This window comes from Molothrus aeneus, chromosome 8 (assembly GCF_037042795.1).
Source record: "Molothrus aeneus isolate 106 chromosome 8, BPBGC_Maene_1.0, whole genome shotgun sequence".
Taxonomy (NCBI): domain Eukaryota; kingdom Metazoa; phylum Chordata; class Aves; order Passeriformes; family Icteridae; genus Molothrus; species Molothrus aeneus.
This window is the reverse complement of record NC_089653.1, coordinates 2,027,043-2,087,996: the sequence shown is the minus strand read 5'-3', so window position 1 is coordinate 2,087,996 and position 60,954 is coordinate 2,027,043. Positions and strand designations below refer to the sequence as shown.

The 60,954-nt window shown below is 49.7% G+C and overlaps 3 protein-coding genes and 1 long non-coding RNA gene across 8 annotated transcripts; 3 read left to right on the top strand and 1 right to left on the bottom strand.

The window, feature by feature from the left end:
• Nucleotides 1-13,324: 13,324 nt before the first annotated feature.
• CHST3 (carbohydrate sulfotransferase 3) lies at nt 13,325-21,940 on the top strand. Of its 3 annotated transcripts, none has more exons than XM_066554763.1 (3): nt 13,325-13,410; nt 19,302-19,506; nt 19,652-21,940. In XM_066554763.1, exons 2-3 carry the CDS (start codon nt 19,370-19,372, stop codon nt 20,883-20,885), a joined length of 1,371 nt encoding a protein of 456 aa, XP_066410860.1. In that variant the 5' UTR covers nt 13,325-13,410; nt 19,302-19,369; the 3' UTR covers nt 20,886-21,940. The 3 variants fall into 3 exon arrangements, with proteins under 3 accessions (XP_066410860.1, XP_066410861.1, XP_066410859.1); XM_066554764.1 differs by lacking the exon at nt 13,325-13,410 and adding an exon at nt 15,947-15,989; XM_066554762.1 differs by lacking the exon at nt 13,325-13,410 and having other exon boundaries at nt 19,277-19,506.
• Nucleotides 21,941-30,859: 8,919 nt separating this feature from the next.
• Nucleotides 30,860-35,721, top strand: AIFM2 (apoptosis inducing factor mitochondria associated 2). Its single transcript, XM_066554696.1, has 8 exons — nt 30,860-31,035; nt 31,875-31,990; nt 32,664-32,783; nt 33,121-33,213; nt 33,483-33,591; nt 33,775-33,927; nt 34,239-34,439; nt 35,260-35,721. The coding sequence occupies exons 1-8, from the start codon at nt 30,861-30,863 to the stop codon at nt 35,412-35,414; spliced, it is 1,122 nt and encodes a 373-aa protein (XP_066410793.1). The 5' UTR covers nt 30,860; the 3' UTR covers nt 35,415-35,721.
• A 414-nt stretch (nt 35,722-36,135) lies between these two features.
• MACROH2A2 (macroH2A.2 histone) lies at nt 36,136-58,460 on the bottom strand. 3 transcript variants are annotated; one of them, XM_066554697.1, is made up of 9 exons: nt 58,363-58,460; nt 52,509-52,742; nt 45,141-45,247; nt 43,658-43,855; nt 42,305-42,415; nt 41,844-41,943; nt 40,869-40,958; nt 39,009-39,183; nt 36,136-36,836 (listed from the first exon to the last, which is right to left on the bottom strand). In XM_066554697.1, exons 2-9 carry the CDS (start codon nt 52,678-52,680, stop codon nt 36,671-36,673), a joined length of 1,119 nt encoding a protein of 372 aa, XP_066410794.1. In that variant the 5' UTR covers nt 52,681-52,742; nt 58,363-58,460; the 3' UTR covers nt 36,136-36,670. The 3 variants fall into 3 exon arrangements, with proteins under 3 accessions (XP_066410794.1, XP_066410795.1, XP_066410796.1); XM_066554698.1 differs by lacking the exon at nt 58,363-58,460 and adding an exon at nt 57,283-57,521; XM_066554699.1 differs by lacking the exon at nt 58,363-58,460 and adding an exon at nt 55,571-55,593.
• Nucleotides 57,950-59,751, top strand: LOC136559467 (uncharacterized). The gene is made up of 3 exons (XR_010784008.1): nt 57,950-58,275; nt 59,126-59,261; nt 59,597-59,751. It is a non-coding gene; the product is annotated as an uncharacterized lncRNA (long non-coding RNA).
• The last annotated feature ends 1,203 nt before the right edge of the window (nt 59,752-60,954 follow it).

The following is a 60,954-nucleotide window of genomic DNA, read 5'->3' as shown; positions in this document are numbered from 1 at the left end:
TTTTTCGCACACTGATGCAGCTGACTGAAAAAACAAACTAACCCAGAGAGAAAAAAAAAAAAAAAACAAAAAACCCAAAACCAAACAAACAAACAAAAAAAAACCACAAAAAAAACGAGCATTGTTTTCCTGACTGGATCAGCAAACTGAACCAACTCAGCTGAGGGACAGGGCAGATCCCTCGTTGGGCATTCCACAAACCTCTCCCATTTAAAGTGCTCAGTCTCTGCCCAGCTCACCCTGTTCCCTGTGGGGACCTTCCAGGTGCTGCCCTTCATCTGAGGGCACACATGTTTTTACCTTATTAGGTCCTTACCTACATGTTCATTTTTCAAGGCCCAGACTTGTGGATAACATTTAAGGTTTACGTGCACAATAGAGGTCAGGGGGAAGTGGATCTGTTCTGTTTCCCTTTGCCCAGCTAACACACATTTCTCCTTTCCTTATAAGACCCTTCTAAAAGCCCAGCTAAGAAGCCCCAGTTCCCGTGATTTTCTTCACAAACCACATCAGGAGAACTTGATGCTTACACAGGGCTTTTGTCGTTCCACAGGAGAACAGAGTTTCATTTGAAGCCTCCAGAGCATCTGCTATCACCTCATCAGGAGCCAGGTTCTTGGGCAATTCCCAAACTGGAGCCAGACTGAATCACCGAGGCAGAAAGCCACCCCCAATTTTGGCCAGACTAAACAAGCAACCTTTACTCAGGTTCTAAAGCCACCCTGCCCAGGCAGGGCTCAGTGCGCTGCCCTTATCTCAGGAGTGCACATAAAGTGTTGACGAGGCACCTCAACCTTCCAACCAGCAGCCAGCTACTAACCTGGGAAAACACACACACCAAAAAAAAGGAGCTTTGTGAAGGATATTTAAAAGGAGGTTAAGTAAGACTGTCTGGAACAGGAGAGCTATTTCAGCAGGCAGGGTGTTTTTCTTCTGGGAGCTGAAGGACAGGGGGAAGGAAGGAAGGAGTAGCTTGGAGCTAGCAGGTTCTACCCCAGTCTGTTAGCATTTCAGGCTAGCCCAGGTTTGCCTGGAGTTTTGCCAATTCCCATTGATTTGGAACCTTTTTTTTTCCTCTCTCAAGCACACAGCATATAATATCTGGCATTAACAAATGGTCTCCATGACACAGCTTTCCTGGTCTTGCCATACTGCCTGCTAGTTTCCTCACTTAAAAATGGAATTAATAAAGTGGCACCAAGAGTTCAAGCACCAGCTGGCTGCTGTGAATGTTTGGAAGAGTGGGAAACTCCAAAGGGTATCTCAGGCTGTTGGGACCAGGTCCAGCTCACAGATGTGACACTGGCACTGAGGGCATGAGCTGCAGCCACTGTCTGCCTTCCACCTTCTGCTGAGATTTGGGGTTTTCCTGCAGATAAACCTCCCAGATAAGATACCAGCTGAGGCTTCTCAGGAAGGATCATGGCTTGTCTGCAGTGACATACAGCTGAGTCACTTGGCTGCAGCTGAGGGAGAAGCAGGCCTTGCCCAGCCTAAACTTGGTTTTCAGCCCCATTTTCTGGGAGGCATGTGCTCTGAGTGGAGAAAGTGAGCAGGAAGAGCCTGACAAGCTGCAACCAAGTGAGGGACTTCCCTGCACACATGACTCACTCTGCAGCTGCCTCCCCTACCGACCAGTTGGACTGGGCCAGCACCAGGGCTGGTTTTGATGCTCAGTTTTGTCTTGCCTACAGCACACAAATTCCTTCACGTCACCTGTCATCTTGCCCTCCTGGCGCCCAGTTCTGTACTTTGCATAAGTGGGGCACGTGAGGAATCTCGGTTTGGCAATCCCTGGAGGCCAGCCAGAGGCCTCTGCAGGCTCTGGTTTTGCAGCCACAGCCAGCTCTGCAGGAGAAGTGTTCTCTTTGCAAAAGAAAAAAACCCAAAACAAGCGAAATACATAAAGAGAGGCATTTTCCACAGCAGCCTGCCTTTCAGACTCTTTTGCATTTCCACTCAGACTGCAGCAGGAGGAGGAGAGGAAGCAAAGGCAGCCACAAATTACAGCCTGACAGCCTCGTGCAGAGCCTTGAGCACATTTGAAGTTTATTCCAGCCTGAGAGCAGCCTCCCTGTGATTCACCAAATGGTTTGGCTGGTGGGTCCTGCTGGAGTGGAGACAGACACTCCCACACACCCACCCTTCCTCACCACCAGGCTGCAGAGAAACAGCTCCTGCTCTGACATTCTTCCCAGAGCATGTTCCAAATGGGATGGCAGTGCTGCAGGGACTGCATCCAAGGGCAGAGCTGCAGCTCAGCAACACCTGCAGCAGCCAGGGCACATGGGACCTGTCCCACTCCTCCTGGCACACACACACACACAAAAGAAACAACAACAAAAAAAACGATCCCTGGCCCACAGAACCAGATGGTTCTCAGCTGGATCAGGGGCCTGAATCAGCCCAGGGTGCAGAGAGCAGCACATGATGAGGTGCTTCAAACTGAAAGAGAGTAGCTTTAGGTGGGAGATGAGGAAGAAATTCTCCCCTGTGAGGGAGGTGAGGCCTGGCACAGGCTGCCCAGAGAAGCTGTGGCTGCCCCATCCCTGCAAGCGTTCAAGGCCAGGTTGGACAGGGCTTGGAGCAGCCCAGTCCAGGGGAAGGTGTCCCCAGCCATGGCAGAGGTTTGGAACAAAATGGCCCTCATGGTCCCTTCCAACCCAAACCATGCTGTGATTCTATGACCCTGCACATTTTCATCCTCTTGGCCCCAGCATCAGCTCAAACAACCCCACACTGCAGAGCCCAGCAGCTGATCTGGCTTTAGGGGTGATCCCTTCCTCTCCCCTGGCAGTTTTCTGGCAGGATCCAGTTCCTGTCTGAGCTCCATGGGGTGACAGCATCGAGGGCCGTCCCCTTTGGCAGCTGTGCCACAGCAGAGCCCTCAATTAACACTGGCATGGGCACAGGCTACATTCCTTCCCACATCCAGCTCAGCCACAACTTCATTATCAAAACGGGTCACATCAAGTACACTGGATTTTCCAAGCAAAGCATAACATAAACCCTCAAATCACTGCAGCTAATTCTCATTTCAGTGTTTCCTTTGTCAGCTGTCACAAGTTGTGCATTTCAGCTACAAGCTGTGTTTTGTTTCCAGGTTTCCTCAGCATTTTAGGAGCTACTTACTGGGATTAGACTCCTATTTCAAGGGAAACCATGTCCCAAGGCTGCTACTCCAAACCAAGTAGATCAACACAGAGAGCCCTCATGAATCAGCTCTAGCAAGATCTGGAACAGCAACAGAGTTGCCAGAAAAGCAGATGATTCCTCCCAAATACAAGGGAATCAACAGTGCAGCACCAGCTTATCAATGTTTTAAAGGATATGCACCAAGATGCAGAATTCTGCTCCTGCTCCCATTGTGTCATCTTGTCAGGGTCATAAGCAGCAAGATTGCAGCCAGATAAATCTCTGCCACAACCTTTGAAGCAGGGTTTCTTTTTATAAATGTAAAGCAATATGTTTCTCTAAATACTATTTAACCCAAGCCCCAAAAAAATTAGAACTATACATCTAGGTTATCCAAGAAGAAAAAAACCCCAAAAATGTATAATAGATTTTAAAGTATGTTTCAATACAATATATAAAACAAAAAATACATAGAAAATAGGGGGCTGAGTTCCTTTCATTAGGTCCCTGCTTTGCAGGTTTTCAAGGATTACACTTAGAAGCTTTTTTTAACACAGGGCTTTTTCAGCAGCAGAGGTCATTGCCATCCAGTGTTTTCCATCTGCTGTGACTCACTTGGGCTCACACAGAAGTGATTAGAAAATCATGGGACTCCAGGAGCTACAGCTTTAAGGAAAAGCACAAAGAATTACAGCTTCTGCAGGAAAAATAAGAGTTGGCAGAGAACAGCTTACAAAGGCTGCTGTAAGGAACTGGGCTGATGAAACACACACACCACCCCAACTTTCTTCACACAGTTTCATTCTCTGTTGAAATACTTGCTTTCTCTTCCCTTATTATCCAAAGCAAAAAGGAAGGCACTAAATATTGAGGAAGAAGGTAAAAAAACAGAGTTTGGACTGGAAACGAAAGCCCAAGTAAGCTATCCTCAAAATGGAAATCCAAAAGTTTGGATGAACTAAGAGAAAAGGAATAGAACAGAAAGATCATGCAGTTGAATATCTTAATAAACAGCCTGATAAGTCAGGCAGGGATTGCTCCTTTCCTGCTCACTGGAGTCTGTGCTATTGCAAGGCCTACAGTTCTTTTTTTAGGTCACAAAAAGCCTCAGGCAGCAGCTCCTCACGTGTGATCTCACCTCAGCACACTCACAGCCCAGGACTTTTAAGCCAGGCTCTGGATTTCAGTGAATTTGCAGCAGCAGCAGCCAATCCCTGTGGCCAAAAGTGGCACGGGCTGGGATTAATCAAAGTCACAAGGCCACAGGGGGGAAGTGGCAAGTGCAGCCACTGTGGCTTCCACCACGAGGTTTTTCTTCATCATACCAGTGGATACAACCCACACCCAGAGCTGTGGGCATCTGAATAGCTGCCCTCTGCCCTCTTGTACAAAAGGGTAAAAATAGAGCCAGAGACTCAATCTCTTTCTTCCACTGTCCCAGCTGAGCCTGGGATTTTAACAGTTTGGAGCAAGTAGCCCAGTGTGGTGTTCATTCCTTGCTTGCTCCAATTCTGGCAGGGATCCCACAGCAAACTCCCTGAGCCTCTTCTAGGGTTCCTTCACCTTCCAGTTTCATAAAGCAAAAGCATGTTTCACTCCAGGGGAAAAACCACCAGGATTGTGGCACAAGGAGGGCAGCTACGATTCAATGCCTTTGGATTTCACAAGAAGACTCCCTGGAGCAACCTCCTTTCCTGTGTGCTTCCCACTGTTCACCCAACAGCAGCTGGGGAAACATTGGAGCACCTCCTCAAAACAGGAAACAGAGATGCTTTATGAATTCCATGGGCAGTGCTGACTAATGAAGTATTGGCAGCCTGGTTTTCTATGGCAGTCACAGTGACAGCCAGCAGCCTGGTTTTCCATGGCAGTCACAGTTTCCATGATTATCACCTCATATGTGTCTTTCCACCTGCTCTTCACAGAAAAAAAAAAAAAATCAATACAAGTTTATTTTCACCCTCAGTTTGTTAATCTTGGCCCTAAGAAAGTCAGCATCAGGTACCCAACACAAGATCAGCTACTGCCAGGAAATAGCTGGAGCAAAACTCACCATTCTGCTGAGCTGTGTTTGCCATGGTGAACGTCAGGGGAGGAACAAAACCCTCCTTATCCTTCCCCAGGGAAGGGCAGAGAGGCATAGGAGTCAGCATTCAACCTTGGGCCCTGCAACCCAGTCAGCTGCAGAACAAAAGCTGAGCCCATGGAAGAGAGGGCAGGAAAAAAAAGGCATAAAACCCCACTTTGTCTAGAGCAGCAAATGGTGTTCCTGGCTTAACACACTGGGTCACACCCAGCACTTGTGGAAGGACAGGGAGAAAAATCAACCCAAGGCACCTACCCCAACTCTGCTGAGAAATAACCATCCCCATATCCTCTCACTAGGCCACTGCAACTGCCTTTTAAAACTTACCCAACAGCTGCTTGCCCTCAGGTTGTAATTCTCTTGCTCAGCTGCAGCTGCTCTCTGTCTGTGCTCCTTTAGTGGGACAAGGTCCAGAACCATGTCCTGTCCTTGCTAGCCCATCTGCAAATGAGACTTAATTAACCCCGAGAGATTTGGAAACTGTTTTTACCATAAGAATGAGGATTATCAGGTTTGTGCTGCTTCCTTTCACAGGGAAGCTTAGAAAGCAAAAGGGTTTATGACAGGAACAGGAAGATACATGGAATTTGTAGTGATTTCTAGTAAAAGTGGCTGGTTCCAGTGACAGCCTTCCTGCAGGCAGCAGTGGTTCCTCCTGCAGGTGTCCACACAAAGCAGGTGATCTTGGTGGGCTCATCCTGCCCTTTCCCTGAGATCCATGGGTTCTCTGGCAGGAGGGTGCTGCCCTGTGTCACACACTGTCTCTCACCCCACAACAGCCCTTTCAAATGAGACCCACCACAACTAGAGCAGCTGAGGTGGAGAAGCAAGTTCCACCCTTGCAGGCTGCAGCAGTGCCATTTCCTAGAGGTGGATCTTGCAGAGGCTGCAGGGCTGGGCTGACCCCATGGACATCCCAGTGAACTCCCCAGGCTTCTGGGCAGATACTCTCTGTCCCTTATCTGCTCAGGTGCTTTTATTTCAGATCCTTTTTTTTTTTTTTTTGGAAAGGCCCTTCTCTGTTATGAGCAAGGCTCCAAAGGTCCTGGTGTCCTCATTGTGTGCAAAGCAGTGAGGATTTGGTTATCACCAAGCCAGAAATGTCTCCAGGCAGAGATGTTATCTCCACAAGGCCAGAGGGTGACTTTAGGGACCGTCAGGAGGCACCCAGGTGGTGTGAGCACTGAGTGGTGCCCACAGTGGAAATGTTGCAGCCTGAGCTGCTGCTGGAAGGGATTTTCCCTGCTGGAAGGGCCTTCCCTGCCACCCCTCACCCCCTGGCCTCGTGCCCCTGCTGCTTCCCTGCCCAGACTGAGCAGACTTGGTCAGCTCCTGATCCAGCCACGTCAAGAGGATCAGGGGGATCCAACTCTAAACTCCCCCTGCAAAGAAAAGGCAATAAAAGATAAGATTACAGGCTCATTTTACTGCAGGTCTCACAAAGGGAGGGAGAGGGAACATGTGGCAGGGACAGAAAGAGAGCACAGATGATCCTTCCCCTTCTTTAGGTGGGTTTCAGCACCCCATGGAATGGCAGGACAACAAAAAGATGAGATATAAATAACCCATTAGGGCAAGGAAATAAGCTGCACCAATAAACCTCACTGGTGAAAGCATTCAGCATGAGGAACCTCTTCCAACCTAGGGCTTCTTGAAGTTTTCATCAACGTTTGAGAGCACCTTGATAAAACCACACCATTTCATAAACACCTTGACACCAAGGATTTGGCTTAGATTATTGACAAGTCAGTGTTGCCAGAATTTATTTCCATACTCTTAAGATTCGTGATGTTCTAGGTGAGGAGCAGAAGAGGACAGCCTGCAGCAGGGACCACGCTTTGTTCTGTGCCTGTGGCCCAGTGTGGTGCTTACCAAGTAAAACCCAGTGGGCACCTTGGCTGAAAAACTCAGCACCCAAAAACCTGAGTCACTCCTTGGGTTTTCTGGGTGCTCAGAACTTTCCACTCCAAAGTGGTTCTCACTTCCTTCTATTTGGAGGTCAGAGAATGAGACAAGTCACCATTTTGCAGACATTTCCTCTCCCACTGAGGCCCAGAGTGGGTAACTGCTGCCATGGAGCACAATCAGCTCCTTTTTGCTGGGGATTTCTCTTCACACACAGGCTGGGCAGAAAGAAAAGGAGCTACACTTGGTTGGTCCTAAACAGACTTCCCTTCCTTGAATGTGGTGTGTTGGGAAAGGGGGTTGGCCAGATGGGGAGTTTCCATGTGTGTAGAGAGCAGGGATGTTACTGTGACATTTTATGAAAAATCCCTTTCCCAGGATTTCTTCTCCGAGGAAGATGAGAAGCCTCAGCTTCTCCCTGTTTTGCTGCTCTGGAATGTGATTTGGAGAATTGTTTACCCAACATGTGAATTGTTTTAACTTAATGACCAATCCCAATCCAGCTGTGTTGGGACTCTGGTCTGTCATGGGTTTTTATTATCATTCTTGTCTAGCTTCTGATGGCTCCTTTCTCTTTAGTATAGTTTTAGTATATAATTTCTTTTCATATAATATAATATCATAAAATAATAAATCAGCCTTCTGAGAACTTGGAGTCAATTCTCATCTCTCACCTTGTCCTGGGAGCCCTCCCAACACCACAACACGGGAAGACAGGGATTTAACCCAGCTGAGGATGCTGCTGACCTTGCTGAGATGCTGACAGCCACATGATGGCATTTTTTTCACTGCAGGGCTGCTCCAGAGCCAATGACACTGGTACAAATGCTCTTGCAGCCTGCATGTGATCCCCCCTCCCTTCTCACTTGCCTTTTTTCCTCCTTGACAGAAGCTTCAAAAGCCAAACCAGAAAGCACAAGGCTTCCTGCTCACCTGGGAGAGCAGCAGACTGGCCTTGCTGGGATAGGGGACATCAGAGGCTTTTTCTACTGGTGGCACTGCTTTAAGGTTTGCCAGCCTCTCTTCTCAACAGAAATCCCCTTGGCTCAGCTGCTCTTATTGTGTCAAAAGTGAATGTTTTGCATTGCAGGTTGGGAAAGTGTTTGCAATGATTAAAAATAAACCAACTTCTTTATTTCACCCTCAGCAGTTTTAGAGAAGTGGATTGAAAAAGGAACAGAAAATGAGGTGCAGGGTCATTTGAAGATTCTGCACATGTTTGTGGGGGGCTGAAGGAGGCAGTGAGGGTGGGGTGAGTGGAGCTCAGTTAAAATCACATCAGCTGTCAGCACCTCGATTCCCACTGAGCTCCCACCCTCATTAGGAAGGGTTTTAATTACACCTGCTGAGAAAGTGGGGGGAAAATTCCACTGCAAGTCTCTCTGGAGAGCTCAGATAATGGGATGTGCTGGGGCTGCACAAGCCAGACAGCCAGGAAAGCAGCCATGAGAAATCAGCCATATCCACAGGTCCTGGATGAAAACTGGCCAAGTATCAGTTCTCCATGGAGAGCAGAGCTCCTTCCTCGGGTGCTGAGCAGAGAGCAAACCCTGCTGGCTTAGGGACAGCCCTTCTCATGCTGTTTGCTGGCTGTCACCTCCCCCAGCCCCCGGGTCCTGTCACCAGGGCCACTGGCTGTGCTTGCTGCCCTCTTGGTGGGCAATTTGCTTCTTGTTCTTGATGGCAACACCCTCCCTGTGGCAGCTGATGCACTGTGGGGTGTGGGACAGCAGAGTGGTGAGACAGGAACAGACAAGGGTTAGGCAGGGAACCAACAGGAGCTTTTTGGGGTTCATCCGTGGAAGGGATGGGGAAGGAGGAACAGAAAAAGCAGATGTGGGGTCTGGCAGCGCTCGCTTTCCCCCTCCAACCTGCGGGGCCAGGAAGCTCGGGGGGAGCTGGGAGAGGAACCCTCCGGAGCCAAGGCTCCAGTAAGGGCTGCAGCCGGGATACTGGGACCAGTTGGCACCCGGGGCAGGGGCGGTCGGCAGGTGGCAGCAGGAGCGCGGGGAGAGGAGCAGCTGCAAGGCAGGGCTCTGAAAACCGGGTGAAAACACGGAGTTCCCAAGCTTGGCTTTCTTACAGCCTTCAGTGCCACGAAGCCCATCATCGGCAGAGAGGGTGGAACACCCCGCTGATGGTTACAAGGAGAGAGGTTTCCCAGTAGGAGGGAATAGAAGTGTTTAATTATTCGTACAAACATAAAAACAAGCCAAAAAAGCCCCAAAAACTCAAGCAAGCAAACAAACCCCAAAACCAACCAAACAAAACAACCGGAAAACAAACAAACAAAAAACCCCAAGCAAACAAAAAAACCCCTAGAAGAGTTCCAACTCTTCGTTCTGCATTCCACAGGAAAAGCAGGGCAGCCTTGGCACAGAGGATGGAAACTCCCTGGTGAGGTTTATGTGGGAAGGTTTAAGAGGAAAAGTCCAAGCACAGGTAGATCAGTTATTTAAAATGGCATTCAGCCCTTAGAGGATTTTCACACTCACCTTCCTGGTAGCAGCCCATGGCCGGAGAGTCTTTAGTGAAAATGCTTTCCTTGGGAAGGCCTGGTGCAGGTTCTGGGAAACTGGAGCCCCCACCCTTCAGAGGGTGGGAGAAATTGTTGGCAATTGTTCCATTTCCTTTGGGAAAAGGAAAAGAGGAGGAATTGTGAAGTCTTCTGCCAATAAATTGCATCCTTTGGGGTTTTCTGTTCTCACAGAGAACAGAAACTGCCCCTCCACATGGGGCAGTTTGTTTTGAATAAGCTTTGGAGACTCAAAAAGGTGCAGAAATAGCAATGCTTTATTATGCCAAAGGAAAGTGCAAGTTAGCCTGTTCCCTGAAGATGGGGAGATTTGCTTTTAACTCCTACCAGCTCAAAGGTCTTTAGATAATACAGTGGGAAAAATAGAATTTCATGGTTGGAACTAGGTGATCTTTTAGATTTTCTCCAACCTAAACAAGTCTGCAACTCCCTGATATCTTCCCACATTTATTTTGCAAGATTTTCCGCTTTCTGCTCCCAGCAGATGAAGCCTCTGGTGTTTAAAAAAGGTGGAAGTGGTTTGGGACATGGATCAGTCCTGCTGCTCATTGAGTGAGATGTTTTTCAAACTGAAAAGATGATATTGTGCAATAATCTGTGATGAAGACTGAGTTCACTAGAGATTACCTCACATTTAGCCCTCAAAAATTCATTTTGTCCTCTACAGATTAGCACAGATTTTACAATCAAAAGAACCCTCTGACTACCTCTGTCTTATCTCCAAAATGTTCGTTCTTTCCCCAACAGACTGCCTACATTTTACCACTAAAAAAAACCCCTGCTGATTACCTCTAGATTATTGGAAAAAATGTAATTCTGCCCCCTACAGATCATCTCAGATCTTACCCCCAAAATATTTACTGTGCCTTACAGATCACCTAAAGTTTTCTAGACAAATTTTTTCCTACCTGTTGATTACCTCATTTTTGCCTCAAATCGTTCTCTTCCCTACAGAATAACTCAAATTTCCACACCATTTTGTCTCCTACAGTTTAAGTAGATTTTACCACCCAAAAACCAACTGATGACCTCTATTTTATACACAAATTGTTGAAGCAGATCCTGCAAGATGGGACGATGCTTTTTATCATGCCAATGATAAAAATGAGATGCTGCCCTGGTGCTAACAGAGAAAAACCAGTGGAGATTTTTTAAAATTGTAGCCTGACCTGGTCACTGCCACATCATCAGCTTGAACCGAGGGTGTAAAACCAGCAGCAGATGTTTGGTTTAACCAGGCTGGTTATTCCTCAAAAACCCAGAGCATCCTGGTTGCTATAGAGACACGTCGCCCTTTCCTTGCTCCTGATGTCCTTGTGGGGCTGCTCCTTTGCCTCCACGCCCTTGTGCAAGGCAGGGAGCATCGGCTCTGTTATCCCTGGGGAGGAGGAACGGGCGGCGGGGGAAATGCGATCCCGCAGGGAAGGGAAGGGAAGGGAAGGGAAGGGAAGGGAAGGGAAGGGAAGGGAAGGGAAGGGAAGGGAAGGGAAGGGAAGGGAAGGGAAGGGAAGGGAAGGGAAGGGAAGGGAAGGGAAGGGAAGGGAAGGGAAGGGAAGGGAAGGGAAGGGAAGGGAAGGGAAGGGAAGGGAAGGGAAGGGAAGGGAAGGGAAGGGCGGAGGAAACACAACTCCAGCCTCTGCCGCCGCCTCTCTCGGCGCTGCGAGCACTTTGTTCCTCCCCGTGGCAGCTTCATTATTGATGAGGCAGGAAGGTGATCTCTCGGCCCGGGCTCAGGCTGTGCCCCACAGCGAGGGGAGGTCCCTCCTCTGCTCCTGCCACCCCAGGACTGCCCCTAAAGCATCCAGCAAGGACAGTGACTCCCTCTAGTGTGGGTGTTCAGCTGCCCACCAGCCCCTCTCTGTGCCCTCACCTCAAAATTATTTATGTATCATGGTTGTATTTTTGCCAAGATCTTTGCCCACAGAATCCGAGGCAGAATGCCCTGTTCCAGCTGAAATAACAAGCAAGGAGCTTAAAAATGTTTCACTGCATCTCAAAACTCCACAAAACTCCTGAAGTGTGCAGCGCAGCCAGCCAGACTTATCTGCTCTTTTCTGACATGATCAACCTGACAGCCTACACAGGCCTGATCCTGCCAGCCCTGGGCTTGCCTCATTTGGGCAGAGTTCCCTTCAGAGGCACTGCCCTTAACCCCAGCTCCATCAGCAGGGCTGCAGAAACCAAGCCCTGGAGTTATCAGAGATGTCCTGGAGTTATCAGAGATGTCCTGACTATCTGCAGCTGGATTGCAGCCACTGGCTGCGGAAGGGAGGAAGGGAGGAAGGGAGGAAGGGAGGGAGGGAGGAAGGGAGGGAGGGAGGGAGGGAGGGGGGAAGGGAGGGAGGGAGGGAGGAAGGGAGGGAGGGAGGGAGGAAGGAAGGAAGGAAGGAAGGAAGGAAGGAAGGAAGGAAGGAAGGAAGGAAGGAAGGAAGGAAGGAAGGAAGGAAGGAAGGAAGGAAGGAAGGAAGGAAGGAAGGAAGGAAGGAAGGAAGGAAGGAAGGAAGGAAGGAAGGAAGGAAGGAAGGAAGGAAGGAAGGAAGGAAGGAAGGAAGGCCATGCAAAGCCATCCCCATCACCTTGGCTCACAGGAAGCCACTGAGGAGCGATGAACAACGTTGATCATCACACTTCAATGCCAAGAAAACTTGCATTTTGTTGTCTATGCCACATGCGTAGCAGAAAAGCTATGCCAGGAATGTGAAAGAAGGCTGAAAGTTTTTATGGGGACTGGTTTTTTGGATGTCTCTCTGCTTGCAGAGCCAGATGTCTTTCAGCTCCTTGGTGTCTAACATTACAGAGCTCTGAGGGAGCTGGGTGAATTTCTGCACTTCAGCCAAAACAGTCATTTCTGTAGGATTTGATGCTCCAGACCCTAAGCCTGCCCTGCAGGGACAGTGGCAGCTGCTGTCCCCAGTGCTCCTGGGTTGCTCCCAGTGGGATGCTCTTACTCCCTGCCCCCTTGGAGCACATGGATGTGGCCTCACCAGCACAGCACACCACGGTGGGACCACCCCCTCCACAGCTCCTGTGTGGGGACAAAGTGGAGTTTGGGGAGAAAGGTGCTGACCTTGAAGCCAGTTTTGGCTGAGGAGAACAAAGAGGAACCTTGCCACAAGGTGGTCACAGAGATGGAGCCAGGTTCCTCACATGATGGGATGGTGAGAGCTGGGGCAGGACAGGTTTGGAGTGGATGGAAGAAGAAACAACTTCTCCAGTACGGCAGTGAGCAAAGAGAGGTTGTACCAGCTCCATCCTTGGAGGTTTGCAGGATAAAGCCCTGACCACCGCAGTGTGACCCAGCTTTGGGCAGGAAGCCTGCAGCCCAAATCGCCCCGTGGTGCCCTGGAGGGGGGGGACTCACCTTGGCCCAATTTCGCGGGGTGTCTGTGGGCTCCCAGGACCGCACTTCCCCCTTTCCCCACCCGGGCGGCCCCTTCCAGCCATCCCGAGGCGGGGGCCGGCAGCTCCCGGGGTGGGGGCAGCGGGGGCTCGGCCCGGGGACCCTGCCCGGCCCCGCCCCGGGACCCGCGCCCAGCGCCGGGACCGCTCCCCCCGCCGCTGCCCCGGCTGGGAGGAAGGAAGGAAGGAAGGAGGGAGGGAGGGAGGGAAGAGGGGAGGGAGGGAATCAGGGAGGGAGGGAGGGAGGGAGGGAGGATGACAGCACCGTGAAGAAAAGCAGGGGACCCGCTGCTCTCATTCCTCCCGCACGGCAGGACCGGGCTCGCTCGCCCCGCGGAGCCGCCGCCGGGTACGTGCAGCGGGGTCGGGAGCGGCGCGATGGGCAGCGGGAGCCCCGGGGCGAGGGGGAGGATGGCGGCGGGGCTCGGGTCTCTCCCGGCGCGGCGGGACTTGCGGGAAGTTGGGCGTGCGAGGAGGGGCCGCGGCCCCGAGCTCACCCCCCGGCCCGGGCAGGGGGAGCGGGGCCAGGGGGGAGCGCGGGGCTCGGTGGCCGCATCCCCCCGCGGGGCGGCCCCGGGCTCCGCCGGCTCCTTTGTGCGCCCTCCGGCCTCGGCCGCTCCTTTGTCTCGGTGCGGGGCCCCCGCCGCCCGCTCCCGCAGCGGGGCAGCGCCGGCCGTGCCTCCCTTCCTCCCCTGCCTCCCTCCCTCTCCTCGGCGGACAGCCCGATCCCAGCACCCCGCTGCCGAAAGTCCTCCCGGCACATGACTGCTCAGCAGCTCTCCCCGTGCCTTTCTTTCGGGGGAAAAAAAAAAACGGGGAAAAAAAAATCAATGGAATGGGATCGAGCTCTGCAGTGCCGAGCCTCCGTCCGGAGCGGAGCGCGTTTGGGGCGACAGAAGGAGACTTTGGAAAAGGAGGGTTTCTCACAACCATCCCGGAGTTGCATCATCCGTCCTGTCAGCCCCTAGCAGGGAGCACTGGAAAGTTGCTCTCACCCTTTCCCCTCCTGTCCCGGGGCCACCGGGGCACGCTGGCCCTCGGCCGGAGCCCGGGAGCCAGGGACATTTCTGCGGGAGCTGGGACTCTGACACCCTCTGGATGGCACGGGGGTAGTCTAGGGGGAAAGGCCATCCCAGCAGAGTCCCCCTGAGTGCCTGCCGGCATTTCAGCAGCTGCTCCCCACCACACTGGGGAGAGCTGCCCACGCCCCACTGCCTCTGCACCGAGCCTGGCTTTGGTGCCTGGAGGAAAGCGTCTCCTTTTCCACAGCCAACGATTTACAACGCTACACCAGGACAGGCATTTAACTCTGCAATTTTTCCACATCTGCCATGTTGCTTCAGCTCGATTTCACAGCCCCAGAGCCCCAGTCTCCCTGTGCTGACTCGAGCACAGGTCACTGTCCCCTCGCCAGCATCTCTTGCCACCAGTCCCTTCTGCATCCCTGGAGCGCTGCAGGCGCCTGGCTGGGGCTGAAAGGGGAGCAGAGGCGGGCACAGGGAGCGCCGTATCCCCGCTCTTGGGCTGGGTCTGCCCACCAGGAGCTTCCAGGCGAGCGTGGAGCAGCGAGGGGCAGGAGTGTGGGGCGGTGGGAGGGACCGTGGGCTCTGCGCCCCAAAGAAAGGGCTCATTGAAGCAGGGGCGGGCATTTGCGGTTCCCGGCGTGGCCGGGGGCCGCCGGCACGCACAGCAGCCGGCATTGTGCCACCGGCGCCGAGCAAACGTCCTCCCACCCGTCCTGGTGGTCTGCTCTGCAGCCCCCCTCGCTGCCCAGCACTTCAGTTGCTCACCTTTGCTGCAGGTGGTGCTGCAAACCCCACCCCGACCGTGTCTGTGGTTGCCGGCGGGTTGGTTTCAAGGCTGAAGGTGTTTTAGCTGGGTCCTGGCCCATAAAGGTGTTTTAGCTGGGTCCTGGTCCAGATCCAGCTCCAGAGGCTGCTCCCTGCCTGGCAGATGCTCGTGTCTTATCCCCATGTCCAGCATTGACAGCTCTGAGCCCTGTTGGGTTCAGCAGGGGAAGGAGCAGCAGCTCTCCCCTCTGTTGGGTCAGGAGAAAACTCTTGGGGTCTCTTTGGACACCACCACGGTGAGGGAGAGAAAAAAGCAGTCTGTCCTGGCCATGAAGCCTGTGCTGGTCCTGTCACCAGCATTACTGTGCCCTCACCTCACCCTTCTGCACAGTGGGACACGAGGAACAAGGGCAGCTCATCTGGGTCATCACAGAGAGCAGGTGGGACAGGGAAGAGTGGACAGGACCTCATGCACTGGAGTTTGAGAGCTCATGCAATGCAAACAAAGTTGTTCCAGTGGTGCCTGTTTGTACCAACCCCGCTCCTGCTGCTGCTCCTGAGGGTAACCTCTGAGTCAGAAGGACTTTCCATTCCCAACTTTCTCCTCCAACGGGCAGTTTCCAGGCTTCAATTTGATGAGGATTGTGACTATTCTCAGCAACTTTATAAACATTGTAGGAGATGACTTTTTTCCCCTCTTCTTTTTTTTTTTAGCTTGACTAGACATGTTTTTAACCCAAAAATACCTGCCTGGACAGGCTCCTTAGCTGTGCTGCAGGGCAAACCAAAGCAGTGCTGTGCTTGTGCCCTGCCTTGGAGGACAGCCAGGACCAGGATGAAAATTGCTGGGACATGAAAGCAAAGTGGGAAGCTCTGGTGGAACGTTTCCCAAGACCAGCCTCGGGAGGAAGCTGGGAGCGGAAATAGTTGAAAGAGTAAATACAGAGAGGTTTTTTTTTTCCCAGGTTGCAGACAAAAAGCAGCACGGAGAGCAGATAAGCCCGTGCTCCTTATCTCTTTGTTGTTCCGCCCCTGTGTTTTGCTGATCCGGTGTCTGATGAAGTCTGATGAAGCAAAGGACTGTGGAGGGAATTACTCAGTGCAGCAGCAGCTCCAGGGGCAGCAGGCTCAGCTGCAGGTCACTGTGGGCTTCCATGGAGAGATGGATGGGAGTGGATGGGGGCAGGATGGTCAGAAGGATCTCAGGAACTCTTGCACATGGGTGTTTCATTGCCTTTCTGTGTCCAGAGCTCAGTTGTTGTCTGTTGAGTCACCAGAGGAAAATGTGACTTCATCCAGTCTCACCTCCTACTGGCTGCCCCTGGCAGCCACAGGCATTTTTCTTTCCTGGATCTCACCTGGTGGGGGTTCAGGGCAGCCAGAGCTGGGGAATGAGAGCCCCAAGACTTTGTTTAAGACCTTCCCTTTCCCAAAACAGAGCTGAAAACCCCTGCTCTGCTCTGCCAGTCAGACAGTCCTGTGGAATGCTCTGCAGAAGGGTGACAGGAGCATCCCTTCCCTCCTTCCTCTCACAGGGCCTCTGCTCTTCTCACCCCTCCTGCGCCACCCAGGGCAGGTGGCAGGTGCCAGCAAGGCCTAGGGGTGCAAATCTGCACACTGGGGACCTGCCCCAGAGCCTGAAACAGCGGCTGTGGCCCCCAAAACATCCATCCCACAAACCAACTTGCTCCAGCGGACTGGAATGATTTGCTGTCTCTATTACTGTCCAAGTCCTTCCTTCTTGCTGTGGCAAGGTTAAGTTAACTTGCTGGTAGTGGTGGATCCCACCTGGGCAGATTTGCATGGGAACAAAATCCCCAACATCGCCCAAAAAAAAGCTCCTTTTCTGGCTTTAACTCATCTGGGAAATCCATAAATCTCTGCAATGGGAATTGCAGCCATCCCTGCTGAATTGAAAAGCACTTCCAGCCTGAGGGATAGGAAAAGGTGGGGAGCAGCATCTGAGCTGTGGGTGCTGCGTTCCCCAGCATCTCAGTTTAGCATCCCTGGAAATTATCCTGCTTTGCTTTGGGACGTGGAGAGCAAGGTGAGGCTGCCTGCTGTCTCCAGGGGTGATGTCCGTCCGTCTGTCTGCTCACACAGGTGCACTCCCCAGGAGTGGACACTGGCAGGGCACCCTGGGGTGGCAGCAGCAGCATCCCAGTGGTTCTCCTGATCCATCCCATCCCAGCAGAGCCCTGGAGGGGAGCGTGCAGGGACACAGAGCCCCTCTGTTCCCCTCACAAAGGGGCACTTGTGGCTCTCACAGTGCCCCAGCCGGGCTGAGCCACGCGGGCCCCACCGAGGAAGAGCTTTAGGCTGAGCTTTAGGCTGAGCTTTAGGCTGAGCCAGGCAGCCTCACCAGGTCACCCGTGTGTCCCCAGCCCCTCAGCTCAGCCCTGACGGGGCCCCGCGGGTCTCGGGCGGGATTTGCAGCCGGTTTTTTGTTTAATGAATGGTGTCTGCCCCGGGCCTGTGAATGAGGGTTTTGCCAGCGCTGCCGGCCATGGATCTCTGTGTCACCCCTGTGAATAATTCCTGCTCTGTGGCTCATTTGTGGTCAGGCAGCTGGGGGCATTAGAGGGGGAGAACGCGGGGCTGCCTTTGCCCAGGGATTTGTCCCAGGAAGCGGCTGATGCCATCCCCTGTGCGTGGGGACTGTCCCCAGCCCCAGGCCAGGGCAGGGATGCAGATCACCGCCCCCTGGGATGCCCTGACTCTGAGACGCGGCCGCACACCGAGGACTTTGTGTACTTGATTTTTTTTCTCTCGGTTGCTCAAACACTCTGACAAATCCTGTCATCGAGGGGGCACGACCCAGGAGGGGGGATATGAGGGGTGGCTGGTGAAAGGCACCTGCCCCAGCTGCTGGCCTGTCCCCGAGGAGCTGCGTGATGACAAACTGAACTAACAGGGCTGTTAAAAACACACACACACACACACACACACACACGTGGGCTGGGGATCTCGGTGCCGCTTGCTGAAAGGGGGGGAAGCTGGGGGACCACTGTGGGAGGGCTCTGGGGCTGCCAGAACTCTCCAGAGTCCCTGCATCCCACTAAATCCTGAGTTTCCTGGGTGCGTGGGTGTGGATGTCTCTTTTTAGAAGGTTTTGCTGGAAAGGAGATCGCTGGAAGCCAAGCCTCAGGAGCTGAGTGCCAGCAGCTCAAGCTGGGAAATTCCTGGTCCTCGCACAGGAGGACTGGGAATCTGACAGGCTGGGTGCTGCCCTGGCCACGGGACATATCCCACCCCTCCTGCCCATGGTCCCTCCTTCCCAGCCAGAGGGGCATTCAGCGAGCAACGCTAAAAAATGCACATTTTGGCCTACAAAATGCACATTTTGGCTGAGCACGATGCAGAAGAGGCTGCGACGTGACGCAATGCCTGGCAGGGCTTCCCCGCTCCACGCTCTGCCAGGGGCTGCAGATGCCGAGGCTTGGCCAGGGCATCTCCCCTCCAGCAAACCCCGGGGCCCCCCAAAGGATGGGGCTCTGCCTGGCTCCTCTCCTTCACCCCAAAAGCAGGGCTGGGACGGGCTGCCCCTTGTGGAGCCCAGCCAAGGCTAAATAGACTTTCCCTGAGTCACCGAAAGTCTGGCCAAGAAAGCCGGACGAGCAAACAGCATCACCCAGGGCAGGTGGCAGGTGCCAGCAAGGCCTAGGAGTGCAAATCTGCATTGGGGGACCTGCCCCAGAGCCTGAAACAGCGGCTGTGGCCCCCAAAATCTCCAGCTGGGGCGTGGGTTTGGTGTGACTCAGAGCATTTCCAGCAACGCCCCGATTCGGATGCTGAAGGAGAGGCTGGGGGGGGCGGGTCTTTTCTGCCGGGCGGGGATGCCAAGTCTCCTGGTTTTGCATCCCACACCAAGCAGCTGCACCATCATTTGGAATTTTTTTTTTCTTCCCTTTTTTGGCAAAAATCCTCCCCCGGAGCATTCTACTCCCCGAGGGGGACTGGCAGCAGCAGTGTTTTCCGGCCCGCCGTTGTTCCTGAAAACTCTCTGGGTTTCATTTTCGAGGCTCAGCAGCTGCTGCTGCCATGCTGGGGGAAGGCGGAAGCTGCTCAGCCCCACACTGGGGCCCTGCAGTGGAGCCTTCAAGCCTCCCCTTTCCAGAGGCTGGGAGCCACAATGTGCTGAAGATCCGGATGATCCAGGGGCTCCCTCGCTGGCAGTAGCAGGTTTTTGCCAGTGGGAAGCAGGCAGCTGTTGGGTGGCAGGGATTGGGTTTCAGGGTGGGCAGGAGGAGCTGGTGGAAGCGTGGGAAAGGATCCTGTCGGGCAGATATATTTTGGGAAGGAGGAGGAGCAGCTGATGGGGCATTCAGGCAGCTGCTCCTCATCCAGGGTGGGATGGAGCAGTAGGGAGGAGCTTCCACTTTTTTACTGCTCTTGTCCAGCCTTTGTCAGCCTCTGATCCTCGCCATGCTGAGCCTTCTTCTCCCCACAGGCAGGGCTGGCAAGGCCCTAGCCCAGGACACCTTCCCGGTGTGCAGGAGGGACCTGTGTGTGCTCCCCATGGAGATCCGATGCGCTTTGCCCCAGGATATCCGGGAGCTGCTGCACTTCTTGAAGATGAAGAGCAAGTACGCCGTCCTGCTGGTCTTCGTCATCAGCCTCGTCATCATCGAGAAGGAGAACAACTTCATCTCCAGGTAGGCAGTGGGCATCTGAGCCATGCCAAGGTTTGCAGTCCCTCTCCCCCAGTCCTGAGCTCCTGTGCAGAGGAGCCCCCCAAGTCCCCCACGGGGATGCAGGGTGGTCCCGCTGTCCTCCAGGCTGGGCTGGCTCTCCCCACAGGGTGTCGGACAAGCTGAAGCAGTCCCCACAGGCTCTGGCAGAGGCCAACAGCACAGAAGTCAGCCCAGCACTGGCCAAGAATGGCTCGCTGGCCTCGCTGCAGGAGCTGGACGCTGCCTTCTCCCAGATGAGGTCCCACCTGTACAACATCACCCTGCAGCTGGCAGGTGACCCCGGGGACCCCGGGCCACGGCGGCACGTCCTGCTGATGGCCACCACCCGCACTGGCTCCTCCTTTGTCGGGGAGTTCTTCAACCAGCAGGGCAGCATCTTCTACCTCTTTGAGCCCCTCTGGCACGTCGAGAAGACGGTGAACTTCCTGCCGGGAGGAGCCAGCGCGGTGGGCTCGGCCTTGGTTTACCGAGACGTCCTCAAGCAGCTCTTCCTCTGCGACCTCTACATCCTAGAGAACTTCATCTCCCCGGTTCCCGAGGGCCACCTGACGGCCTTCTTGTTTCGGCGGGGCTCCAGCCACTCGCTGTGCGAGGAGCCCGTCTGCACGCCCAGCACCAAGAAGGTCTTTGAGAAGTACTACTGCAAGAACCGCCGCTGCGGCCCCCTCAACATCACGCTGGCGGCCGAGGCGTGCCGGCGCAAGCAGCACGTGGCGCTGAAGACGGTGCGCATCCGGCAGCTGGAATTCCTGCAGCCGCTGGTGGAGGACCCCCGGCTGGACCTGCGCATCATCCAGCTGGTGCGGGACCCCCGCGCCGTCCTGGCCTCGCGCATGGTGGCCTTCTCGGGCAAGTACGAGACCTGGAAGAAGTGGGCGTCTGAAGGGGAGGCCCCGCTGCACGAGGAAGAGGTGCAGCGGCTGCGGGGCAACTGCGAGAGCATCCGCGTGTCGGCGGAGCTGGGGCTGCGGCGGCCGGGCTGGCTGCGGGGCCGCTACATGCTGGTGCGCTACGAGGACGTGGCGCGGGCGCCGCTGCAGAAGGCATGGGAGATGTTCCGCTTTGCCGGGCTGCCCCTCACCCGCCAGGTAGAGGAGTGGATCGGCAAAAACACGCAGGCTCCTCCCGACGGCAACGGCGTCTACTCCACGTGCAAGAACTCCTCGGAGCAGTTCGACAAGTGGCGGTTCGGCATGCCCTTCAAGCTGGCGCAGGTGGTGCAGGACGCCTGCGGCCCGGCCATGCAGCTCTTTGGCTACAAGCTGGCCAGCAGCCCTGAGGCGCTGGCCAACCGCTCCTTCAGCCTGCTGGAGGAGGCACAGCCCGCCTGGGTCACGTAGCGCTGCAGGGTCACGGTGGCGGGGCGGAACGAGGGGCTGCGGCCGTGCTCCCGGCCGGTCCGGAGGCGACCTGGGGGTCCCTGCTCCCACAAATGCTCCAGGTGGCAGCCCCAGGAGCCGGAGCGTCTTAGCAGAGCTGGCCCCAGGGTCCTGCAGAGCCTGAATTACTCAGTTTCTCCAGGAATGGGGAAATGGTAAGGGTGAGGGGAGGTGGGGTCAGCAACAGGGCCACCTCCCCAGCTCGGGAGCTGCACTGAGGATGAGGAGGGTGATGGCAAGCAGAGGGGGACAGGACCAAGCACCTCTGCCTTGCCACCCCCCATGCCAGCTGGGACAGAGCAAGGACAAAATCCCTGTGGTGTCAGCAAGAGCCCAGAGACCTTCTTGGTTTAGTGCCTTCATTCACCAGCAGAGACTGGAAACTGCCCACAGAGCCCTGGACGGCGCTTGGGCTACAACAAAATGAGGTGACTACGGTTTGGTGCTCTTCAAACTTGGTTTTGGAGGTTTAGGTTTATTTCCTTTTTTCCCTGTGTATTTGCATACCAGGTGAATTTATTTATTTATTATGTGAAAAGGAGGGGGAAGCTGGTGAAGGAGCTAAGCCCAAAAATCAGAGCAGCACAACATGCCACAAAGGGAGACACCCAGAACAGAGGTCACATTTTAGCTGGAGACCACCAGGTTTTAGCTGGAGACCATCTTCTGTATGATCTCGGGAGAGCCCCCGGGGACTGAGGGGCTGTAACCCTCCCAGCCCCCGTGGGGCAGCGACCGAGAACTTCTGAGGAGGTACTGAAAGACGGTCAGACTTACCTGATTAAAAACAAAGCCACCAGCACGGAGTCCAAAGCATCTCCTGTCTCCTCAGTATTTGTGGGTGTCTCTTGCCCGGGGGAGCCCCAAAAACACGAGCTAACAGCACTGATGGGTGGCCAAACCTGGTGGAGGCCCAGGGAGTTCCAGGGTGTTTGCCGTTTGCAGATGTTGACCCAGTGCCAAGCTGCTTCCTCCAATTCACATTTCATTAATTAAAATGCCTATTTTTAGCCCTCTTTGTATCTCATTTTTTTTTCTCCCCCTGATATTTTGGGTTATGGCAGCCACCTGAGGGAGAAGTCAAACATTTTGCTGGAGAGTGGCTTGCCAGCGAGCCCTGAGGGGTCCCAGCAGCCGCAGGTCCCCTTCTCCCCACCTAGAGCTGTTGGCCAAAAGCAAAAATAAATAAATGAAAGGAGGCGGCAGCCGGCCACAGCTGGGCTGAGCTTTGCCGGCCGGGAGGAACGTGCCGGGGCTCCGGAGCAGGGCTGGGCTGGGCTGAGCTCACAAAAGCCGCGTTTTTGACCCAAGAGGGAGAACAGAGGCGGCATTGAGGAGCGCGGGGCCGGCAGGCGGGGAGCACAGCACCGGAGCCCCGGGCAGCCACACGGGGAGGTTTTCCGAGCAGGGTAGGGCAGCAGCAGGCTTCAAGGTGTGATTTCAGAGCGCTCGGTGCCAGCTGGATGGGGAAAGGACACAAAAGTGTCCACAAAAGTGGAGATTTTTGGCAAACCCTCATCGCTCACGGGCGATGGAGAGCGCCAGCCTCCTCCCCGCCTCACATGCAGCTCTCCCGGCATCACAAGCAGCCCCGGGGCTGCTGAGTGAATCGGGTTTTGTTTGGAGGCTTCCTGCTGGGAAAGCAGCAGGGTCACGGAGGTCAGATGGATATTCCGCAGCTGCGCGCTGGGAAAAGCCCACAGAGCTCAGCCAGCATCAGGGGGAACGCAGTCCGACGCAGTGTCCTATCAATGCCTCTGGAAAAGCACCATTGGGTTGGCTTTTGCAGAGAAAATCATTTTAGGGTAATTGTTTGTGAAACAGCAGGAGGGGTGAGTAGCTACTGAGCTGCCACAGCCGAGGAGGGGACATTGGAGAGTGGCCAGCATCCCCCTCCCACCCCACCGCGGGTGGAGGCGCTTGGGGGCTTGGAGAGCCGGGTCCAGGGGGAAAGGACAGGCAAATCCAGGAGCATGGAAAACAAGCGGCAAGGGAAGCGGGAGCTGGGCTGAGCCAAGGCCAGAGAACAGAACAGATAAGAACAGATAAGAACAGATAGACCGGGTTGGAAGAGAGCTCCAAGATTGAGTGCAACCCATGACCCAGCACCTCAACTAAACCATGGAACCCAGTGCCACATCCAGGCTTTGTTAAACACACCCAGGGATGGTGACTCCACCACCTCTCCCCGGTCAGACCATTCCAGAACTTTATCACTTTTTCTGTAAAAACCTTTTTCCAATATCCAAACTATATTTCCCTTGGTGCAGCTTGAGGCTGTGCCCTCTGCTTCTGTCAGTGCTGCCTGGAGAAAGAGCCCAGCCCCACCTGAGCACAGGCACCTTTCAAGAGCTGTAGAGATTGATAAGGTCACCCCTGAACCCCCTTTTCTCCAGGCTGAGCACCCCCAGCTCCCTCAATGGTTCCTCACAGGGTTTGTGTTCCCAGCCCCTCTCCAGCCTTGTTGCCTCCTCTGGACATGCTCCAGCATCCCAAGGTCCTTCCCAACCTGAGGGGCCAGAGCTGGACACAGCACTCCAGGTGTGGCCTCACCAGTGCCAGGTAGAGGGGCAGAATGGAAGAATGCCCTCCCTGCTCCTGCTGGCCACACCGTTCCAGAGGGGACCAGTCACAGCCGCCCGTTTTCACCTGCGCTGTCCCCGCCCCCGCTGCTCCAGCCCCCACCGCTAGCCAAGCATAAGCAATTGTTCCTGGCCACCCTCCAGCTTCCCGTCAAAACCGTCACAGGACAGAGAGAAAACATGAAAACATGCCCCTGAACCATGCAGATTTCCCCGGGGCTAATTGCTGCCATTAAACCCCCGGCTGCAGGCACATCGGGAAGCCGCAGGGGACACGGCTCCTCCGAGGCTGGAGCAGCTGAATTCCCCCTGAGCTGCTGGGGGAGCTTTGTGCCCCCACACAAAGAGGGGCCTCCTGCTCAGCCTGCTCTGGCTCAGCCTTGTCTGGCTCTTTGGAGGCTCACGGATTTGGGAGGGGAAGCATGGATTGGGAATGTCATAGTAAGAAACAATGTCCTTAGAGCAAGGACATTCCTGCATCCAGACAGACCAGGCAGGAAGCCCACAACAGGATGAAGCTGCAATGGATGCAGCCTCACCCTTTCTCATGGACACCAATGCCAAAAAAACCCAAAAAACAAACAATCCTCTTTTCAAAAGATCTAAGCCTTCTGAAATAAAGCACTACTAAAGCTTGGTTTAAAATATGGAAATAAAACAAACCCCACCTGCAGCTGTACTGCCTCCAGGCTCACCTCCCAGCCTGCTGCAGCTGTGCTTTGGAGGGAATCTGGGAACATTGGGGTGATGCTAATTAGCACCAGAGAAACCTTTTACACAAGCCCTGAACAGTGAGAGGATATGTGTCCCATGGTACAGGGCCACCAGCCAAAACTGCTTCTCCTTGGGGTTATTGCAGGTGACACAAGATAATGTAGCACCAGTGAGAGCTTTAACAAATGATGGGTGTCCAGTTCCCCTCTCAATGGAATCTTTCTGAGAAATTATTCCCTCTCACTGGTCTAATCTGGAAGTTGACTTTGGACAGCAGGTACATCCTGCTGCTTCTCTGCTTCCCTCTCAGAGCATCCAGAGCTGCCTGGGGCCATGCTGGCATGGCTGGGCTTGCCTTGGAGAGGCACTTCTTGAGGCAGAAGCTGTTGATAAGCCAAGTAAGGGAGCAGTGAAGTCTCTGAAATGCCACCTTAGATGCCCTGCAGTTTAACACCCAGGTGGCCCTGCTGGGCCATGAAGCCAAGCCACCAGGCAGGTCCATAGAAATCCATAAAAAGGCCTTTTTCCAGCCTGGCATGAGGTTTCTCCCAAACAGCAGAAGTGGTGGCTGCTGTGCTGGCTGTGCTGACCTCCCATAGCCTTCTCCTCACTTGTTGCAGCTCCATTTAATGGGATAGGATGAGCTAATCCCCTCTGTCCCCTCACAGCCCTATCGGAGGGGATTTCTGCACAGGGGCTGGAGCCAAGGAAAGCCATCACACCAGCAGTGCCCTCACCAACCCTCACAGGCTTCTGCTGGAGCCTGGATCAACCCTTTCCTTCTCTCCCTCGTGGGGCTTGGTGTGGTGTTTGCAGGGAGCTGGTCCATGGCTACAGCTGCACCATCCAAGCATCCAAACACCAGATCAGAGGGGAGATCCATGGGCCAGTGAGAGACCCACAAGGGCTGCAGCTGAAAGGTGTGGACCTTTCAGCATTAAATGACAACCTTGTATTCTGTTGTGTTTTTCTAAGAGACTGCATGCCTGACCAGACTGCATTTCTTGGTCTGCATCCCATATTTATCCTGTAATTACACCTTTGGACAAAGGCTGCCTGTCTGTGAGGCCCATTTTTTTCAGGACACAGTTTTATTCTATGCTCTGCTTTCACTGTAATGAAATCTGGGGGGCAAGGGGAAGAAAACTCCCTACATCAGGAGTGAAAGCTGTTCTTTCTCAAAAGCTGCCCCAAGAGCAAAGGAGCTTGCACAAGCCCTCTCCTTTTTCCCAAAGAAACCCCAGCCACTGACATCCTTTATGCTTTTCTGCCACCCCACAGGGATTAATACCACAAACCATGTTATCCCATAAAAGAGAGTTGCCACCACACTGTCAATCTCTGGGCTCCGCTGCTGGAGGAGCCAGAGAATTTCCAAGGAGCTCCCTGCAATCCTTACAGCCAGACAGCTGACATGAATAAAGCTGATAAAGTTTCTTGTTGGCACCTGCCTGGATCACATCACAATAAAGGGATGAATTCCCACAAAATGGCATTCCTGTGAAATTCCCAATGCCTGCTACATGCTTGGCTCTTAGCACAGGAGGGGTAGGAAAGATCAGCACGGCACAAAACCCAAAGGCAGGAGCTGTCTGAGCTGGGGTTTCCTTCAAGGGGAAGGACAGCCCTGCTTGCTCCCTGCTCACCCCATGCCAGGAGCTGACATGAGCCTGGCCACCCCCATTTCCCCAAAACCTGCCTTGGTTTGAGCCCAAATTTGTAGGTGGTGATGGCACCACAGCACCCTGAGCCTGGCAAACTCATCCTGCTGTATTGGGCAGGAAAAGAGGAGCTGGGCAGCACCTTGGCACTGAGCATGATGTGATCCCAGGAAAAAGGAGAACAGCATTGTGGCACAGCCCTGGGGTGGGATGGAGGGAGATCCCAGCTCCCCATGGCTCTTCTCATGGATACAAAGACCATTTAATTGCAGAGACCATTGCATTTCACCCTTGGGGTTTTCCCACCCTTTTCTGGCTGGGATCTGTGAGCAATTTATGGGCTGGCATGTGCAGAGATGCTGCCTAGAAATACACATCACTGGTCCAGCCTGACCAAAATAGGGTGATTTTGGTGCTGTTATCCATGGGAAGCAGCTTGTCTTCTCAAGGCACTGAAAAACTGAAAATGAAAAATGAGATTTGTCAGGGAGAGAATAAATGTAAGTGGAACCTTGTTGATTTCTGCTAAAAGTAGATTTTTATGTATAAGGTATAAAATAGCCAGTGTTGATGTTTAAAAGCAGCCAGGAACTGTCTGAATTGGTTTTTCCAGGTGATTCTTTGCCCTGAACAGACACAATTCCACCTTGGCTGAAGCAGGGCTCCTTGAGGCATGGCCGGCAAGCAGCTCACCCAGGCAAAATGAGGAGCTGGGGGCAAGGAAGGATCAGGCAGTTTGTTTAGAGCAATCCTTCATCCCTGGGAGACTCAAAATCCTCCTTTCCCTGAAGCAAAGCCCCCAGGGGCACAGCCAGGGAGCTGCAGCCACCCTGGTGCCACTGGGACTGTCACAGGACGATGTGCAGGACATGTCTGTGGGCAGAGGGAATGTGGTGTGGGAGGCTGCTGATACAGGAGAGGGTTTGGGGTTTTGCAGAGATGGCTGTGAGCCAGAAAGAGTCTCCAGCAGCTCAGGCTTGGCAGGGGAGGATGGGCCCTTCAGCCTGGCCCAGGTGGGAGAGCTGCTCCCTAGAGGAGGCTGAAGGGAGGAATGGTATCCCTCTTCCAGGTTAGTGCAAAGTTAGGGAGGCCAAACTGCCCCGATGAACAGGGAGGGCAGGACAAAGATGCAGAGGCTCACAGGGATTTGGGCCAGTGCAGAGCAGGGGCACTTGTGGTATCCTAAAGTCTCCCCACAGAGCACTGTTGTACCCATCCATGGATTAATCACCCTCAGAGGGATGTCTCAGCTCTGGATGATGTTGGGTTACACCTGATGAGGAGAGGACTCACAACAGGCACATTTAGCCATGCTGCCTGTCTCAGAGTGGCAAACTGGGGCAAGACCATCTCCCAGAGCCCCTTCCCTACATCTTTTCCCCCTGCCATCCTGCAGGGAGCATTTGGTCCTTGGGGCAGCTGTGAGGAAAAGTCCAGGGGGCCTGAAACAGGACAGGGCAGGACAGGACAGGGCAATCCCTGCCCCACCAACCACCAGCAGGAGAAAAAACCTCTCTGAGGCTGCTGAACTTTCAGCACCTGTGTGCACCCAGCTGGAGAAGTATCATCCAAACATCCCACCTGCCAAACCTGAGCCCTGACCTGAGTGCTCCCACTGGCCTCAGCTTTGGGTATTCTGAGTTTCTTCCTGCTTGCCTGGGGTTGGGAGTGAGGTTTTCACAAAGGTCCCTTTTACCCTCCCTGTTTGCTTTGGGCACTCTTTTTGCCAGTGACATTTTCTTGCTTGTTGGTGCATCTCCAACTCATTGGCCCAGAAGATTTTTTCCTCCTTTTTTCAAAGGCTGCCCTGATCTTCTGTTATCTGACTGGGTTCACCTGAAGGTAGCCCTCATGTACACCTGGAGGGGGAAAACATCAGGTGACAGGGGAAATTTACAGAGCACTCCTGGAGTAATGGATTGCTCCCAGCAGTGGGTATGTGCTGTAAAATACAGGAAAATGCCTGTCATGAAAAGCCCAAAACTGCCTCTGGAAAAGACACAGCTGGGCACAAAGGTGCAGAGGAAAGGGGACAGGAAAGCAGCATTTGGGAAGTGGCAACTCTTCCTCAGCATCCTCATCTGCTGGGAATGGGCCTTTGATCCAGCTTTGCTCCAGGAAGTTGAAACAACAAGGAAGTTATGCAGGTAAGGAGAACCCTGTCCCAACCAGGATGGCAAGCCTGTCCATGTAATTTTACAGAAGAGCTTAAACCCCAGATTTAAATTGCAGAGTTCATCCCTTTAGAAATGGAGGTGGGTTTGGTTTTTCACAATTTTTGTACTGAATTGTGCTTTCCCAAAGCCAGCCATTGCCAGGCTCTCCCAGCAGCCTCCTCACACAGGTACCATGCCAGGAGGAAAGACAGAGACAGACCTGGAGCACTGCTACCCTTGGGGTGTTTCCCAGCCTCTGGACACACATAGCTCCTGGATCTCCTAGCCAGGACAGGTGTTTAGCAGCTCTGAAGGTTTATATTACACAGATTAATCCAAATTTTCTCCTCTTGAAAACTGTAGCATTTCCAGCAGAGTCCTGTGTAACAAACAGCCCCAACCTGCTCTGAGAGTATTATTTCAGTGGAGCCATGGCCTTTCCCATCAAGGAAAAGGACCCATCAAGGCCTTCTCCATTCCAGCTTTATTGTTGCCTGTTCCATCCCTCCCCTCCCAGCTCTCTTCCAGGCTGAAGAGCGTGAGGTGCAGGAACGTCCCCCACTCCTGTCGGCCCCTTTGTCACCCTCCTTCCCCAGTCCATGAGCCCCTCCTGTGGCCGAGCCAAGGATGTGCTGGACTGGGACACCGTGTCCCATATCCCAGAATCACAGAATAATGAGGTTGGAAGAGACCTCTAAGATCATCGAGTCCAACCTATGCCCTAACACCTCACCTAGACTATAGCACCAAGTCCATGTCCAGGCTTTTTTAAACACACCCAGAGATGGTGATTCTACCACCTCCCTGGGAAGAGCATTCCAGTACTTGATTATTCTTTTGGTGAAAAATTTCTTCCTAATATCCAACCTGTACCTTCCTGAGGTAGCTGGAGACTGTGTCCTCTGGTTCTGTCAGAGACCGACCCCACCTGTCTGCAACCTCCCTTCAGGAAGGTGTAGAGAGCAATAAGGGCACCCCTGAGCCTCCTCTTCTCCAGGCTGAACAGCCCCAGCTCCTTCAAACATTCCTCCCAGGGTTTGTGTCCGCACGGCCGAGCTGGCTGCACCCTCTGGCGGCAATCCCGAGTCCAGGCCCTGCTTTTCCCGGAAAATTCCTTCATCCTCTGCCACCCCCGAGGCTGGAGGGTGTTTTTCTGGGAGGGGGTTTTGGCACCTTTGAGGAGCAGGGCGGGGGCAGGGGAGAGTGGGAGCAGCTCTGCCAGCTCACAGCACACAGCAGTGTGTGCAGCAGCTATTTTTATCCATTTTTATCCACAGGGCCAGCAGCTATATTTATCCAGAATGCCACGGGAGCTGAAAGTCTTCGGGGCAGCTTCCGTGCTGCAGAAGAACACGATCTGGATGTCCTTTAGAAAACAAACGGAACTTCCCACCTCCTCCACCCCCGACTCCCCTTCTCCTGCCCCTTTGCCACCTCCTCAGCCCTTCCCTCTTTATGTCCCACTGTCTCCACCCTGCTGATGTCCCTGCCCATGGTGGGGAGGTCAGAACCAGATGGCCTCTAAGGTCTCATCCTACCCAAAACTTTCACAGATTTTGTGATCTTCTCTCTTGCACAGTCATCTCTGGGCTCCCTTTCCTGCTCCACTCAGAGCAAATACATATTTTCTGTGTTTAAGCTGAACATCAGGAGGAATTTCCTTACAGAAAGGGTGATTAGACATTGGAACGAACTGCTCAGAGAAGCGGTGGGTTCACCATTCCTGGAGGTGTTTAAGGAAAGACTGAATGTCATGGTCGGGTTGGCACGGCGCTGGTTTGCTCATAGGTTGGATTCGATGATCTCAGAGGTCTTTTCCTAATTGTTTCTGTAATTCTGTAATCTTAATTTCCCTCTCCAAAAGGTGGTTTCTTCGGGTGGAGTGGACCATTCTCCATCCCCCAGCCTTGTGAAGTTCAGAGCAGAGCCCTCATTGTGTAAAACCCTCGGTCCCTTCTCACGGGGGGATGCAGGCGTGGGGGCTTAGGGCAGCTGAAGCGCTCTGTGCTGGGGACGCGCTGCTCGCCGGGCAGGAGCCATTCCCTGCCCGCGGCTCTCCTGCCGGGCCCCGCCAGCCCCGGGGGCCGGGCCCCGCCAGCCCCGGGGGCCGGGCCCCGCCAGCCCCGGGGGCCGGGCCCCGCCAGCCCCGGGGGCCGGGCCCCGCCAGCCCCGGGGGCCGGGCCCCGCCAGCCCCGGGGGCCGGGCCCCGCCAGCCCCGGGGGCCGGGCCCCGCCAGCCCCGGGGGCCGGGCCCCGCCAGCCCCGGGGGCCGGGCCCCGCCAGCCCCGGGGGCCGGGCCCCGCCAGCCCCGGGGGCCGGGCCCCGCCAGCCCCGGGGGCCGGGCCCCGCCAGCCCCGGGGGCCGGGCCCCGCCAGCCCCGGGGGCCGGGCCCCGCCAGCCCCGGGGGCCGGGCCCCGCCAGCCCCGGGGGCCGGCCGGGGGCCCGCCGGCCTCAGCCTCAGGGCTCCGCCAGGCCCGAGTGCCAGTCTCAGCAAGCCCCGGGCTCAGGGCTCCACCAGCCCCGGGGGCCGAGCTCAGGGCTCTGCAAGCCGTGAGTGCCGGGCTCCGCCAGCCCCGGGCGCCGAGCTCAGGGCTCTGCAAGCCGTGAGTGCCGGGCTCCGCCAGCCCCGGGTGCTGCAAGCTCCGGGTGCTGCAAGCCCCGGGTGCCGGGCTCAGGGCTCTGCAAGCCCCGGGTGCCGGGCTCCGCCAGCCCCGGGTGCCGGGCTCAGCGCCCAGGAGCCCGGCTCCGCCCGCGGCCCCGCCCGGGGAGGCCGAGCGCGCCCCGGCCCGGCCCCCGCGCCTGCCCCGCCGGAGCCGCGCTGGCCATGGGCTCCCGCCTGTCCCTGGACGAGTCCGTGCGGGTCGTGGTGGTCGGGGGCGGCTTCGGAGGGACAGCGGCCGCCAGCCTGCTCAAGTCTTGGGCCGTCCCCTTCGTGCTGGTGGACGTGAGAGATGCTTTCCATCATAACGTGGCCGCGCTCCGGGCCGCCGTGGAGAGCGGTAAGAGCTCGGGCAGCCCCCCCGTCCCACCGGCACCTGCGGAGGGACGCGGGGAGCGGCAGGGAACGCGGGCTCGCACTACCTACTCCGCCCTGCGATGGTGAAAGACTTGATGTTTTCCATCTGGAAAACAAATACTTGGCACCGGGAGGACCCACAGCCCGTCTGTGGTTAAGCTAATTGCACATCAGCTGGGAAAACTGAGTAAAAACTGCTCAGACCATCTCTCCTTCCCTTCCCCTCCCCATCCCCCTTTATTTTATTTCAAGAGTTTAGAAGGTGACTAAGCTAAAAGCAAGAGCTGCTGAAAGGGGTGAGTCAATCACTTTCTGTCCTTGGCCCTTGAAATGTGAGCAATGAAGCCCTGGATGATAAAACTCTGCAGAGAGATGCTGGGGCCTGTCTGGGCCCTCACTTGGAGGCTGGGCCAACCCCATCAGTCCAGTCCCTGGGGAATTCAGGGGTAAAGTATCACGTTCTAGGCTGGGAACAAGCATCAAAAGGACAGCAAAAGTTTGGTCTGAGAGGCAGATTGCATGGAAAAAAGCCTCTGACACCCATCCAGAAACTGCCAGGACCACAGAAACAGTAATTGGTAAACCAGTACAGGAGATATGAGGAGCAGAGACAAAGCAATCTAGCCAAGAGTATCATCTGATCTGAGGCAAAGTCCTGAAGCTCCTTGCTGGGCAGAGATAACACCCAGCAAAAGCTCAGCCCACAGTCCCAGATGCTTGTCATGCTTTTGTCTGAGTAAGGACAGCATGAGGGAAGAAGAGAAGAAGGGGTGGTTATCCTCCAGAGAAGGAGAGCTCTCCCATTGTCTCCTCTTCCCACAGGATTTGCCAAGAAGACTTTCATCTCCTACTCGGTCACCTTTGGGGACAGCTTCCGACAAGGCAAGGTGGTGGCCGTAGACCCTGGGAGGCAACAAGTGGTGCTCAGTGATGGTGAGGTGGGTGTTGCAATGCCCTGGCTGCCTTATGGGATCACCTGCTAGTGCAGGCAGCCGGCCTTCAGCAGGGTGTGTTCCATCCTCCTGAAGAACTTGGCATCTTTTCCTGCACAGCCCCATCCCTTCCAGCCAAGCTAAGTGGCCTTCAGCTGTGCTGGGATGTGGGTGTGCAGTAAATACCCAACCCCAGCTCCTGCTCAGCTGAGCTTTTATTATTAGAGCTGGATTTAGAGCTCAACAATTAAACCTGGGGCTCAGATCCTTATTTAACTACAGGAAGAGCCAAGAGCAGCAGCATCAATCACTCTTTTCAGCCAGAGCATCTCACCTCTGTTCAGGAGAGAGTGAAGGAGAGAAGTTAGTCTCTGGAACCAGCTGTGAGTGTCCAGCAGAAATATCAGGTTATTCCTGGTAAATTTAGGGTAATTTTAATTTCTTTAAAGCTCTCAACTCACCTGAATGGTGCTTAGCTCAGACCTTGAGGAACAGTTACTTGGTGTGACCTGGCCTGGGTCTCTTCCTAAAGTCACTTCCTGACAGTGACAAGTACTCTCCTGTTACCAGCAAGGGATGGAGATGAGGGAATGAGTGACCATACCTAGGAGTTAACCACTGCATTCTAGGCTCTGCTTTTAGGAGGTCTAATATCCCATTCTACTTTCTGCCCTCCCAGGAGCTTCACTACTCCCATCTCATTCTTGCAACAGGCAGTGATGGGCCATTCCCTGGGAAGTTCAACCAAGTCATTGACATGGAAAGTGCCATCCAGACCTATGAAGACATGGTTAAAGAGGTGAGGAATCCACCCTTAGGAAATGCTGCCTGCCTTTGCTCAGCCTCCCTGTCCCAGATACCACTGTGGCTATCTGGAGCCAGCTGTGTCTAAGAGAAAGGAACACAGGGAGCAGCCAGGACAAGGAGCTCATCATGGCTTCTCCAGCAGAAGGGAAAACCTGAAAAGGGCAGGCAGGAAGAGTGCACAGGGCACTCCTTTGTTGTTGCCTCTTAATGAGCTAAGAGGTTTATTGCTGTTGGGGCTGTGCTGTGTCCCAGAATGTTCATGGAGTGACTGAAGGTGTCTGGCTTCCTGCCCTTTGCAGTTCTCTTGTAACACAAATTTTCTCTTAAAGGTTGAGAAATCTCAGCGCATCCTGGTAGTGGGAGGTGGTGCTGCTGGAGTGGAGATGGCTGCCGAGATCAAAACAGAGTACCCAGACAAAGAGGTGGGAACATCTTCATCACAATGAACTTCATCCTGGTTCTGCTGCTGTTCCATGGTGCTGCTGCTGGAGGCACCTGAGATGACTGCACACCTGGCTGCTGAGCCTGTAGCCAGGCACCAGCAAGGACTGTGGCACTAGGTGCCCCTTCCTGGCTTGTTCTTGCAGGAATCAATTAGAGTGGAGGGAGGCCAGCTGTAGCTGCTCCCACCTTGCACACAGTGAGTCCTGCTCTGTTCCTGTGTCCCCATTTGCTGTTTTGTCCCCAACAGGTCACCCTCATTCACTCCAAAACTGCACTGGCTGACGTGGAGCTGCTGCCCAGTGTCCGTCAGGAGGTGAAAGAGATTCTCCTCAGGAAAGGAGTCCAGCTGCTGTTAAGTATGTCCTTAATGATGCCTCTGAACACCTACCAGCTGCTCTTCCTTTAGCCAAAGCATCTCCTGATGTCTTCTTTCTGACTTTTTTGGTTACACATGGCTCCCCTGAATTCCTGTTCCTCTGGGTTAGCTGGAAACCACAGCCTAGCAAAGGTTTGTGACCCAGGGCTCTCTGTTGCACCAGGTGAAAAGGTCAGCGACATAGAAAACCTCAGGCCAAACCAGTTCCAGAAGGACATGGTAGTGAGGACAGAGAGGGGCACTGAAGTGGTTGTTGACATGGTGGTGCTGTGCACAGGGATCAAGATTAACTCTTCTGCATATGCTGCTGCATTTGGTAAGTGAAAAAACCCAAACCATGGGGTGGGGAGAAGCAGCAGTTCTTCAGTGTGTGGTGCCTGAGGGGTGTGAGGTGGGGAATGGACTGTGCACAACCTGCAGGGGTGATTCTGCCCAAATATCAAAGGGTGATGCATTGCATGAGACTGCAGTGATTAACTACAGCAAGGCAAAAAGCACCCTGACACATAGAAAAGAGGGTGAAAAACAATTCCTCACTGTGTCAATTACATCTGCAGCATTTTGGGGTCTCAGGCCACAACAAGCAACACCAAGCTGCTTCTAAAAACCTGCTGTTTGGCAAAACAGGTGACAAAATGGCAAGTAATGGTGCTTTGAAAGTTAACAAGCACCTCCAGGTGGAAGGCTACGAGAACATCTATGCCATTGGGGACTGTGCAGATCTCAAAGAGCCCAAGATGGCCTACCATGCTGGGCTCCATGCCAACATCGTGGTGACCAATATCATCAACAGCCTGACACAGAAGCCTCTCAAAACCTATGAGCCAGGTAAGGACAGGAAGGTCAGCTGCAAGGAACAGCTGTCTCAACTCTCATGAGACTCTGAACTTACTGAATTCACTCTGAAGGAACTCAAAACTGGGGTTAAATCAGCTTATAGCTCAGCTTCATATTAGTCCTTGCCAAAGACACAATGTAGATATTAATTACCTGTGTCACTCTGCCACACGTGTTCTTTCTTCCCTAATGTCTTGATAAATCTACTGCTGGGAGTCTGCTAGTCATGAAACTTATTTTCTTAAAATTTCTCACTGTCCAATTAAATCCCAGGAGCAAGATGACTTCTCTTTTCCTTCTTGCTCGCCTTAAACTACAACAAACACACACTAAACAATCTGGTCTCCAAAATCTAGCTGGGTAATGGGCACTGATGTCAACTTACCAGAGCTATGCTGAATGCTGTTCCACATGCATGCAGGGGAAGTGGACAACAGTTTTTTTTACACCTCTACCTCTCCTTTGCAGGGTCACTAACATTCCTGCTCTCCATGGGCAGGAATGATGGTGTGGGCCAGGTGAATGTCTTGATAAATCTACTGCTGGGAGTCTGCTAGTCATGAAACTTATTTTCTTTTCTTAAAATTGCTCACTGCCCAATTAAATCTTGGGAGTGAGATGACTTCCCTTTTCCTTCTTTCTCCCCTTAAACTACAAAAACCACAAACTGAACAATCTGGTCTCAAAAGTCTAGCTTGGGTAATGGGCCTTCTTTTTCATGAGCACTGATGTAAACTTACCAGAGCTATGCTGAATGCTGTTCCATGTGGATGCAGGGGAGTTGTTTTACACCTCTGCCTCTCCTTTGCAGGGTCACTAACATTCCTGCTCTCCATGGGCAGGAATGATGGTGTGGGCCAGGTGAATGGTTACTATGTGGGACATCTCCTGGTGACCATTGCCAAGAGCCGGGATCTGTTTGTCTCCAAGAGCTGGAAGAACATGGGGCAGACAATGCCCTCCTGAGAGGGCACCAGGAACAATCCAGCAACGAGAACAGCAGCTGGAGCAGGGTGAGGGTGCACTTCTGTTGCTTGGACTGGCTAATGTTGTCCTCTGCAGCACCTCCTCAGGCCACCTGTCACTGTGACACATTAAAGGGGTGCCTGCCTTGCTGTCAAGGGGAAGAGGCACTTCCCAAATGAGCTGCACAGGAGTTCCCATGATAAAAACCAGGGAAGAAATGTTTCTTTTACTCTCCCTGCTGAGAGAGCTCTGGGCAACAAGCTTGGCTTACCTTGATTTGTAACAATAAACACTGTGCTTTTCAGAATCTCTGTGGTTTGTTTGTTATGTAGGTTGTTTGGTTTTTTTCCTGGCTTTCTCTATTCTTGCTCTTCTAAGAAGGACCTGATTCTTACAGATCTGGCATCTGCTCTGCAGCTTGAAGGGAGAATGGCTCACAGTGCTGCCAGGGTAATGCCTGTCTAAAACCTGGAAGGGGATATGGTAGGCCTGGAATGCAACAGAATATAATTCAGCTTTGTGTCAAAATCTCCTCAGCAGCTTTAATTACATCACTTATAGCACCAAACTTCAGCCAGAAAAGCTGCTGGTTGTGATTTGGCAAGCACTGAATTACAGATGCTGCTGCTTTTTCTTTCTTCTCTTCTCCTGTTTTTTCTTTTTAGGGTGAGAAATCCCCAGAGCAAAATTAGGGTTTATAATAATAACCACACTTGACACATCTTTTTCTTTTTTTCTTATAAAACAAACAAAATCACCATGAAATATTCTCAGTAATTACAGAGGTTATTGTGATTTAAAAGCAAAACAGAAGTTCCTCATGCATCACTTCTAAAACCCTTTTCACCTCTCTGTGGGCTGAAGGCAGAAGTTTACCATCTACCCTCAAGGAAGGGGAAAAAGGAGCAGAACATTTTTAAGAGCTTTCTTGAAAGTGGCAAGTGTGTGTGTGTGTGAAGAAATCATCACTACAAATCTAAAATGATGTTACTCTTCAAAAACCTCTAAACTAAAGTAACAAAGGACACTAAACTCCTGAAGCCAGATGATAACTCAATTGTTTAAGGTGATAAAAATGGCATGAAGAAATCAGACTAAACTCCTCTCATCTCTAATCACAGCTCTCCATCGAGTCACAACACGTCACACTACTACCACTCCCCCTCATCGTCACATTGAAAAAATAAAACCCACCTCTAATGCTTTGAATGCTACTCAAGTTTGTTGAAAAATAAAGTTTCATTTGGCTGCCGTTGCTACTTCGTGTCTAGCTTGGCCATTTCTTGCACATAGATGCCAATGCTTTCACTGTCGAAGAGCAGAAAGTAAATGTTCTTCAAGGAGGAAGAGCTGCTGCCATCAAAGTGGGTAGAAATGGCTCTGAGGGTCACCTGGGCTGCTGTCTGCTTTGGGAAGCAGTTTCTGTGTGGTCAGGGAAGAAAAGAGAGCAGGTGAGTGTAGGGCAGGGATGCTGAGAGAAACCAGCCAGGGCTCTTCCAGCCACAGGCTGCTAAGATAGTGCCACTTGCAGTTTGGCAAAGCCCAAGGATTTGATAGCAATATTCACCTGCTGCTGAATTAAGTTTCCTTAATTTCTGTTTTCATCTGCTTCTACTTCTTATAACCAAAATTTTTTTATTTACAAATTTTTATTCGTACTTATTTTTATTTATAATAATTTAATTTTTTTTAGCTTGCCCTTTTGCCTTGCAGGCTAAAAATTTCCAAGGATGATTATTTATTTTTTTTTAGCTGAGAACTAAAAAAAAACAAGCCCAAAACATCACCTACTTAGCTGACTTCCTTGCTCTGTCATTAAAATACTTTGCTTGGGATTCCTGTGAAAATAACTGAAATTATAACTCCAAGCCATATTTAGGTTGAGATGCATTCATTCACTCTTGATGGTAATATTCTCTAACCTACAATCATATTTATATTGAAAACCATCAAAAAGATCTGGCACAACTGAAGTATCCCAACGTTACATCAGTTACTGTTAATAGTCCCTAAGATGGGACAGAGAATAATGGAAATTCACATAACTGATGTAGTATAATTCTTTATCTACCCACAAAACCAGCATTTCAGGTGCAGACATGGATAGAAAAAAATGACAGCAAAACCAGAAAGTCCTATTTGAAAAACTGCCTTTTTTCAGGAAATTTTCAGGTACTTTGATAAATGAAGTGTAAACCAGCAGCACTTGGTAAGTCTCTCTGTTTCTGTTAGGAGAAGTAATTGTAAGAGCAACAGAGTGAAATGGAACAAAGCAGCAGAAGGATCTGCACTAAGACTAATGGTCCAAGAATGGATTATTCTGATTCTATGCTCTTAGAAGACATGAAGACTAGAAACTATTTCTATTGGCATTAAAAGCTATAGTTAATTTTTATATTAAAGACTGTTAAAATAATGTATATTGTATAATATTGTAATAATGTACATGTATAATAATGTATATTGTATAATATTGTAATAATGTACATTTTGCTTTCACTGAAAACCATAAACAAAAAGTTCTGTATATTAAAAAAACGACTAAAAATGGCACTGCCCCTCTAATCTTTTGTCCTGATCCATAAAAATATATTTTGCTTTGAAGAGTATCTGTATAAAAATGGCATTTTCACCTCCTGTGTACTCAGTGATGTGTGGTGATTTCACTGATCAAATGCAGTTTTACTTTCATTTTATTCACTGTCAGGCCAACACAAGAGGACTGTACTATGTACTCTACTCTTTGGGCACTACTACCAAAATCAATAGATACATTTCTATTTCTATTTCTATTTCTATTCTATTCTATTCTATTCTATTCTATTCTATTCTATTCTATTCTATTCTATTCTATTCTATTCTATTCTATTCCTATTATATTTACAAATAAATATAAGCACGTGAACTCTAACACAAAATAACAACTACTGCAGTTAGCAGTAAGATCTCTTGTCATCAGAGACCAACAAACTATTGATTTTAAAAGAAATTTGAAAGAAAAAAAACCCAAAACTTCAGATTTCTTAGTCAAGCACATTCTACTTGCTAGTTATTAAGAAAGAAATGTGTGGCTTCACACTTGGTTGAATAGTTCACACTTTTGAAAGCAGATCTACATTTGAGAAACAGATTTTCTTTTCTTCTGAAAGGTTTTGTGTGACAAGTCTTTTCAATATCTATTATCAGGGGGGCTTAATGAACACCCCACATCCACGTGGCTCAGGTGGCATCACTGTAACCTGCCTTCAGAATTATGCTGCCATAATCTCATTAGTACAAATGCAGGTTTAATAAGGCTCCCCACAGCAAAATGAAGGGACACAAAACCCGAGGTGATGCAGAGGAATGAAAATGACTGCCTAGCAATATAAAACACAGCAAGCCCACTCAGCTCTCCTGTGGACTGGCTAATTTCTCTTTACAAAGGCTCTCTGGCAGTTTCATGCAAACACTGCACTTCAGTGGATTCCTCTGGAGCAGCTCTGGGTCAGATGGATCAGCAGAGGCAGGGTCACAGAGCAGAGGGCACCTCTCTGTCACAGCAGCAGCTCTGACAGCCAATTCCACCTCTGCTCCCCACACAGGGAGTCCTACCTGCCACTGGGAAACGGGGGGAAAGCCACAGACTTCAACTTCTTGTCTTCTGCAGCTGTTAAGCAGTTCTTGACAGTCTCCTCGAGCTGCTCTTCACACTTGTCCGAGCCCCACTGTGGGATGTGACAGTGGATGACAAACTTTGCTGCTAGGCCGCTAGACTGAGTGAGTGCAGCTAACACAAATGAAAATACAACATTTAGTTTGGAACAGAAACAGCTCTGCAACGACCTCTCAACTCAAAGTAACTTCTTAATTACCTCACCTCTCCAAAGAAATCCATTTGGGACTAAAATACACCACAGTGGCTCACTTGCAATAATAACCTGTCTCAGCATTCCTTCTGTGATCAATTGTTATTTCTTTGGAGACCAAAGAACCCAGGGCTCATTTGGTTAGCACACAGCTACTCAATAATGGTTTTAGCTCTCTCATTCAGCACGGCCTCTGGGTTTGTTTTATGCAAAGTACAAAAACCTTGCCCTAAACACAGTATCAGTAATCCCCACAGAGCTGTCACTGAGTGCTCTGCACAAACATCCTGCATCATCATCATCACCTTTACAATTCCAGAGAGTTGGGGATTAATATGTAGACTCTACAGCTGGGTAATTTTAGACAAGGACATGAAAATCAAAGTTGTTTGTTCAAAGTCCCCACCAGTTATGTCCAATTAGGAGTCTCAGATTTATTTTTCAGAAAGTGTAAGATTTCTCCAGGACCTGCAGAGCTTACAGCACGGCATCAGTTTGCTTTTGTTGCAATTGTCACCATCAGCACTACTGAAAGTCTGGGTGTTTTGGTAATCTCAGGTTAAACACTTTGAAATCAGCTGTGCAGGATGGAATTAGCTCAAGGATGAAAATCCTGGATATATTCACTTGTTCCCCATCACAGAGGAATTCTGTTGCAAGCATAGAGGAATTCTGTGCTACCTGAATTTTAACCAGCTGTCTTAATAGTATAAAAGGAGTCTTGTCTTAATAGAATAAAAGGAGTCTATCTTCTAGTTAGGTAGTGATGTTGACAGAGAAAAGTAGTTTACTTTGATTTTACAGCATACAAATTTGATATGATCTGAAAGTCAAGCAAATTATCTTGTATAAAAATTTCTCTATCATTTCAGATGATAAAACTAGGCTACTCAATTAGGAATTTTCCCAAATTACTTAAAGCAATTTTTTTTTTTGGTATAGAGATACTAAGCCAAATAAGGCATATTGTAACTTTTCTCCATCTGTTTTCCAGACACCTTCAATTGGTTTAATCTGTCCACAAAGGAAGCACAATCTGAGATCCCAAACTATTCCCTGCTACAAATGTTTTAACCCTTGAAGGGAGCTCCTCCAATAAAGCAGCTGCAGTTCCAAAAAGCATGCCAGTTCTGCAGATCATATCACATCTTCATTTCTGCTCAAAGTAAGGTCATTATGTGGGTTATATACATTCATCTAATATGCATAAAGGAGAATAATTTATGAAGCATCACTAATTTTTCCTATGCCTATTTTTTCCTCAGCCTATATGTTAGGCTGAGAGCTGTTTCTGATTCTCACTAAGGCTGCAGTACATACAGGGTAGGAAAGATGGCACAAGATTTCCTTAAATTTTGGACTCCCATGGGCAGAAATGACCTAAGACAAATTGATCAGTCTCAAGACAGAATGTGCACAGCCCACAAGTATCCTATTCTTCCTTTTTTTCCCCCCCTCAGTAGGCTGCCTATATCAGCATCAGCTTTGAAGAAACATTTACATCACATCAACAAAGACACATAACAACAGGAACAGGTCAGAATGTCCAGAGAAAAGACCATCTAAAATGAGCCATGTCCAAAAGAGAGCAGGGAATCCCTCTTACCTTCAGCAACTTCCAAAGGTCCTTGAGATTTGCGAAGCTCTTTCACTGTTTCCAAGAACTCTTTGCCTCCAGCCTTTTCCAGTGCCTTGCCTGCAAGGACACAGAGCAGAAGGCCTTGGCTTCAGAGTATCAGTGTGGAAAAACAAGCCTACATTATTTAAAAAACCACTGTACACACACTATCCTGTCTCCCTCTATCAGCAGCAGCTGATTTTTATGTTTACCACTCTGCTTAGACACGGATGAAGTTTACTTTTCATGGTTTTGTAGAGCCTGTATGCTGTTACTGGAAATTACTTTAATATAAATATCTGTAAGAATGCCATTTACTCTGACTCATGGCTAAAATAATGTGGAGTGGTTTTAGGTTTTCAGCCTCCAAAATGAACCCAACATCCAAACCCTATTACTTACTGAAACAAACACAGCTGGGATGCCAGGGAAGGTCTTGATGACTGAAAACCAATGATCCAAAAGCTTGCTACTAGATTCTGTGCCTCCTGTGGGACTGGCTGAATAGCTTTTTACCTCCCTCCTGCTTAAATTTCCATATTTGTAATAACAGTATTTCCTTATTTTGCACAAGCAGTATAAGGCTTTGTACATGAGTATTTCTAAATTATGTAACATCCTACAATGAAAGTTAGAAGTGTTAATGACATGTAATTTTGCAATGCAAATTTCAAATGCAAATGTAAAAATAAGCCAATAAACACCTCAATAATAATTATTTACACCTTTGCTGTTCATGTGCTTCAACAAATTATCTGTGTTTTGCTTGTTATTAAAAGCTGACAAATCAGTGATTAGACTGTTGTACCAAGTCAGACCCAGCCTGATTTTCAGAAGCTGCAAGTGATATTTTATGGCCTGGGGTAGATTCAGATGAAACAGGATGGGATCTCAGCAGGCAGCCAGTAGACCAGCTACTGTTCCAGCTCTAGATGATTTTTTTCTGCATGTACAGAGCCTTACCTATTTCCTCCTTGAGGTCTATTTCAGCTGTTGTAGGGTGAACAATTCCTTCTACTTTCATGGAGCCAATATGGCTGATGTCACTCTGTGTCAGAGAAAGCTGAAAAATAGCAATGAGAGGGGAGGAACAAATAAATAGTAATCCCAGTGCAAAATCATTTTCATACCAAAAAGCTGAAGTATAAAAATTTCAGTCTTTCAGAAACCAGCTATTTTATTCTGTTCAGTATGTGTGAGTCTGACTTTTAGCTTTTAATTAATTAATTTGCACACCACTCAAATTATTTGGTGATATGTCCACAACTTGGAAGCTTGCTCCAGAGGAAGTTATTGCTAGAAAAAAAAAATGTTCTCACATCATAATTTGAAGGAAAAAAGGCTGATTTTGGAAATGCTTTGGTTTAACAGATAAACAGCCTTCCCTTCATGCTAAGCCCCAATCTGTTTTTGTTCTTTATTACCTTTTGTCCTGGCACAAGGCTCTTGGAGGACAAGACAGTGAAACCATCCCCAGGTCCATCTTCAGTTGTTGAATTTGAAGCTCCTTCTTTTTCATTGTCCTTTTGTTTGCTCTATTTGATGGGAGAAAAAAAAAAAGCAAGACTTCTCAAAGGAAACAATCACCATCTAGCATTATTCAATAATGGAGAGAGTTAATAACTTACTACAAATCTTATCTTCTCAGATCAATACATGACTCATAGCCTTGTAATCCCATAAGGTTATGTAACAACAGGGGTCTGCACTGTTTATATAATGCTAAATCAGTGGTTCATCTGAGGCATTACATGTTTTTGTAGTCACATTCAGAGGCAGGGCACCCACACCCATCTGTAGATTTACTGACAATTAAGGTTGTATTTATATGGGTGGGCATGTGTTAGTTTATTTTTGTTGCTAACAGAGCAGAACCTCGTATTAAATCAAACTTAGTCACTTAGTAACCCAGTCAAATGCTCCAATTTGAAGAAAAAACAACTTTCTGGTCTGAAAAACAAATGTTTAAGTCTCAGTTATTAAGTGATAAAGCCTTCTTATAGCTTACTTTCAAGGAGCAGCAAACCTACCAGTCCTAGAGGGCTAAAGGAGCATCTCCTCACACCTCTCAATATTTGCTCTAAGATATGTCAAGGAGCTACCACCACCTAATAATCCAAACTCTGCACAATTCAAAGTAAGGTGGTAGCTGAGGTCAATGCACAGAGGCATCCAATTAAACATCCCATTAAGCAACTCTGTTTTCTTTTTAAAGGCTGTTTCTACATATTATCAGCTATGGAACTGTCTTAAAACTTTGAAAAATATGCTTAATCCAAAAAAGTTTAAAAGTTTAAGTCAAAGCTTGATATCATTTAACCCTAGCCAATGAAAAGCTCAGCAGTGTTTTAAGGTGCATGCCCTGGAATGACAAACCAAGAGCACAGATCTGGGTTACTGCTTTACCAAATTAATCCATTTTGGACAGTGATAGAAGATGGGAAAGTGCAGTGGTCAAGTTCTGATTGATTTATTCTTCTTTTAAAACTCACTAACAACAGCACAGCTAAGAACACATGAAACAAAGAGCTCGTCACAATGACATTGAAGTTCCATGTAAAATTCTCTGGACGGCGAAAAATCTTTAACAGCAACCCAGTAACTGTGCAAGGCTGAAGGCATGACATCTCTCTGGTAGAAAATGTTTTAGAAGACAGCTTCCTTTATTTTAAAAGGCTTCATGGCCACAGAGTTAGTGTGGAGGTAAGAGATTTTACACAATTATTAAGAGATTATTGCAGAGGGTGACACAGAATCTGTACCTGCCCTGTTCTTACCTTTTTGGACGTCCGGGCCTTGGTAGACTTTGCCTTTTTCCCACTCTTTTTGTTCACCATGGATTTCCTCCCCTTCTTCTCAGGAGCAGGGGAAAGGATGGTCTCAGTTTTGCCTTTGGCACCCCTTTTCTTGGCTAGAAGCTCAGGCTGAATTCTGGGCAGGACACCTCCACTTGCAATAGTCACACCTTTGAGTAACTGCAAGGACAAGCAGCGCATGGAAGCAAATTACAGATCCTCTTAATCTGCACCACCAAAAACAATTAAGGGAGAAAATCCACAATAACAAGGAACTTGGCAGGTGACAGCAAAGTCAAACAGCACATCCTGGAGAATTCTGTTGCTGTACAATCATTCCTACCCCTTCTTAGTGCAAACCTGTCCTTGGTGACTCACAAGCAGTGAATAAGGGTAAAAGAAGAAGAGTGTCTGTGAGCTACTTCAAAAAAGGACTGCACCACAGCCCTGCTCAGAGGAGGACTGGATGCAGATCTCTTTGGCAGGGAAACAGATGCAGTGAAAGCAAGGAAAAGCTCCAAGGACCTGCTTTGCAGAGGCAAACAACAGGAATGGGCTGGGATACCATGTAGAGGACAAAGTCTGGCTAATTCCTGAGAGACAACACTGGATCTAGATCCCAGTTCACAGGTCACTGACCAGAAACACAGAGCTGGGAAAGGGCTGGTAGTGTTAGCACACTTTCTCTTCTGGCCTGTTTTGAATTTTTACTCCACTTGACAAGAAACAGAGCCACATGACTTCATGGGCACCACATTTTCATTATTGAAAGCAGTCATATTAAGTGCAGGAGTATTCAAAGTGTGAATGACATCATCCATCTTCATACAGAGGAGATACTCTGATGCTGACTGAACCTTTTCAGCAGCCCTGAATAGTACAATCTGCAGCCCATGCTGTGATCTCTGTCCTCACTCAACAAGTTTAACAGAAGTGATCCCACAAGTGATCCCAGGAGTCAGAATACTGAAAACCGCAGTTTGGGCAAACAGACAGGGAGGCAGCAATAGCAGAGAGTGAGCCAGATCCCTACCCAACACGGGCCTCACAGCCAATATAATAGAAAACACACATTTCTACAGCTTTTGGGAAAAGATCTTCCACATTTTCTTTAAGTACTGACTATCCCTGAGGGAAAAGTGAAGCATCAAGACTGCTTGTTTCAAAAGGACTCATAGGCTAAGAAGAACCAAAGTTTATGCCCATAAGATTTAAGATGAGGTATGTAATAACCTTAATTTTTGTTTGCTTTTTGTTTGCTAAAAAGAACCAAAGTTTATGCCCATAAGATTTAAGATGAGGTATCTCAGAACCTTAATTTTTGTTTGCTTTTATTTAAGAGGGCCCAATCTTCTGCTCCAATAACTGCAATCTCATTCTTGTCTCAGACTAAGCTCTTTCTAAGCTTCCCTGGTAGCAGCTTCACTCAAGCACACAACTCTTGCACCAAAATGCAAACAGGCACCTGATTCAGCTCCTCATCATTTGCAACTGCCAGGAGGATGTGTCTGGGGGCAATCCTTCCTTTCTTGTTGTCCCGTGCTGCATTTCCTGCCAACTCCAGGATTTCAGCTGTAACACATCAAGATAAAAACCAGTTACAAAAATGCAGCTTAGGTACATGCTGCACACACATTTTACACTGCTTCTTAATATCCATTTACCTTCTCAGGGATGTTTCCAGATTTATCTAATAAAGGGTTCTCACTAGGGAAAGGCAGAAACCAAACCCCACTCAATATATCTGTACATTTAGATAAGTTCATTTGCCCTTCCTAATTCCCTAAATGAGAAAATATGCTAAGATTGGTTCATATAATTTCTCTTAATTCTCTTTCAAAAAGGCAAAAAAAAAAAACCCTAAAAAGTACATCAGCAGTCCAAAATTTATCAGCAGCCCTGTGACAACAGAACAGTCAGGCATGCAGTGAAACCCCCAACCTGGAACAGACAGCTCTGACAAACAGCGAGGATTCTCAGGACCAGGGAAGATGAAGACTGAGGTGCATTTGAAGAAGTACTTGGAAAGCCAACACACTAGCCAGACACTGCTGGAATTCTGCATTAAAGGACACTGAAAATCTGTGAGAAGCTTCATTTCAGAACAAGATATGAAAGGTTTGATCCAGATGCAAGCAGAGACAACGTGAGAGCTTCAATGCATGAAGTATTGATAGAAGGGTCCTTCTACATCTCTGGGAACAGGAGGTCACTTCAAAGGTACTTTCTCTACCTACCAGTTAGAGAAATAGTAACATTTATACTGGAACCAAAGTCACTGAGCTTTTCCTAATTATTACAGAAATACTGACACATCTGCCTAAGTTTATTTGGACTGTAGCAATCAGTATAATTCATTAGCTTACATAGTTTGGCCTCTACTCAGAAGTTATTTCTCATATAAGAACCCTACTGAAACACTGAGAAGGAAGGAGAAAGGAATTTTTTCCCCTCCAATTGCTCCTAAAAATCACATCCACACTTTTTTTCATTTTAAAAGCATACAGTGTCCCTGTCTTCTGGGTTTGTGTTTGTCAGTAACAGGAATATGAAAATTACAGCCAATCAGTATCCTGTTTATAACTCATTGATGTCTTAATGATATCCTACTCCTTTTTACAAACTACATAAAGAACTATAACTATTATAAAAAGAAGGATTTTCAGGAAAAATCTAGTGGAAATGTACATAATGTTTGGCTAAAATCCAAATGATTTCAACATGGGGCTTAGCTCTGGCTCATGGGGAAAATACAAGCTTTCAATTCCACTCAAAATAACAAAAGTACAAATTTGTCTTCCAGTTTTCACTGCTACACAGCACACATATTTAACTGAATGTTGGAAATGTAAAAGCCTTTTTTAAAAATTTATATGCATATTCACAGTGAATTGTAAAAATTAGAGCAGGAACCTCTCAGCTCTAACATTTCCTAGTCTGTCCTGGATTTTAAAGGAGGAAACTGCAAAGAGATCCCACATAGTCCAGCTATATCCACCCCCATGGGGCTGGAAGTGTCAGACCCTCTCCCAGACCTCTGCCAGCAGAGCTAACACAGCAGCAGACAGCAGGAACAGATTCCATCCATTGTGCAGACCAGCAGAGAGCAAGAAAAGAGACCCAGGCTCCTCCAGTGGGATTTGCAGATGTGTGCTTACAGCAGAGGAAAATTGCATCAGGGGGAAAAAAAAAAATCCAAAAACCAGCAGATACTTACCTGTGTGGGAACTGAAGCTCTTTCAGGTGTGCCAACAACAGGCACATCCTGCTACCTGTGTGCTCACCCCAGTGCCCCAGGTTTGGGTCCTTTGGCCAGCAGCATCCTGATGGTGCACTCTTAGTCCTCTGCCTAATGTTAAGAGCAAAAAAGGCAGAACACTCAAATGCCAGCCATCCATGCCAGGACACTGGGAAGAAGGGAATCCGAGGCAGAGGTGATGCATGGCAGATTGTGGAATATGTACATGACTTACCTAAGGATGCCAAACATTTGCATGGTAAATTATTGCCTTACCTCCTTCTAGTGAAGGTTTCTATACATATTTTTTTCTAATGGTGGAGGCCAGGGCTCATAATCTAATAAAATGGTATTTACAAAAAACAATATCAAAACTGGAGGCTTCAGTTATCACATGCCCTGCTAACAATAACAGATCCCTAAAGAAACTGCTTCACATTTCAAGTAGAAACTTCTTAGCAGCTGAGGTTACCTAAATTCTAAAAAGACAAGTCTGAGAATATAGGTCCTATAATACCTATATAAATAGGTATTATAGAATATAATAGGAATATAGAATATAGGTCCTATACTCTAACAAGCTCTCTTGGAACTGGGCATCTTGATATTTTCAGCCATAAATTGATTTTACTTTGTGTTCTAAGCACAGGCATTAAGAATTACATTGAAATCTCAAATAATATTGCTTCCTGCAAGAGTCAAAATCCACAAAGATGCCTCCACATCAGAAGTTTAACTTCAAATCCAGACATCTTCAGAAGCATATGACTCTCTTCCAGCAGAGACAAGCTGCAGCCAAGCTATGACCTGAATGGGATTACATCTTGTCACCCTGTGACATACAGGGAAAAGAGGTTTCTTTAGCTGATGGATCAGCAGATTTGAAATGTCTGGGAACTAAAGCATGCAAGCCATGCCAAAGGTTTTTGTTCAGTTGAGCTTGCAGGAAGGTGGACTTCTAAGAAAGGTCTATGAGAATTCCTGATAGCAAATTGGAAAGATTTCATACAGGTTGTCTTGTTTTCCACTTCCCCTACAGGAGAAATCCTGTCAGCTCCTGTTACACTAGCACATAAAAATCTACCAGTAATACCTTTACTCTGCAAAAATCTATTGATGATGGAGTCCTTGTCCTCCATTTACTGGTGGAAAGATGTCTGCTGGATTTGTCTCTGCATGGCAGATGAGCACAACAAGCAGAAGAGTGTTCCAGGGGATTCCTGTGAAGGAGGAAGCCTTTGCTGGTGGTGTGTTCTGCCCTCATTTAGAGAGGATGGCTTTCCATTGAGATCTTCCACAAGTTCCTCTGAACATGACTTGTGCTTCCTCATCAAGGGGCTTCTGTATTCTCTGCCTGCTTTTTGGGAAGATGCCCTGTGGGACATATGCAGTTGATGTTTGATTTAGGTGGTTGTGCCTGCAGTCAGCTCTGTGCACACTCAGAGCATGAATCTGTTGCAAAACCCATCAATCACATGGGACTCAGGCCAATTTTTCAGAGAATTTTAACTCTGAAGCCAGTGGAATTCTCAGCAAACACAACTTTCTGGATGGGAATTAAGCTGCAGTTTTACAATATGATTTTCAAGCCTAAAATGTAAAACAGCATCGAGATATTAAAAAGAAAGGTTTAAAACAGTGAGGAGATCTTTACATTGTACCTCTTCCTGAGATTCCACCACCATTGCTGGCATTTTAATGATGGGATTGATAAGGCAAAGTGCAGATTTGGGGGTGATAATGGCTGTGAGGTGCTGCCATGACCAACCTTGCTTACAAAGGAAAAAAACAGGGGTTTGGTATCTCTGTGACACAGAACACATACCAAAGCCAAAGAGCAGTCTCTGCTCCCTAAACTGGGAGTAAGGATGCTGCAGATGTTTATGCAGCCTCTGGATGATGCCAGCCACAAGGCTCAGTGCTCTGGGGCAGCACAAACCCAGGCCAGCAGCAGTGGCCAGCAGGACTGGTCACTCACAGAGATCTGCTGGTCCATGCCAGCCCTGGAGGAATGCAGGCACCCAGGTGGTTCTGGTTCTGTTGGACCCTTCCAGCCTCATCTACCTTGCTCCTCTCCCAGCCATGACTTGCTTCCCCACATCCCAAGCTCCTTTCCCTGGCAATCCACACCAAGATTTCTATCTCAGCACCTTTCCTGGACAGTCACCATTTTTCCTGTCTACTCTAGCTCAGTATTCCTGCCCAGATTCTTCATGACCAGTACCCCCTCCATCCAATCCTTGGCCTATTTCCCATTTTTTCAACTTGCTCTCCAGCTTCCTGGCAGGATATTTAGACACTCCTCACCATTTATTTGCCTACTGGTCATCAGTCCAGCTGTCCCCAGTAGCCAGACTTATCCCTAACATCAATATTTTTCTTCCATAACCACTGCCTCCCCACAATGTTATGATTTGGGAACTGAGAGAGGCTGGAATGTGTTCAGTGAGGACCAAGTCTTCAGAGATTTTAGCTGTTAAAAGTCAAAGCAGTCTCAGCTGAGCATGAGCAACCTGTGTTTTATCAAAGTTAGAGCCTGGCCAAAGAGTGCAGATTTCTCTGAGGTAGCACACACCTCCCTTCCCCTTTTGTAAAGCATTAAATCTCTGCTCAAACACAGAGAAGCACTCAGGGGTTTAGAGGAGAAGTTTTCATGAATGTTTTAACATAACAAAAAAATAAATGTTCAACCTGCTTCTGTGAAACAGCTAAAAAGTGACAGTCCCGTACTGCCACTCTCCCAGATTTAGCCTGAAGCAGTTCCCCTGCATGCAGCCTTTCATCCTGAGGAACCATCATTTCACACCTGCAAATCCAGGAGAAAAGAATGCCATTTGTAATAGAAAAATCAGATAATGTTAAGAAAATGTAGCTGTTTGACATATAATACGCCCTTTGACAACATCCTTGGAAAAACCTATTTTGTTTCTACAGGCTTCCCAAAACCAAAGATTTTACACCCCTGTAATATTAGGAATAACTAGATCAGCAGGATTAGATGCTACAACACTTTTTTTTTTTTAAACTGAACTCTCCACCTTTGTAATATTTCCAAACAAATCCCTGGACAGAGCACAGGAACTTTGGTTTGGAAAGAACACAATCCAGCAGCAATAGATGTTTGCTCAGAAACATTACCCCATTCTATCACAATATATACAGGAGTTCTCTGCTGAACCAAGCAGCTGAAAATAGCATTCCCTTACAATTTATGTGGGCTCCCAGCCTACACCTCTAGCAACCTTCTTGCCTGGTTGACTACACATTCTTTTTTTTTTCCCTAAAGCAAATTGTAGGCCCACACATAATCTGCTCATATCAGATTAATGATTGAAATTAAACTGCACTTACAACCTAGGAGCAGAGCCAAGAATTTAATTTTGTTCTAGTTCAGGTAATAGGCAAACAGTGCTGACCACAAGTCAGTCTGCAGCACTGAAATGTTGCACATTCCAGATGTGCTGCTGACAATTTATTACTGCACCTTGTAAAAATTGCCACAGCTCAGAGCAAGCATCTCCAAATGTTTATCCTAGAAATATCTCCCTGTGGAGTAGGAGAAGAAAAAGAAGTATTTCTCTGCAGACAGAAGGTCAGCAGAGTCACAGTGCATCACATTATGTTATAAAAGTTATTGTGATTTCTTCAACACAAGCAATACTTTGTCACTCCAGCTCCAGAAGTAGCCTCAGGGGAAAAACAAATAAAATTGATTCTCATCTGGAATGTACTGCCACAAACATGGAGATTTTTGCAATCTACTATTAAGCTTGATGATAAATTTAATTTTACAAGTGAAATTAGTGAAATTTATTAATGAGATCTCAGATTTTCTCCACACTTTTGAAAGAAAGTAATGGTTTTATTGTCTGGTAGTGAGAACAAGCTTCACATGTGCAAAAGACAGCAGTGTTTACATAAAATCTGTTGCATGGACAACCAGGCTCCATGCAAGCTTCTTCATGCCACCTGGGCAATAATCTACATTGCTGAAACACAACTCACTGAGCTGATTCCATGCAGGCTGTGACTCCTCACAGATTCTCTAATGCACCTCAGTCTTGATCTGTAACCCCTGAGTATCCTGGGCTGTGAATTCTAACCATTTGCTGAAGTGCTATTTTCCATAATTAAACAAGAAACTCAACAGATATGATCAAAAGACACTCTGAAATATTTCTGTACAGAATCACAGTATATTGTATCACCATGGGACACCTGCCCTTTCCTCAAAGTTCAATTTCAGAAAGGCAGGAAAAAGAAAACTCAGGGCGTGTGGGAAGATTTAAACCTTGGAACACTTTCTGTATACACTTAGGCAAAGCAAAAGGGTTTTTTAAATTAAATTTAAATTTTAATTCAAATTAAGCCCCTCCCCACATTTATATTTCATAACACTTTGACACTCTCCTGCAAAGAGAAATGCAGCCAGCAAAAGAGTTTTCTCACTTAAAAAGCACAGAAGCAGTACAAGGTGAATTTGCTATTTTTTTTTCTATTATTCACATTTAGGTGTATAAAAAAACCCTAATTAATACCAATTTTCTCTGGGACAAAAACTACACAGAAGTGTCTCCTCACTCTGCAAAACAATACAAAATAACACTCCAGCTAGTGACCAAGCATGGTGCCTCTAAAAGAGAAATTTCCACCCTCATCCTCTCCAGGAAACAAATGAACCTCCTTAGTTTTCAACAAATCCTGATTCCCAGGAGTGCTCCACATGCTCACACCCCATCCGATGGCCAACCCTGGCTCCTGTGTGTGAGGAGCACTGCCAGGAGCAGGCTCTGGCTTTACCTGCCAGGTACTCTATGACAGCTACAAAAACTACACAGGACTGACTCCTCACTCTACAAAACAATACAAAATAACACTCCAGTGAGTGACCAAGCATGGTGCCTCTAAAGGAGAGAATTTCCACCCTCAGAGAACAAATGAACCTCCTTAGAGCTTTTAGCAGATCCTGATTCCCAGGAGTGCTCCACATGCTCACACCCCATCCCATGGGTGGCTCCTGTGTGTGAGGAGCACTGCCAGAAGCAGGCCTTGCTTTACCTGCCAGGTACTCTATGACAGCTACAAAAACTACACAGGACTGACTCCTCACTCTGCACAACAATACAAAATAACACTCCAGCTGTTGACCAAGTATGGTCACTAAAGGAGAGAATTTCCACCCTCAGCCTCTCTCTCTCAGAGAACAAATGAACCTCTTTAGCGTTTTCAGCAGATCCTGATTCCCAGGAGTGCTCCACATGCTCACACCCCATCCCATGGCCAACTCTGGCTCCTGTGTGTGAGGAGCACTGCCAGGAGCAGGCTCTGGCTTTACCTGCCAGGTGCTCTATGACAGCTACAAAAAACTACACACAAGTGACTCTTCACTCTGCAAAACAATACAAAATAACACTCCAGCTGTTGACCAAGCATGGTGCCTCTAAAGGAGAGAATTTCCACCCTCAGGAAAACACCTCCTTAGCGTTTTCAGCAGATCCTGATTCCCAGGAGTGCTCCACATGCTCACAGCCCATGCCATGGCTACGCCTGGCTCCTGTGTGTGAGGAGCACTGCCAGGAGCAGGCCTTGCTTTACCTGCCAGGTACTCTATGACAGCAGCCATGTAGACGGGTGCCCCCACCCCGATGCGGTACTTGTAGGTGCCTTTCTTCAGGTAGCGCATCATCCTGCCCACGGGGAAGATCACCCCGGCCCTGCTCGAGCGCGACAGTTTGGACATTTTCTTCTTCCCGCTCCGCCCCGACATCTTGCAGCCTCGTGCTTCTCAATTTGCTGGTGGTTCTCAGTGCCTTGCTGCAAATCTGAGGGCTGCAAGAGAAAACCAAGAGGGTTGGTGAGAAAGAACAGGTTGGTGTGGCCAGCAGGAGCAGGGAGATCGTTCCTCCCCTGTACTCAGCACTGGTGAGGCCACATCTCCAGTGCTGTGTCCAGTTCTGGCCACTCAGTTTGGGAAGGACATTGAGATGCTCAAACACAAGGCTGGTGAGGGGCTGGGAGCACAAGCCCTGTGAGGAACATTTGAAGGAGCTGGGGCTGTTTAGCCTGGAGAAGAGGAGGCTCAGAGGTGCCCTTATTGCTCTCTACACCTTCCTGAAGGGAGGTTGCAGACAGGTGGGGTCGGTCTCTGACAGAACCAGAGGACACAGTCTCCAGCTACCTCAGGAAGGTACAGGTTGGATATTAGGAAGAAATTTTTCACCAAATAATAATAAAGTACTGGAATGCTCTTCCCAGGGAGGTGGTAGAATCACCACCTCTGAGTGTGTTTAAAAAAAGACTGGACCTGGCACTTGGTGCTAGAGTCTAGGTGAGGTGTTAGGGCATGGGTTGGACTCGATGATCTTAGAGGTCTCTTCCAACCTCATTATTCTGTGATCTTCATGCATTGCTGCTGCAGAAGAAAAAATCCAAACTCGTCCTCAACACCTGTTAAAGTGCAGGCATTGTTCATTAAAAGCAGGATTGGCACCATGATATTTTCTGAGAAATCCTCTTTGCCAAGGATTTTGTCCTGGGAAGCTGAGAAGCCTCAGAGAGGAATGAAAACAATAATTATCTGGTTGCTGGTCCTGTGTTTGCTGCTTTGGAATGGGGCTTGGACATTGTTTACCAACAGGTGAATGCTTGATTGGGTCCATGTGAATTGTTTTTACTTAATGACAAATCACAGCCACCTGTGTCAGACTCTGAGTCAGTCACAAGCTTTCATTATCATTCTTGTGAAGCCTTCCATCTGTATCCTTTCTCTTTAGTTTAGTTTTAGTATAGCATTCTATAATATCATATCATATCATATCATATAATAATAAATCAGCCTTCTGAGAACATGGAGTCAGATTCTCATCTCTCACCTCATCCTGGGACCTCACAACACCACACAGGATAATTGGAATGTTTGCTATGACTTTGCTTTTGAACTGCACTATCAGTGTAGCAATACCAGGAGCAAAGAAAACAAACCTTGTTTTCTCCTTATTTTTCTGGCAACCACAAGATTAGGGATAAACAGACAACAAACCCTGGAATCTGCCACTTCACTCCAAAGCTTGCATGTGGTCACAATTACACCTCCAGTTCTCACTCTCAGACAAATAATGTTTGGGAAAGGTTTAACTCTATTTACAAAACATGGGTTTAACTCCATTTTGATAGCTGCCCTGGAGGTATAATTATGAGCCTGGTTACTTCTCAGAAGCAAACACAGAGCAGGTCTGCCAGAGATGGTATTTCTGCCAAGGAAAGCACAGTTACCTCACTGCCAGCATCCAGTCACCTCAGTGAAACAAAGAAACACAACAAGGGAGACTTTGAAAAGCATTCAAATGAATCTAGGTGATACTGCTAAATTTTAAATTATTTTTTTCATTTATCAAAGGTATAAAATCAGCAGAGAGCTGTAAAACCTTGGCATGTCCTTGTGTATCAGCCAGACAATTTTTTTTCTTTCTGTGAGCAATGTATCATGTGGGCATGATGAGAAAAGTTGGGAAAGATTAAACCAGTAAACCTATCAGACACAGACACGTCAAAATTGGCATTGCTCATCATCCCACTCTGAATTCCCTGCCAACTGCCAGCCTGGAACCACAGAGCTCCAAGGGAAGGTGAAAAGAAGTAGGGAGGCATGATCCTGGTCTTTAGAGATGCTGTGAAGGTGGAGAGAGCCAGGGTTCCCTAGAGCAGTGACCCTTACAGAAGGTGTACAGCAGAGGACAGAGAGCAGCACTGGGCTTGGTCACACAGGGAGGCAGCAAAATCTGCCCAGCAGAAAAACTTCAGAACAATTTGAGAATGTAGGTCAGAAATCCAGCAGCACTGGATCTGCCTCGGGGCTGGAGGCTGGACCTGGTGATCTTCCTTCCTTAATGAAACTTGTAATTTGTGACAAACCCTTTATAAACTTTCAATTTCATAATAATAACAACTCTTAAAATATGTCCTTTTCAGTTTGTGACAACTGACATCCAAATAATAGACCTAGGCTGGGAATTAGGCTTCTAGCCATCAGAGGAGCCCATTTCTGGGACAGCCTCCTCTTTAGAGCAACAATAACTCTTTTTGAGGTGGAACTTAATAAATGTATGCAGTAGGGTACAAACAGCTTCCTGCAATGCTGGCAGGACAGCTGCACCACCAGGCCAGCACTGAAACCCCTACAGAGAGCCATGCTGAAAGAGTACACTACCTGTATCAAAATTATATTTAGCTAACCTCTCATATATTCCTTCCTATAGCATCAAATCCCAGCTGAGTGAAAATCAGTGGAAAAAGGGATTAGATCCACAGGTAATACCATTGTTACACTTGATCTCCATGGCAGAAAATCAAAACATATTTGTATACAATTAACTACACTGCTCTGGGCCATGCTGCTGCATTACATAAATTTATGTTTAATTACTCACTTTTGGCTCATCCTTCTGTTGCTATCACTGAACTTTCCACCCCTGCCTACTCCTTTATTTTCCCCTTCTCTCTCACAGGAAGCCCTCTGCCTTTATTTACTGCCAAGCCAACTCTTGGAATCCCAGAATATTTTCCAAATGCACTGCAGGTTATGTTTGCAGAATTTTGTGAGAGCCTAAATACAAGATGTTTCAGAACTCTGCTAACACTGTCTCTGCTTTGCAACTTACATGGAGCAGGGTGCACTGAGGAGCAACAAACACAGCAGTGTGCTCTTGTCTTGTTTTGATTCCTACAGGAGGCATTTTTTGGTAGAAGGCCAAGCTCTGGCATAGTCACAACAGGATCTGGACAAAGAAACATGCAGAGAAAACTCCTGTGGACCTGGACAAAGAAATCCCAGAGACAGGGATCTGGTTTTCTTGCAGGAAGAGGCACATGAGCTCAGCCCTGCCACACTCACCTGAACTGCAACCAACAGGTAAAGAACTACAAGTTGAGCACTGCTGTCCTAATTGTTCCCTGCTGAGGACACAGCCAAGCCTCAAGGGCTTATCAGTTGAAAAGTCTACCCACACTTGTTCCCTCTCTGCCAGCTGATTCATCATCTCTGTGTTTCTCCTCATGAAGCACAGCCTCCATTTAAAAATAAACCTGTGCCACTCGTGCTAAGTCCATCCTCACTGAGCTACAAGGGCTGTGTCTATATCTGCCTGCCATGACATCAGGCTTGGGCAATTGGAAGCAATTATTTTCCCTGTCCCTTAATTGGTCACAGCACACCCCACTCTGCCATGACTCCAACATCCCTGTGCTGCTAATGGGGGATTGAGGAGCTACAACATCTCACAGAGCTCTCCACAACATGACTGCAAGCAGGGCTTTCCTCTGTTGAGTTTTGCCTTCTTCAGAGCCCAAGGAAGCCAGTGACATTTTCCTTCTGCCTCCTGGAAAAATACTTAAGAGTCCACCTTCCACTGGACCAGACTGCTCCAAGGCCCATCCAGCCTGGACTGGGACACTTCCAGGGATCCAGGGGCAGCCACAGCTTCTCTGTGCCAGGACCTCACCACCTTCACAGGGAAAAACTAAGGGAATCCTTCATAACATCTGACACAAATCTCTCCTTTTTTAGATATAAACCATTCCCCCATGCCCTGTCACTATGTGCCTGTGTAAAAAGTCCCTCTCCCTCTTTCTCATACACCCCATCCAGGTACTGCAGGGCTGCAGCAAGGTCTGCCCAGAGCTTTTCCAGGGCCAGGCTGAACATGCCCAGCTCTCCCAACCTGTCCCTGGAGCAGAAAGGCTCCAGCCCTCGGAGCACCTTGACTTGGGAAGGATGCTGAGATGTTTGAGCACATCCAGAGGAGGGCAACAAGGCTGGTGAGGGGCTTGGAACACAAACCCTGTGAGGAACCACTGAGGGAGCTGGGGCTATTTAACCTGGAGGAGGCTCAGAGGTGCCCTTATTGCTCTCTACACCTTCCTGAAGGGAGGTTGCAGACAGGTGGGGTCGGTCTCTCCTAGCAGGCAGCACTGACAGAACCAGAGGACACAGTCTCCAGCTACCTCAGGGAAGGTACAGGTTGGATATTAGGAAGAAATTTTTCACCAAAAGAATAATAAAGTACTGGAATGCTCTTCCCAGGGAGGTGGTAGAATCACCATCTCTGGGTGTGCTTAAAAAAAGCCTGGACATGGCACTTGGTGCTATAGTCTAGGTGAGGTGGGTTGGACTTGATGATCTTAGAGGGCTCTTCCAACCTCGTTATTCTGTGATTCTGTCATTCTGTGACTTCCAAACACCGAGAGAACTCGAACTCAGCAGCCAAAGGCTAAAATAAAGGGCATTCAGGGCTACCCACACAGCTGCACTCCGCTCATCTCCAGCAGAAGATCTGTTAGAACAGTTAGGAGTTGACAAGGAACCCAGACATACCTTGGATCCAGCTTAGGCTGCACATTCACTTACAAAGGAAATATTTGTGAAAAATAACGAGGAAGACCTGAAGCAGGGGCTCGTTGTCTGACCGAATTGCTAAGGCCATAGTGCTGTTAAGGGGGCAGGTGCGGTGTCTCCAGAACCGCCCACGCCGAGCGCGTTCCCCGCGAAAGAAGCTTCCAGGGCACCCCAACCCCCGGGGTCCCTGCTGAGGCAGCTCCCACTCACAAACAACATCGGGCCACTCCTGCGGGGGTCGGGAGGACGGACCCTGAGAGGACGGATCTGGTACGGCCCCACAAGGAGCCTTTGGAGCCGCTGCGAGCACCGGGCTCGGGGACGCCGCGCTCGGCCCCGGAGCCGCCCCAAGCCCCCTCAGGGCCCGCCCGCCCCGCGCGGCCGCCCCGCCCCGCGCACGCCTCGCCGTTGCCCGGACACCGCCGCCCCGCCCACTCCCGTCTCTGATTGGTCGCTGCGGCAGCCCGGGGCTGGGCAGAGAGCGCGGTGATTGGCTGAGAGCCTCTTGATCGGCGGGAGAGGGCGGGGGCAGCAGCCGGGCCGCGCAGGCGTCCCGAGGCGCAGTGGAGTGTGTGTGTGTGGGGGTGTGGCCGCCGGCTTTCCCGCGCAAACGCTCCCCCCTGACGCCCCCCCTCACACCGCCCTCAGCCAGCGCCGCCGCCGCGGGGGCTTCGCCCGCTGCCCGCCGAGGGGCGGCTGCGGCGGCGGCCGCACGGCCCCGGAACGGGAAGCGCTGCGGGGGCCGAGCGGAGGCAGCGAGCGAGGAAGAACCGCCCCCTCCCCCCCGTAACCGCTTAGCCGGGGCCGGCCCCGCGCGCGCCGCCGTTACCGCCTCGCGCCCCCCCTCCCTTTATGGCCGCCCCTCACCCGCCCCCCTCACGCCCTTTCCCCTCACGGCCTCGGCCATGGCCGGGCCCTCCCGGAGAACGGCAGCGGCGCCGGGAAGAGGAGGAGGAAGAGGAGGAGGAGGAGGTGGGTCGTGCGGCCGAGGAGAGAGGGAAGGAGAGGAGCAGGGCCTCGCCGCGGCCCCCGGAACCCCCGCGCCGCCGCTCCCCTCACCTGCCGGCGCCCGCTGCCGCCGCCTCCTCCTTCTTGTCTTCCCTTCCTCTTTTTCCTCCCCCTCTTTTCCTCCTCTCCTTGCCCCCCCTCCCCTTTCCTCCCCCTTTCCCTTTTCGGCTCCCCCCGCCCTCGCTCCGCCTCAGCCGCTCTCCCCGTATTGTATGTTTCAATGGCGATGGCGGCTGCTGCTGAGGGGGGCGGCAGGGGTTTCCTCCCGCTCGGCACATACCGCCTCTAGGAGGAGTCACTGCAGCCCGGGCCCGCTACAACCCCCCTCTCCTGGCTGCCGCCCTCCTCGGCCGGGCCCCAGGGCTGCAGTGGGGGCAGGAGCCCCCTCCCCGCCCAGCAGAGAAAGGGCCCCCCTGACCCCAGTCCCAGTGGGCTTGTGGTAGCCGGGAGCATAAAGGCAGAAAGCCTTGCCATCCTTTCCCAGGGTGGAGGAGTTCGGAGATGGAGAGGTTTCAAGGCAATCCCAGATTGGGTTAAAGCCCAAGGAGCGCCTGGTTTTTGTTAGAGAGAGCCACCCATCCCTCTGTCCCTTTGGCAGGGTGGCCTGTGCCAGTGCCTCGCTATGGTGCTCTAACCCAAATATTGCAGCATCCCCAAGTCGGCTCGGAACGGCCCTAACAAAGAGTGCCAGCAGCTCTTTGTGTTGTCTTGCCTTGGAGCGTTCTGGGCGCTCTCAGGCTTTCCAACTCGTCTGTGAGGGCTGCAAAGTTCCCTTCTGAATGGAAGCTGAGGGTTTTTCTTTCCTTCCCTGCAGTCGCACGGATTGAAGAGCTCGAGCTCCAAGAGACGCAATAAGCGATTGTGCTTTGAGTCTTGGCAGCGCCAAATCTGTGAGCAGAGGCTGGTGCAAACAGCAGAGAACAGGGCTACACCTCTGTAACTCCTCTCAGGTATATTTTTACATCAGGCTGGGTTTGTATCATCGTTCCTATACAAATACTTTGTTGCACTGATTTTGCTATAAAGACATTTGGGTGCTACTGTGGTGCACTAGGAGATACATTATTAACACAGGCCACTCCTGCTTGCTTGCGGTGTTACTTTAGGAGGGTGTCTGGGAACAACAGAGAGAAAGAACCATTCGTGCATTCAGCATTCTCTTTGCCACTGGAAAAAATAATAAAAGATGCACTTGAGCTTGGTTTTGGCTCTGCCAAAGTAAGCAATTTTATGTCTGCACAGGATTGGATTTGGTGGGTAAAAAAGCAACGGAATATTTCCCCAGGTTATGTTAATTGTGGATCACACCATCTCATGAAGAAAGAGGGCCTGAGCTCAGGACCTGCGTTTTCCTGTGACCTTGGGTAAAGCAGTTGCCTTTACACAGCTGTATTTTGACTGTTGTTAAAATGGAAATAAAGATACCTTTTCTCTTTTCAAGCATTGAGTAAGAGCCTCAATGCACTGGTGTGGATTAATTCTTTGGGGTCTGTTCTCTTCCTCACTGCTTTTTGAAAACAAGGTCAAGATGCCTTGAGACCATAGGAAAAAAACCTCATGTATGAATTTGACTTATTTTGCATGTAAGAGGAAGCCTTACCTTGATCTTGCCCACTGAGAGTTGGAATTTATCAAAAGAAGAAGATATTTGTAGGCCTGTCAGTGTATTGAACCATATTGGGAGGGTAGGAGGAAGCTCAAGGAGATTTCCAAGCACTAAGCACAAAAATTAATGACAATGTAAAACCCATGTGAAAAGGAAGAAAAGCATTTACATTTTTCTATTACCAGATACAAATAACTGCATCCAAAAACCCTTACAGTCATGCATGTGTTACGTGGCTTTGTAATTTAAAATAATTTGAGATGAGGCAAAATAAGCACCCCAAGTTTTTGAAAACATTCCCAATGTGTTAGAGTTTAATATCAAATAGTTGCTGTGTGATAAGAACACAAGCATGTGGGGGAGGTCTTTCAAGGAAAAAAAAATCTTTGTGTGAGGCAAACTTTCAACATTAGGAGAACTCCCTCTGTTTATAACAACATTTTTCTGTTTATAAACAAAATTCTCCTGAAGGAAAACAGGAGTGCTGGAGAAGTGTAAGAGAGGACATTGCAAATTTTCACAGTGTAACACTTTTTAAGTCTGTCATAGATGTCTGAATTTTAATAACAATTTTTGTGCTGTCGTGATTTTTAATAGTCACACCATAAACTCATATTCCACTCTTTGTTTCTCCAGTGGATACAGCCTATCCTTAACCTAAATATTAAACATAAACCTTCATATCCTAAACCTAATACAGCATTGCATGGATATTTTATGTTTCAAATATTTCTGGAAAATTTGGGGTCACATGGTGACACAATAAAGAATTTTTGAGTAGAGCAGATCAGAGCAAGACAACACTGAGGCAGTTACTGGGTGTGAATTATTGTGCAGTAACAGCACCCTTGGAACCAGCTGCTTTTTAGAGCAGGTGAGAGACTTCTGGTCACAGCACCTGTATGTTGCAGCCATTTAGATGGAGCTGTGCAAGGAGAAACTGTTCCTAACCCTCATTGGTGCCATTTAGATGGAGCTGTGCAAGGAGGAACTGTTCCTAACCCTCATTTGTGCCATAATTTCCAGATACAAATAAC

Bases quoted from the DNA above. Each gene is read 5' to 3' on its own strand.
- AIFM2 (XM_066554696.1), top strand. From the start codon at position 30,861: ATGGGCTCCCGCCTGTCCCTGGACGAGTCCGTGCGGGTCGTGGTGGTC. The intron at 33,214-33,482 runs GTGGGAACATCT...TGTCCCCAACAG, and splicing joins CAGAGTACCCAGACAAAGAG to GTCACCCTCATTCACTCCAA. The intron at 33,928-34,238 runs GTAAGTGAAAAA...TTGGCAAAACAG, and splicing joins TGCATATGCTGCTGCATTTG to GTGACAAAATGGCAAGTAAT.
- CHST3 (XM_066554762.1), top strand. From the start codon at position 19,277: ATGCTGAGCCTTCTTCTCCCCACAGGCAGGGCTGGCAAGGCCCTAGCC. The intron at 19,507-19,651 runs GTAGGCAGTGGG...CTCTCCCCACAG, and splicing joins GAGAACAACTTCATCTCCAG to GGTGTCGGACAAGCTGAAGC.
- MACROH2A2 (XM_066554697.1), bottom strand. From the start codon at position 52,680: ATGTCGGGGCGGAGCGGGAAGAAGAAAATGTCCAAACTGTCGCGCTCG. The intron at 43,856-45,140 runs GTGCCTGTTTGC...TTGTCCTTGCAG, and splicing joins ATGATGAGGAGCTGAATCAG to TTACTCAAAGGTGTGACTAT. The intron at 40,959-41,843 runs GTAAGGCTCTGT...GTGTCCTTGCAG, and splicing joins AGACCTCAAGGAGGAAATAG to GCAAGGCACTGGAAAAGGCT.